This window comes from Ictidomys tridecemlineatus, chromosome 6, assembly GCF_052094955.1.
Source record: "Ictidomys tridecemlineatus isolate mIctTri1 chromosome 6, mIctTri1.hap1, whole genome shotgun sequence".
Lineage (NCBI taxonomy): Eukaryota > Metazoa > Chordata > Mammalia > Rodentia > Sciuridae > Ictidomys > Ictidomys tridecemlineatus.
Window position 1 is genome coordinate 117,382,018 of NC_135482.1, and position 72,089 is coordinate 117,454,106.

Genomic DNA, 72,089 nt, shown 5'->3' on the forward strand with positions numbered 1-72,089 from the left:
TGCAGAAGTAATAAACAAATTGACAAAAGGAGCAGGATAGAAAATGAATATTTAAAAGGAAAGAAAGAAAGAGAGAGAGAGGGAAGGACAGAGAAAAAAAAGAAAGAAAGAAAAAAGAAAGGAAAAAAGAAAAAAAGGAAGAAAGGGAAAGAAAGAAAGAAAAGAAAGACACCTTTGCTTTCCCATAGATCCACATTGAATGTTCGGACTATGCAATCAGGAAAGACATTTTCAATCCCATGATATTCTGAGTTGCCCTGCTAGATTCTTCCACACTCTCTTTGTGCCTGTCTGCTGGCCTATTCAATTTTCATGTACCAGGGGGTCTGAAAATGTGTACTCAAAATCACTTTTATGCCTTGGTGCCCTTTTCTGTCACTGTTTTCTTTTTGACTAGAAAGTGTTTCCTACACAACCACAACATTAAGCCCAAGTTAGGTAAATGCAAAATGGAGAAACCTTTCTCTCCCTAATTTGGCATCATATGCGAAGGATGAGTCTTCCTCTCAGTGAAAATTTCCCCAAAGGTTATTTAGATTGCAAAAGTTTTTGTTCAGCTAAGGAGGCCCAGGTAACGCTGTTCCGTTTCCCTTCAGCATAGCATAATTCAAATTCTTAGAAACCAAGGTGATTCTCTCACAAATGTCCTGTCATCAGAATGTTGCCAGTGTGTAATGCTGGCTGATATCCGAATTTGTCAGAATGTGCTGGAGTATATTTCAAATATCATTCTCTCTTTATGCTAGAAAACGTTGAGTCGGGTTAGGTGTTCCAGGAGTAGTATGTCTGCGCAGTTTTGGGCATCAGATAGTATGTTTCGGGAGGATGTGTTTCTTCTGTGGTGGCCTTCTCCTTTCAGAGTCAGTAGCCATGTGAAGATGAAAGTTGGTCTTCATGGGGGAGGATATGTGAAGTTCTCTTTTCAATCGTTCAATTTTGGAAGATTAGACTTGTCTCGTTTTTTAATCCTCACCGACGTGCACAGCCCAAGTGACATGTCTGCTTTAAAATGCTGATTCAGAATCGGTTATTGATATTAATTTTAAATGATATCAATTTTGATATTAATTTTACCAGAGAGTCTCTGAGATTTGCTCAGGAGAGAGCTTGGATGCTTCCTCTGAGGATATGATTGAAAAGGAAGCCCATACTCTGGAAGGTAAGAGCCTTTATATTTTTCATATAAAAAATTACAGTGGACAGCATATTTATTTCAATCCTAAGCAGCAGCCTATTTGAATAGTGGAAGACGGGAATCTACTGAGTAGTGGAAGGTAACAATGGGTACATCTCCTGCCTTTTGAGGGACAGGTAACATCCAGAGTGTCATGAGGTGATTGGAACCAATGATTCAAAACCTGAGCAGACTAAGGTTGGGAAACACTGGAGGGGACAGTAGAAGGTGGATTGAAGAAGGAGCAAAACAGAGTACAGGGAGTCAATGGAGAGAAAAGAAGCAAGCAGGTGTGCACCGTGAAGGGGGGAATCTCAGATGACTGGCTACAGAGAGAGAAAGAGAGAGACAGGGAGAGAAGCATATTAGAGAATGCCAGAAAGCCTTGTGAGCTTCAGGGACCAAACTTGGCATGAGATGTAGTGCCAGTTGTTCCAATCTTCCTATCTTCCTCCTGGTGAGAAAGGTGTTCAGGAACTCAGTCCCAGGTCATGCAGAGCTACCTTGATGCACCACCCGTAAACTGACATGTTCCCACAGCCACAAACAGAATTGAACATCCTAAGAAACGCTGGTATTTTTTGGAGCACCCTCGTGGACTTGGCAAGTGTAGGGTCGGTTATGGATTGATCACCAAGGCCCCAGCCTGACCGAAGGTCCCCTGGAAAAATTGACTCCTTATACATCTTTGATTTGGGGGACCTGGTAGAGAGGAGACTGTGGCTGGATTCCAAATAGGCAGTTGAAGTTGAAGAATTTAGGGTTGGACTCCCACAGACTGCATCTCTCCACTCCCGTGGGTCATCTGTTGGGGACCAGGCTCAAGATAAGCATTGCAATTCGGCAGGTCTTGAATTCTGCATCTGTAATGGGTTCTAAGGTGATTCCAATGCTCCTGGCCCTCAGAGCACATTCTGAGGAGTCAGGCAATGGGCTTCTCCTTAATGAAGCCTCAGTGAAGAGCCATGGGGAGATAGCTGAGGACCAAAGGAGACAGATGGAAGGCCAAGGTTTTGCTTTCATCCCTGAGCATGGCTCTTGACAAGGGGGAAGGTCCTTGTAAGGTTATTTGAGAAAAAGTGTGAGTGGGAGAAATCCCTACAAAGACAATCAAGTGGACAATCAAGATGGAGACCACCGTGGTCGAGGTTCTTTCTGAAAAGCAGAAGGGTAAGGGAAAGGAGGAAGGCAAGCAAGAAGTTAGCTAGGTACATTTGGAGACTGTGATGAGGAATCAGGGAATGCATCTCAGCTGTCTTCAGTAGGTCTGCCTTCACATGAAAACTGGGAGTACTGTCTGTCCGTAGATTACTCAAAGTAGAGGAGAATGGTACATGGAGTCAAACTTGAGCGAGTCATTTCCCTGTGCCGCACTTGCAGGCCTGGAGGCTGCATTTTGCAGTGATGTCAATGGTTCAGAGGGGATCTCTATAATTGTAGAAGCACTAGCTTTGTTCAAAAAGACAGCTCTCATCTCCTTCCCTATTCTGGGCAGGGGGACATAGTGCGATGGAATCCAGAGCTTTTAGCAAGCTACAAATGTGCTCTAGTCCTGAGTGAGTCCTGACCCTATTCAGAGCTCATTTTGTGAGACAGTCATTTCATGGAAATCCTTGAAAGATGACCAAGATATGGGAAAGCAGACTCGGTGGGAACAGAAGACTTTGTAGAGCTCATACTTTGAGTATCCAAAGACTTATTTTTCATGGGCCTTGCCACAAGTTTTAAGTATGGAAAGTTATGGGTAGGAAATACTTGTGCGATAACACAGTCGACTCTTTCCCTTTTTCCCTTTGCTTTACCATACTTTGAGATATTAATCTTACCATCCATTGCTTTCTCAGAAATGGGCCCTCTGTCTTCTCCTGTGTCTTCATCAAGCAAGCTCAAGTTCTCAAAACCAGAGGATGCAAGAAAGGAGGGCACACCAGTGTCCCCCGTGGGTATGGAAATCAAGAATGTTTTGAATGAGCCCTTCTGCCGAAAGTGTGTATGTCAGGCAATGGGTGGAGGCAAAGTTCTTGGATCAGAAATGGATGACCCCTTTCACTGGACTCTACACAATTGGTGCTCACTGACTTCTAGCACAACTGGAGGAACAGCTCAGGTGTTGGGAGTGCAGCGCACTGAAGAACTCCCATAGGTGTCAAGGAACATATGTGCCATCACATCTTTCCTCACTGTGCCTCTTTCCGGTGGCATCCATTCGCTTTCCTCTTTGATTTATGGCTATTGCAAAGAGTCTCAGGGTTGGAAACTTCACTGCTTGTGTTGATTCAACCTACGTTTCTGCCCCGGTTTAAGGTGGTACCATGCAGCCTTGTGGTTTTGAGGACCCAAAACCAGGAAATATGCACACAAACCCTAAAGGGCCCAAGGCTACCAAAGTTATTCCCAAAGTGAAGCATGAGTGTCCAGCTCCTTCTTAATATGAGACCAAGCTATGGCTGGTTTTGTCACATGCATGGCTAATTGACTCTGTGTCCCTTTTCCTTTTCAGGATCTCAGAGGGCTCCTTCCTTGAAGGTAATTGCACCTTGCGCTTCTCTTCCTATGACCTACACATTGCAGTAAATACACAGCATTTATTTGATATCATTTTCCCAAACCCATCCAGCCTCCCACTGCATTGAGACATTCTGGTGAAAGTACAGACCCAGAGATGAAGGGTGCCAGGAGGAAGGATGTCAAGACTATCACACCAGGTACATTTTGCACTAGGAGTTCTTTGGAAAGGCGTCTATGGACACACCTGAAATGGTGGCATTATGTGAAAACCTCTGAAAGGCTCCCATTCCTCATTCTTTGGTATCCCCCATTGGAAGGGGAGATTGGATACAGAAAAGGCCAATGTCAACGTGGGCATTCACGTTGGTACAAAATTGCCTTTATCAACCTGAGAAAAATACCATTCAAGGCAAGCATTAACTCGGTTGTGTGTAAACCCCAAGATCCACCACTGGATTTAGGGATTTATAATCATGAATGAGGAAGCTTAGGCTAACGTGCTGCAGAGTTTCCAGATGTGCAGTGGACAGCTAGGCGGGAGTGTCAGGCTCCTGAGAGACTGAGGTCCATATTGGACTTGGACACAAAAATAGATGATGAGCCAGTGAGACATATGAAGAAGACACGTAAAAACAATCAGATTGCTTGCTACCACGACACCCAGTGTACTCTCTGATGGCTCACACCCATATTGTGCTCTATGCACGGATTTACTCCGTCAGTGACCTTTTCCTTCTGTGTGCTTTATTCTGCACTCACTTAATATGTTACATCACTATATGTTTCCCCTCTCCTCTTTCCAAAAAGAAATATTGTATTATTGGGTCATAGGCAATCACTTCCTCGCATGGTCTCTGAGGCTGCCCATCCAGAGTTCCTCCTTCAAGACACTGATGCCATCGATCCTATTCCTATTCATGCCTGTAATACTCATTTTCAAGGGAGCGAATAGAACCCAGGACCTTGACATGCGAAGCAGTTTCTCTACCACTGAGCCTGAATGCCAGCTCAGGACATCACTCGCCAAACATGAAGAACACTTTCCTCAGTGTAGGCAGCTGAGCAGCACAGAAACCAGATGGTGAACACAAAAACCTGAATCCTGTCCTCTAGTTCATGTCCCATCTGATTGCATATGTTCTATAGACTTGTGAAGTGATCTCCTGTTCTAGGGACACAGATTTTTAGTTGAATTCACTTAAAAAAGCTCATTGTTCCCTCGCACTGACGACTTGCTCCTTGGTGTCCTCTACATGTCTGCATCCCTCCCCCCAGTCCAGGTGTGCATGGATATTCTATTGGGCGGTTGCCTTCTACACATTCGCCACCAATTTCACACAGGCCCCTCACATTCCATGTACCCAGGGGATGTGTCATGTTGTTCTCCCTACACTGCACATATGAGGCATGAACCTGGGTGTACCCACGTTGCCTTTAGGCACTGATGTTTTATGCACGTGATGGTCCCAGTGTTGTCAAGTCAACTAGAAACCTTTCAGAGTGTAAATTGGGCCTCTCTCAGTGTATGCATCCCTGTCCCCTCTCCTTTCGGTCACTTGACACGACTCCAACTGTATTGGTTTTGAGCCATGCAGATGCCATTGAATCATGGTCTGTTTCTCTCCCTTGCAAATCCCTTCCTTGCTGTCACCATTTCCGACCCCTGGCTGCCCCCCCCCTCCCCCCGTGCTCACTCATTGAGACACTGCTCTGGCCCTACCTGCAGGAACACCACCACATCTGAAGTCTTTTATCCACACTAGCACTTACCAGGAGCTCAGTCAACTATCAGGTCAAGTAAATCAAGACTCTTGGCAATGGTGACTGACACCATTGACTGAGGATGGGACCCATAATGTTGTTCCCTGCAACCCAGAAATCGTGATGATCCAGAACTAAGGGAATCATCCAGTGGAAAAACAAGTAAAGAGCTAGCCAAGGAGCAATGCAAGAAACACCAGTGTGTGTACCTAGGAAATTTATGTCAGCTTCATCCAATGGTTTTCCTAATACCTAGAATAGGATCCCAAGGGAGAAAATCCAGTGGCAGAGTGTTTGCCAAGCATGCCAAAGTCCATGGGTTCCATTCCAGGATCACTCACTCACACACAGTAGCAATGTAAGTAATAAAATCAGCATTCAGCTGAAAGTGAAGCTGCAGGTAAATGCATGTGTGGGAAAAGAGAAGTGAATTACTGTTAGACCTATGTATTTGCATTAGGACACAGCATCCCTGTTCAGGATGTTCTAATTCATTTATGTCAATCTGCATATTTGTCAGCAGAACCACATTTCCATGTGAAGGCAGAGGAAGCGGGCACAACCCTTGGTGGTTCCAAGATGCGGAAGCCAAAGGTATGTAAACATGTCCATTTCCCTTCCTGGCTTCCCAACACTTGCCTTGCTCTACTCATGGACAGTAGGCCCCATGAAATGACCTCTCTGACTATTCTCATCAAGCCGAGATCATCACTGAGTCCTTAGGTCTAAAAACACTTGGAAAGTTTAAGAATGTGCAAACCATTTCAGAATTCATGGTACCTTATTGAACTAGTTGCTCCTTAGGTCTGAGGCCTAAAATTGCTTGGGGTTTTCTGCTTCCATTTGGATAACCACCTGAAATGATCAATGACTTATGATCAAATATTAGACTGATTTAACAGATGGTTATTATGATGAACTAATGAAAAACACCAATGGCGTGGTCCCTACTTGTGGCCCAAAAGGTTAGGATTATACTACTAGCCTCTAATCAAGGGCCATGGATTTCAAGAGGCCTTGTCTTCAGTGTCTATTCCCCATGAGAGAACTGGGTCAATTCTGGAACACAGCTTCCTGAGCATTCAGGCAAGAGAGCCATGAGAAAATGGGGGAAGGGGCAAGAATAGGAAAGGAAGATGTTAAAACATTACTGTTGACACAAGAATAGGATCTTGTATCTCCAAGATCCAAGAAACTCCCCCAAAGGCTTGCAGAAGTAATAAACAAATTGACAAAAGGAGCAGGATAGAAAATGAATATTTAAAAGGAAAGAAAGAAAGAGAGAGAGAGGGAAGGACAGAGAAAAAAAAGAAAGAAAGAAAAAAGAAAGGAAAAAAGAAAAAAAGGAAGAAAGGGAAAGAAAGAAAGAAAAGAAAGACACCTTTGCTTTCCCATAGATCCACATTGAATGTTCGGACTATGCAATCAGGAAAGACATTTTCAATCCCATGATATTCTGAGTTGCCCTGCTAGATTCTTCCACACTCTCTTTGTGCCTGTCTGCTGGCCTATTCAATTTTCATGTACCAGGGGGTCTGAAAATGTGTACTCAAAATCACTTTTATGCCTTGGTGCCCTTTTCTGTCACTGTTTTCTTTTTGACTAGAAAGTGTTTCCTACACAACCACAACATTAAGCCCAAGTTAGGTAAATGCAAAATGGAGAAACCTTTCTCTCCCTAATTTGGCATCATATGCGAAGGATGAGTCTTCCTCTCAGTGAAAATTTCCCCAAAGGTTATTTAGATTGCAAAAGTTTTTGTTCAGCTAAGGAGGCCCAGGTAACGCTGTTCCGTTTCCCTTCAGCATAGCATAATTCAAATTCTTAGAAACCAAGGTGATTCTCTCACAAATGTCCTGTCATCAGAATGTTGCCAGTGTGTAATGCTGGCTGATATCCGAATTTGTCAGAATGTGCTGGAGTATATTTCAAATATCATTCTCTCTTTATGCTAGAAAACGTTGAGTCGGGTTAGGTGTTCCAGGAGTAGTATGTCTGCGCAGTTTTGGGCATCAGATAGTATGTTTCGGGAGGATGTGTTTCTTCTGTGGTGGCCTTCTCCTTTCAGAGTCAGTAGCCATGTGAAGATGAAAGTTGGTCTTCATGGGGGAGGATATGTGAAGTTCTCTTTTCAATCGTTCAATTTTGGAAGATTAGACTTGTCTCGTTTTTTAATCCTCACCGACGTGCACAGCCCAAGTGACATGTCTGCTTTAAAATGCTGATTCAGAATCGGTTATTGATATTAATTTTAAATGATATCAATTTTGATATTAATTTTACCAGAGAGTCTCTGAGATTTGCTCAGGAGAGAGCTTGGATGCTTCCTCTGAGGATATGATTGAAAAGGAAGCCCATACTCTGGAAGGTAAGAGCCTTTATATTTTTCATATAAAAAATTACAGTGGACAGCATATTTATTTCAATCCTAAGCAGCAGCCTATTTGAATAGTGGAAGACGGGAATCTACTGAGTAGTGGAAGGTAACAATGGGTACATCTCCTGCCTTTTGAGGGACAGGTAACATCCAGAGTGTCATGAGGTGATTGGAACCAATGATTCAAAACCTGAGCAGACTAAGGTTGGGAAACACTGGAGGGGACAGTAGAAGGTGGATTGAAGAAGGAGCAAAACAGAGTACAGGGAGTCAATGGAGAGAAAAGAAGCAAGCAGGTGTGCACCGTGAAGGGGGGAATCTCAGATGACTGGCTACAGAGAGAGAAAGAGAGAGACAGGGAGAGAAGCATATTAGAGAATGCCAGAAAGCCTTGTGAGCTTCAGGGACCAAACTTGGCATGAGATGTAGTGCCAGTTGTTCCAATCTTCCTATCTTCCTCCTGGTGAGAAAGGTGTTCAGGAACTCAGTCCCAGGTCATGCAGAGCTACCTTGATGCACCACCCGTAAACTGACATGTTCCCACAGCCACAAACAGAATTGAACATCCTAAGAAACGCTGGTATTTTTTGGAGCACCCTCGTGGACTTGGCAAGTGTAGGGTCGGTTATGGATTGATCACCAAGGCCCCAGCCTGACCGAAGGTCCCCTGGAAAAATTGACTCCTTATACATCTTTGATTTGGGGGACCTGGTAGAGAGGAGACTGTGGCTGGATTCCAAATAGGCAGTTGAAGTTGAAGAATTTAGGGTTGGACTCCCACAGACTGCATCTCTCCACTCCCGTGGGTCATCTGTTGGGGACCAGGCTCAAGATAAGCATTGCAATTCGGCAGGTCTTGAATTCTGCATCTGTAATGGGTTCTAAGGTGATTCCAATGCTCCTGGCCCTCAGAGCACATTCTGAGGAGTCAGGCAATGGGCTTCTCCTTAATGAAGCCTCAGTGAAGAGCCATGGGGAGATAGCTGAGGACCAAAGGAGACAGATGGAAGGCCAAGGTTTTGCAGCTAAAATTTAAGCTTAATTTAAATGCATATTTGGGAAAATATAAGTTAAGTTATTATTAGATGAATTTTTTTAATTTTGATAGAATACTCTCTTTTAAAAAAAAAAGTGGTCTAGTTGTTTACATAAATCTATACATTTGTCAGCAGAACCACACTTAGATGTGCCACCAGAGAAAGGTCCAAAAACTCTTGATGGTAAAGAGAAGAAAAAGGCCAAGGTATGTAAACCTGTGAATTTAAATTCCTTGTTTCCTATAGTGTTCCTTGCTTTGATAATGAAGAGTTGGCTAAATGAAATTAGTTTTCAGAAGAGCCTTAGAATCTGATACTGAAGTCTGAACTTAAGCATTTAATTGGTTATGAATTTACAAATACTATAAGAAACCATGATAATAGAAAGTTTTATTTCTGATGGTCATTGTGCTTCCTTTTGGATAATCTCCTTATATTATCAATGAAATAACATTAAATATAAAACTTATTAACAAAGGTTGAAATTTTGAACAAATATAACAGCCATGGTCACTGAGCACTACCATGTGAAAGGCTTTTAATTCCCAGTGACTCAAAGATTTCATTGAAACTTTACTTTAGTGTCAGTGTCAAGGTAGGACAGAGGCTCCTTATAGAAACTCAACTTCCATCATGGATATTACATTCCAGATTGGACTTTACTGTTAGGGAACTTATAATAACTTCCCAGCTCATTTCCTTTCCATGTAGAAAATCAGTAATAATTATGAAGGAGTTTACTTCAACCTCTTAGTGAATGGAAGTACACCATGTAGTTTGGGAGCAACTCTGAAATTTTTTAGGTATGTTATTGCCCTGTTTTCTCTCATAAGCTGTATTGCTATGATGAGGTTTGTGTATGAATTTGGATTGATTTGTCTTCCAAGATATATGTTGGGTCATTTTACTGAAGCAATTTCTCTGTGGAGAAATTGACCTTGGCAGGGGTTATATCATCTCAGTGTCAGAGTCCCACTGAGATTGACCAAAGTGCTAGGTTTACCCATCAACATCTGTTCAAAGTAGAGAATAATTACCAGCAACAACTACAACTTAGAAAAAAAATCAACTACCAATGGAATACTTTACAAAATGATCTCCATGCCTCAAGTAACAGAATAGAAAAACTTTTTTAGATTTCAATGTGCTGATGCAATTCACATAAATGTGTCTCTGCCTAGGAATTATAATTTTAGAATGCAATAACTTTAGGGGATTCTTGTAAGGAAATGTAGTTCTGCTTGTTCTCCTGAGCTCAAGTCCAGATAGAACAATCCTGGTGGTGAAGTATGAAGACAGATCTCTCCCACTCTCAATGGGTGCTGAGGGAAAGTTTTCATTTACAGAGGAATAGTCATACTTGTTTTATACCCAGGGATGTGAGTCTGGGAAAAACTGGAACTGCCTGAAAAACCCTGCCTCAACACAGAGCCTGGGGACTGATCTGTATTTCAATCCCCACTTCTGGAATCCTTTTAGCAAATGTGCTCAGGAGTATGCAATTCTCAAGTCCCTGTAGGATTTCTTCCCTCTCTCTCTCTCTGATTAGGACAAAGTTGGCTTCCTTGCACATCTGTGCTTGGGTAGTGTACTGCAGGAATGAAGCTTTCCACCAGAACCTGTCTCAGCACTCTTGGAATCTTCTCCCTCTTGAAAGCACAGAAAGCTGTTTTCCCTGTCACTAAACTGAAAGCACCAAATTGCAATGGGCCATGGCCCCACTGCTCTGCACTCCATAGACTGGCCAAATAGCTTACCAAAACTCTTACTGTCCTTACCTCCCAGTCATTCTCTCTTCTAATGTCATAGAGATGGCCGGTTTGTGTTGGAGATGCAAGTGTTCTGACACAGACTCAGCTAAAGAACATTTCTAACTAGGTTTCCCCCTCTGGGATCCATCAGAGACCCCAAGGACATCCCTGAACCAATGTCAGTGGTGGAAATGAGGGCAATCCCCCCAGGTGCCTCTGAAATTTAAGTATGTCCATAATTGGGATATCTGCTCACCTGTGTGAACAGTGATTCTTACCAGATGATGGTCTATCCATAGCTACAAACATCACATTGAAATGAAAGTCTCTTTTTTTTCCTTGGGTAAACTATAGGTGCATTTTTTCAGCTGCGCAGAGCTCCCAGCACATGTGCACCTTATATTTCTCTCCTATAACCCAATATGACTCTTGTGAATACCTCATGACACAGTGAATTCATGTCAGAGTTGAGCCTTGAAGTCAAAATAAAAAGTTTGTGATTTCTAATCTCTCATGAAGAAATCTGAGAATAGGAGCCCTAGTGAATGAAGTCTCCCAGGCAGGGAGACTTTCTGAGAAGCTGCAGGAAAGAATCCCAGTACACTTATCTTCCCTTGACACAACAGGCAGAATCCAAGTCTCTCCTTTGCTGAAAATGATTGGTTGACTGTACTGGACTTGGGTTTTGCCGGGATTGCTGGGATTCTCCCATTGAGCTCACCAGAGTGCAGCTTTCCTCTTCAACTCAGCCAGGTTTTGCCTGGTGCTGCTGCAGTCCATTTGTCTTAGGAATGCCTTTGTTATTCACTGGTTCCCTCTAATTGCACCCTGGTTATCCCATAGCCACACTATATCTTGGCATAGCTGCACACCACTCAGGTATCAGTCAGTTTTGTGTCTGACTGTGTACCTCTCTCCTTCCTTGGGGAACTTTTTTTAAAAATATTTTTTTTAGTTTTAGATGGACACAATACCTTTATTTATTTATTTATTTATTTTTACATGGTACTGAGAATCTAACCCAGTACCTCACATGTGCCAGGCAAGTGCTCTATCCCTGAGCCACAACCCCAGCCCTCCTTGGTAAATGTTTTGTTGTTCTTCCTTAACTGGAAATCATTTCATGCTCAACCTGATGGTTATGTACTGTTGGTTAAAGGGAATAGATAGAAACTTATTTCTTAGTACTATGCCATTTTTTCAAATAATTTTTTATCAGGAAAAATTTTAACAAAAGATAGTTAGACTTTGTAAACTCTTGCTGATCTAAAAGAAGCAACATCAATACTCTATTATTTCTTTTTAATATGACATAATCCAGACTCTTTTATGAAAACCAGTTTCTTATTCATACACTAAAATAAGTCAGTCACTGGAATGAATTCAGTATTCAATGCTGAATAACAGCATGTGTATTTGTAAGAATTTTTTTAAATTAGTTTTTATTAAATATCCTCTTTTGGTGGGAAATGAAGTGTTGGATCAGGTACACTGAAGTTTGTTCCTTGTGGGAATATGCACATCATCTATTGTATTGTCAGTAAATATGTCTCTTTGTGGTTTGTCTTGGTTTTACAGTGTCAGTTTCCATATGGAGATAAAAGTGCAGCTTAATCTGGAGAGTGTATATGAGGTTCCGGTTTGAAATATTTCGATTTTCATTAGACACTTGTCTAATTTTTACTCATTGATCTCAAAACTATAAATTTTGATGTCTTATTAGATTGTGATTAGAAATCTTTATGCCACTCATTATTAATTATCACTTTACCAGGGTTGTTTTGGGAGGCTTCTGAAGATGTTTCATATTCATTCATCTGAAAATGATGATGATGCAAATCAAAGAGAAAAACACAAAGTAAAAGAACATATAGAAGGTAAGAATTATATATGAAAATAATTCATGATATGAGATGTTTATTTTCAACCTGACCACCAGTATATTCTAATAGTTGAATAAATGTACTATTGAAATTGTATTGAGGAAAAAAACCAGAAGTTAAGTTTTATAGCATCAATTTGTCTGGCAGGTATGAGGATTTTTGATACTTTCACTGTCTCTTACTGTTGCAAACCCATTGAATTGATTCTGATCACACAGAGCAATGTTTTGTTTACCATTACTACATATAAACCCATATAGTCCGCTATGTATGTATATGATTTAACATCATCATCTAAAATGTTACTACTTCCTAGGACAGAAAATAGCAGAGAGAAAAAAAATGCGAAAGAGAAAAAACAGATTGCTTTTTGGGTGAATGCAAAGTCGTCATTTGTTCAAATGTCTACTGAAAAGTGTGATTTGTATACAGCTTACATCAGGGATGTGAACAGGAGGAGTCTGGGGCTAACTCCAAATAGAAAGTTGAGGTAGAAACTTAGAAATAAATCAGTATAGCCCAAGAATCTCAACATCTAATGAGTCATCAGTCATTCTAATGTCCAGAATGCACATTCAAATTCAGCAGTTCTTTGATTCTACCTTTCTAATAAAATCAAAGGTGATTCCAATGTTCCTGCTCCCTAGACCACATACTGGGTAGCAAGGGAACAAACCTCCTATAGAAAAAGTATTGAGAGAAATGTCAGTGAAGATCATTAGATCATAGTTCAGGCTACAACTAGATCATAGGGAAACATCAATCTTGTCTATAATTTGAGTATGTCTCTTGACAGGTAAGAAGGAAGCAGAAATTAAGAAACTGAGAGGATGAATTTCATTTGGCTTCAGTATATTTGAATCAGTAAAAAATGAGATTTTATTGGTCCTGAGTTTATTGGAAGATGTAGGGCTGCTAATATTGTGTAATCTACAGCTACTCATTTCTCCTCTCCTTAACAACCAGGCATTGGGAATGGGTGTTTTTGCATCATGTATTTGTTCATCTGAGATATATATCATTTCAGAAACTTTGGTTATCTTATTAAAGTTTCTAAAATGTTTTCATTTAGGGGAGTGATAGTACTATGAATTGACCCCATGGTCTTGGGCCTGCTATGGTTATACTCTTTTGTGAGTGACAGTCTCATTCTTAGATAGCTAATTTTCTGATAAGATCCTTTAAAGACTAACATGATATATCAAAAGAGTTTAGTTTTTTAAGCAGAAGACTTTGTAGAGTTAATTCCTTGAACACAATAATTTTTATTTTAAATCTAATTATTTTGAATTATAATTGTTCTTGATATGAGATAACTCTGACACATGCTTTCTTCTTTGTGATTACCACATTTTAGTATTTTTTTTACTTTTTTTAATTATTGGTTGTTCAAAACATTACAAAGCTCTTGACATACCATATTTTATACATTTGATTCAAGCAGATTATGAACTCCCATTTTTACCCTGTATACATAGTGCAGATTCACATCGTTCCACATCCACTTTTTTACATACTGCCATACTAGTGTCTGTTGTATTCTGCTGCCCTTCCTATCCTCTACTATCCCCCCTCCCCTCTTCTCCCCTCCCCTCCCATCTTCTCTCTCTACCCCATCTACTGTAGTTCATTTCTCTCTCTTGTTTTTTTCCCCTTTCCCCTCACTTCCTCTTATATGTAATTTTGTATAACAATGAGGGTCTCCTTCCTTTACCATGCAATTTCCCTTCTCTCTCTCTCTTTCCCTCCCCCCTCTAGTCCCTGTTTAATGGTGATCTTCTCCTCATGCTCTTCCTCCCTATTCTGTTCTTAGTTGCTCTCCTTAGCTTCCTATGTCTTCTCTCATGAGTGGATCAAGAAATGATAACATGGCTAAACCAGAGGAAATAAGAATTATCAGTGTACCTATTTCTCCCATAGGTATGAAAAAACAAGAATATTTTCATTAGCTGTCATTCTAAAAGTATGTCTGAGCTGACCAGTGCAGAGAACTTCTTTTAATGAGCAACAAATTGTACAATTATCTGGGCCCTTATGATAGCTTTGTACTATTAAACTTGTAGAAGAAATGGAGGGATATGACACACAAATATAATGTGATGGATTAAATATTTTTTAATTATATTAAAGATACACACTGATACATTCTGAAATCAACTTTCACATTTAGCCTGTCAAGGTCCTGCTTTTGTCCTCTGATTAGAGGTCACATTTTTCTCCATCAGTCTGCATGTTTAGGATTGTAAATACACATTCCTAATTTATTTTGGTCATTGGAAACATAATCTCATTTTTGGAATCATAACTACATATTCCTGGTGTTCTTCAGTACATTTTGGTCATGTGACTCTACCAACCACAAAAAGGAGACACACCCAAAAGTATAATAATCATTATCAAAGCTAAGCACAGTGATTCAGCTCCAAACTAATTCAGAAGAAATGGATGAGTGGTTTTTGTCCTATTTTAATGGTTAATGATATATGTCCCTTTTGCTTTTCAGTGTCTCAAGAGAAATTTCCTAAGGTAAAAGTAATTTGATTTTTATTTGTATCTTGGATTAGTGATCTCACATGGTATGAAGAATTTAATATTTATTTTCCTTTCCAAATACATCCAGCCTACCACTACCATGAAAGATTCTTTTCCAAATGAAGCAGGAGGGATCAAGGCCATAAGAACACTCAAACCTGGTAAATTTCACAGAACAAATTCTCTAAAATGAATTATATTATATTAAAACTTGTGAATTAGTATACTCTTCCTATTCCTAATTCTTTTTTCCCTTCATTTGAAATGATGATTTTGCACAATCATGGCCAGTGTCAATCTTGGCACCCATGATTAAAAGTATATATTAATAAGAAAGATTTTTTTTCTTTTTTTCTTGTTTACTCTTTTTTTTATTGATTGTTCCAAACATTACAGAGCTCTTGATAAATCATCTTTCATACATTTGACTCCATTGGGTTTTGAACTCCCATTTCTACCCCAGATACAGATAGCAGAATCACATCTGTTACATACTCACATTTTTACCTAATGGCATATTAGTGACTGTTGTAATCTGCTACCTTTCCTATCCCCTACTATTCCCCCCTCCCCTCCCCTCCCACCTTCCCTCTCTGCCTCCTCTGCTGTTGTTCAATTCTCACCCTTTTATTCCCCCTCCCCCTCGACCATCATAACCTCTTATACTTTTGTGTATCATTGAAGGTCTTCTATCATTTGCATATCCTTTCCCTTCTCTCTCCCTTTCTCTCCCCCCATTCCTCTTTGTTTACTGTTAGTCTTTTCCTCATGCTCTTCCTTCCTGTTCTGTTCTTAGTTGCTCTCTTTATATCAAAGAAGACATTTGGCATTTGTTTTTTAGGGCTTGGCTAGCTTCACTTAGCATAATCTGCTCTAATGCCAAGATTTTTAAGTTGTAACATTTATCTCAAATATTTCTATGTTTTAAGCTCTGCTATTGGAGTCACTACACTTTTTAGGGCGTCACAGAGGTGGATTAATGGGCCATAATTTTTCCCCAATATTGAAATATTTTTACTGCAGTGAGGTAGGCAGTGAGACCTAGTATAATTCCAGCTTCTTATGAGATTGAGGCAGGATTTCAATGCCAGTCTGGGAAATAGGAAAACTCATCTTTTCAAATAATTCATTTTATTTCCATTATGACATCCAGCCTATTGAGAAATTGCACTGAAAATGTTGTATATTTTGTCACACTTTATGTGATGCCCACAACACTCATGTGATCAGGACTGCACAATATATTGTTTGATTTTCTATCTATTTAATTTTCTCAGACCTTTAGAATTGTATTGTATTGTATAGAGAACAATCATTCACGTCATTGAATAGTGACCACAAGTGATAAATTCAAAGTTACTTATGTGTACCACTGATGTTTTTCTTCCAATTTTTGTCACTATTCCTTTGTTTTGTTTTGTTTTGTTTTATTTCTATGGTGGGGATTGAATCCCATTTATTTTTCAAACTAAACAGCTCTTGGCCACTAAGATTCACCACCAGTCTTCTATCCTTTTTTTAATTGGCTGTTTTTATTTTTTCATAAATTAGGTTTCATTTGGACACAATTATGAAAATATGGAATATTTGTTGCTCTAGTTTGGATCCCAGTATTTGACTTTTCCTTCGTGACTTTCTTCCCCTGTTACTAGGTCTTCTTTTTCCCCTCTATTCTATTATTTTGTGTATTTGTGTTTATCTTGTCTATTTATTTATTTGTGGTACTAGGGATTGCCACATTCCCAGCATTTTTATTTTTTATTTTGAGACACGATCTCACTAGGTTGCTTATACTCTCATTAAGTTGCTCAGTCTGGTTTCAAAAGTGCCATCCTTCCACTTCCTATTCCTGAGCCATTGGGATGACAGGCATACACTAACACACCTGATTATGTTTGTTTCTTTGTTTTTTTGTATTAGAGTCTTGCGAATATACATAATGGAGAGATTCCCTGTGGTATATTCATATATGGACGTGAGAAACTTATGTCAGATTCATTCTGCTTTTCTTCCCTTATCCTATCTCTTCTCCTTACCCCTAGCCCCCTTCATCTAATCTATGGGTTTTTCTTCTACTTTAATGGAATCTCCTCCCCGCCACACACACCTTTTTCCTTTCTTTCTCACTTTCCCTTTTTTTCCCTATTATTTTAGACTAGCTTTCACATGTCAGAGAAAACTTTTGACCTTTGACTTTTCAAACCTAGTTTATTTCACCTAGCATGATAGTCTCCAGTTCCATCCACTTACCAGAAAATGCCATAATTTTGTTGTTCTTTATGGCTTACTAATACTCTGTTATGTTTAGTTACTACATTTTCTTTAGGAATAACCCAATCAGCTAATGGGCAAAAGATCTAAACATATACTTCTCAAATGAAGACATTTAAGTGGCCAACAAATATATGAACACATGCTCAACATCTCTAGCAATAAGGGAGATACAAGTCAAAATTACACTGAGATTTCATCTCACTTCTGTTAAAATTAACATCATCAAGCATACAAATAATAATAAGTTTGGGGAAGAATACGGGGGGAGGTACACTCAAACACTGTTGTTGGAATTGCAAATTAGCACAGCCTCTCATGAAACTATGAAGGTTTCTCAAAAAACACTATGAATGGCATATGATCCAGCTTCCCACTCTTTGGAATATATCCAAAAGATCTAAATTCAGCACACCATAGGGAAATAGGCTCACAGTATAATAGCCAAGTTTGTAATAGCCAAGCACAGTTTGTAATAGCCAAGCTATGGGGAATAAACCAAGGTAACCTTCAAGAGATGAATGTTAAGGAAATGTGATATATATACACAACTGGGGAGCACTGGGCTGGCTTCCTGTGTTCACAAACCCTCATCCACCAGGACCCCAAGACTGCTGGAGTGGAGCATGTGTCCCTCCCCCTTTGGGGATGAGCTGACTCCATGAGTCACCATCATGAAAGGCTTCTAGGCCTGGCCACTGATGGGGTTCATCCTGAGAAGCCATTCAGAGCCAGGGGATCACAACACAAATGTAGCCTGCTCCCTGGGCTTGTGGGGTATGCACACAACACAATATCACCATAACAATGGAACCCTGGGCCAGGTCAAAGGGCATTTCATTCCCAGCTCTATTAATAGTCATGAGTAGAGTCTCATTGTCCACAGACTTTGATTTGTACTTTTAATAATTTAGTGAAACATAATCTTCCTGGGGGCTGAAAATGTAGGATCCCATGTGATCCTGAGGATGTTCCCTCCATTTAGGCCCCTGTCATCTTTATTTTGCTCTATTGTCTTATACTTATTTATCTCCCTCCATTTATACTTATACCCCTCATTTCCATCCTGCCCACAACATTAGAGTGATTTTATTTCGATGCATGTATAACTATGAACCACCACTCTTGAGAATACTCATGTCAATCACCTTAAACTCACCTAGAAAACATTGATAGAATGAGTTCTGTTCAACTATTTTTATCCTTTTCTTCATTTTTCCCTGTCCTCTGCCATTCCTCCTCACCATCCCAATATTTTTGACAAACACAGACCCTACTTAAAAGGTGCCACCCTCTCTTGTAATGGCTTTCATGTTCTCTTCCTTTATTTCTCTCTGGCTAGTATGCTTTAACTCTCAGCTTAGGACAAATTCAAGCAAAATCATCCCCCACACCATTTATCTACATTAGCACTTACCAGGGATTCAAAATATAATTATGGGGTCAAAGAAATAAAGGCTGGGTACACAAAGATGACTAAAAAGATTTTCTCCTGTTCACAAGTAAAAGAAATTTATATGTAGAGAAATAATTTACAATTTAAGCCATAAAGGTGTAGAAACACGCTGAAGTGTGCCCTAAGGAAAGAAACTTTTATTTATCTATTTTTATTAAGAGAACAACAGCCCAAATAAAGGAACAATTCAGAGAACACCACATCTTTAGAGTAGAAAAGAAATTTGTCAGAAGTGTGGACAAACAAAAGGGGCAGAGTGTTCATTGTAAAGGAGTAAAGTACCAGGCACTTTGGAAACCATTAAAGATGCACAGGGCCTGATTGAAACTTACTATTAGGAAGTAGAGAATAATGTAATGTGTGGATTTTTATGTTTCTATGGTATTGAAAAGTTGTTTTCTTTTTTCTGAGGATTTGTCATTTTATGTTCAGTGGGTGAATTTGTAGATGAATTTTTGGGGTATTTGTTTGCACTGAAGCTAACAACATCCAGTTCTCCCCAAGTGGTTTGTTTGGGTCAGTAGAAGTATTTTCTAAAGAAGTCAGCAGAACACATCTGTATAGCCTAGGTGTTCAGGTGGCTGAGGCCTGGTGGACAATTGGTGTCAGGCTATTCTGGGCACCTTAATGAGACCCCATCTCAAAAGAAAATCAAAAGTACTCTCAGCAGTTGAGAGTGTGCTAAGAATGCAGTGGAATAAATGTGACATAGTTTTCCTGTGCATATACGTGAAAACACCATGGTGAATCTCACCATTGTGTACATCCACAAAAATGGCATTCTGATTAGAATAAGATATAGCCCATATGATTATATAATAATACTAAAATCAATTTTCCTGTCAAAAAAAGTATGCACAAGTCATTGATTTTAGTACAAAGTACCACATTATAAATAATAATTATGCAGGTAATGTTTAAATTCAATTTCTAATTGATAAAATAAATATTATTGTTATTATTAGTACTAGGCATTTTCATTTTATTCTGATTGTTCTTCTAACTATTTAAAGTAGTGTAAATACACTAATACATTTGTTGGCAGAATCATCTTTAATAGTGAAAACAGAAGAAAAGAAAAGCATGCTTGATGACCCTGAAAATAAGCAGCCAAAGGTATGCAATCATGTAAACTTCAAACCCATTTTTCATGCCATTTTCCTTGCTTCAACAATTTAGATGAATCCAAATGAAATTGTCTTTCAGAATAGTCTTTTAGTATCCTAAGGTGAATGAAAACTCTACAATATTAAAAAAAAGAAATTGATTCTTAAGGTAGCCATACTGTCAAAAATTCAATACAATTCACTGTGATACCAATCAAAACACCAATCATGTTTTTCACAGAATTAGAAAAAACAGTTCTAAAATTCATTTGGAAGAAAAAAGGACTCAAAATGGCCAAAGAAATTCCAAGTTAAAAAAGCAATGCTGGAGGCATCACAATACCTGACTTCAAATTATACTACAGAGCTATAGTTAACAAAAAATAATCATATTGGCATAAAAAAGACACATAGATGAATGATACAGAGGAGAAGACACAGATAAACCCACACCCATGTAGGCATCTGATCCTGCATCTCAGAGGTTGTAAATTACTACAACCTCTGAGAAAAGACAGCCTTTTAAACAAAAGGTGCTGGGAAAATTGGTTTTCCAAGCGTAGAAGAATGTGACTAGAAACTTGTCTCACAGCCTCTCCCCCAGATCAACTCAATAGTGGATCAAAGACCTAGGAATTAGAACAATACCTATGTAACTTCTGAAAGAAAACATCAGGTCAACACTCCAAGATTTAGGCACAGGCAACTGCTTTCTCACTAGGACCCCTAAAGCTCATAAAATAATGCCCAGAATTAATCAAGGGGATGGCCTCAAATTAAAAAGATTCTGCACAGCAAAGAAAACAATGAGGAATGTGAAAGAAAACCTACAGAATGGGAGAAAATCTTTGCTAGCTACTCTTCTGACAGAGGATTAATACCTAGAATATAGAAAAAAACTCAAAAAAGAATTTACTCCACAAAATTAGAAGAGCCCAATTAGTAAATGGCCAATGAATTAAACAGACACTTCTCAAAAAAAGAAATAAAATGTCTGACAAATATATGAACAAATGTCCAACATAGTAATAAGGGAAATGCAAATCAAAACTACACTGAGATTTAATTTCATAGCAGTCAGAATGGCAGCTTTCAATAATATAAATAATAATAAATGCTGGAGAAGATGTGGAGAAATGGAACACTTTATTTTTGGGGGGAGATTGTAAATTACTACAACCTTTATAAAATCAGTATGAAAGCTTCTCCAAAGAACAGGAATATAATCACCACATAACAAAGCTATACCATTCCTAGGTTTATGTCCTAAAGGAACCAAAATATCATACTGTACTGATGAGCACAAGTCGCAATGGTTCACACTTTGTAAACAGCATAGCTATCTGCCACATACACATACTACAAAAATTAATATGGTGGTTCTTCAAAAGACTAGGCCTAGAGCCACCATGTGACACTGCTATACTACTTCTCAGTATTTTTCTAAAGAATTAAAATCACCATACTACAGTGATACATACATGCCATGTTTATAGCAACACAATTCATAATAATCAAACTATGGATCCAGCCTAGGTTTCCATCAGCAGATGAATGGGTGAAGAGAATGTGGTGCACATACACAATGGCATTTGATTCAGCCATAAAGACAAATAAAATCATGTCATTTGCAGGAAAATTAACAAGCTAGTGACCATTATGTTAAGTGAAATAAGTTACTCTCAGAAAATCAAGGGGTATATTTTTGCTCTCATGTATGAAAGCTAGAGAGAAAAAAGGAAAAGAAAAAAGAGGGGAAAATCTCATGGAAATTAAAGAAAGATCCTTAGAGGAAAAAGTTAGGTGAGGAGGGAGAGGAGAAGTGCTGGGGAGCAATACTGATCAAATTATATTGTTATATTTGACATATGTATGATTGTGTAACAAATCCCATCATTGTATACAACTATAGTACACCAATAAAAAGAGTGAGGGAAAAATCAAAGTGGAAGAGACTTTCCAATTTCCCATGTATACATTAGTTTTACTCCCACATAGATAATGGGGCTAATTGCTAATATATCCTGCTATAGTTATGGAAAGTGAAATCTGTATTTGAGTGAGCTCCTTCACCCTTGATATCCCAGGATCCAAATGAGAAAAGAACATCCAATGACAATGAGAGAGAAAGTGCTCAATGCAACAAGGGGAAATCTTCCTACTGTTACTGAGGCCCAGAATGCCACATCCCTAATCCTGGCTGTTTAATATAAAATCCAAGGAGTAAATATTGAACAGAGCACATCTTGTGTCAACTTTTATTAATTTCTTCCAGTCATATAGGGTATGCAAATATTAGGTAGCAAAGAGTGGACAAAAATAAAAGCACAGAATGAAGAATTGTTCTTTTTGCAGTTTTGAAAAAAGTTGTTTGTTCAACTCAAACAGAAATGACAAAAATTCAATGATGTTGTATAAAATTAAAAACCAAAAAGATTATTAAGAACTAATATCATGACAACCAAACTAAATTGATTAATGAAATCAGTGATGAGAAAATAATCTTAATTCTTCTTACTAAAAAGTAACTATTATCCTTGGTCTTTCATTAAAGGTGGAAAAAATAACAAGGAAGAAGTATAAAATTAATCAGATGGAAGTGTCACAAATCCTACATCACAGTGAGGAGGACACTGATAACAATGGTGATGAATTCATTGAACAAAGAAAGAACAGAAATGCTGATCACCAAAGGTATGTTCTTAAGAAAAATGAAGAACATGATGGGTAAGGCAAAGGCAATACTCCAAGTAGTAATTAAGCCATTAGATGCCATTTTTCATATATATATTGACACATTTATTTTAAAATGATAATCAAGTTTGGCAATTATGAGGGTAAATACATTCTTCTGTCCTGTTGATAAATGAAATTTGTCAGTACTTTTGCAAGGGTGATTTATTTACATGCACCAAAATTTCAAATATTATTCCACAAATCTACCAGCTTCACTTCTGTTACTTATCTTTCTGGAACAAGAAAACATGATTTACAAATGTACATGAACACATTTGTTGAAGATATAAATTCTATATCATACAAAATGTACAAAGGTGAATGTATCTGATATATGCAACGAGTCCATTGAAGACATGCAGTGCATATGCTGAGAACATTTATGGAAACAGTATATATTAAATGTGTATTAAGAGCATTCAGTGTGGCATTGTCATATCAAATAGGGGTTAGTTTAAATTGTCTTAAATAATGAAACAGTTAAATTGTCATATCTATAAAATAATCAACCACACAAGCACTTAAAATGAGACTAGCTCTCTAGTGTACTATTTATTTCACAAGTAAAGTATATTTAAGGCAGTTATTTTAATGACACTTCTTAATCCTAATTTTGTTTTTGTACTCACTTTGAGTTACAAAAAAAAGCTGCCTGCTGCACTGGCACTTTGCCTTGTTACAGTAGTGCTACTCACCAGTAGATTTGGGGTACCTGTTTCCAATGCCCAAGTGCTCAAATAATGAATCATCAGATTAATCTGAATATTGTGAATGCATTGCACATGGGGGTCAATGTTTCATCAATACTTTATTATATTGGGTAAAATCTATGAAAAATTCTATCAAATCTTCAATATACTGAAGTAGAAGTTGGCAAACTTTTTCTACAAAGAGACAGTAAATATTTTAGTCTTTGTGGACAAGAGCATCTTTGTGACTATAATCTGAAACACATTATAGTCACATCTGGATGGGTATGGAGTGCATTTCACTAAAACTTTTTTTAATAAGAGAATGGAAATATGTCTATGGGAAGTATTTGTTCAGCATGCCCTTGACTCTAGGTTTTATTCCCAGCACCACAAAATAATAGAACTTTCTTTAGAAAAATATGCAAAATGATGGATTGGGCCCACAGGAACTAATTTGTTGACTTTTGTGCTAAATTCAAGATTAGCTAATGAAGTGAATCTTCCTTGTAAAGGTCAATTGCATCTATGCCATTATCTTTTTTAAAGATAATATATTGGAGCATACATCCCACCACATTTTTCAACAGAGACTTAACATACAACTTAAAATGTTTGAGTTTATACATTAAATATTGCTATCTTTTTATTACTTATATTTTATTACTTTATATTAAATATGTATATTAATATACATAATAACTTTGTATTCGCATACTACAAAATATCCTAGAAATAGAAGATTTGCTTTAAGCAAGAATTAGTGCCCTTGAAATATTTTGTCTTTTTCTGTGGTGATTATCTATCTGTATGAGCAAATGGTAATCAGCTTATATAATATATTTCTAAAATATATTAAGGGTTATTTTAGTTTAGTTTATAGTTTTATGAACTAATGATTTAATAACTTAGTGTGTTTTGATGGCACATACGTAACTGAAAAAAATTAATGCGTCACAAACATACTATGAAATCATTATGTGAGGATTGAAAAATGCAGTTAAATTAAATAGTTCATAGCCAACTATGCCACTTAGCTAGGAGGTTATAGGAAGAAGTATCTGTACTCACTGAGCTACATTCCTTTCCCCTTTGTTTATTTTTTTCTATATTATTTGTTCTCTGTAATTCCAGGAATAGAGCCCAGGACTTTAAGCATACTAGGCGAGCCGGCTACCATTGTGCTACATCCCCAGACCTCCATTCCTGTTTGAACTCCAATATTTTCACCCAGCCTTTCCTCCAAAATTGTTTTTCCCAATTTTCCCTCCAATTTTCACTTGCATATATCTTGAAACAATTTCTTCCATACAATCTTGCTTACCCTATTAGCAATATTGGACCCCATGGAAACCTCCTCTAGCACACTTTTTTCATACTTTCAGGATGTTACTCATCCCCCTGGGTTTTTTCCCACCTTTTGTGACCCTCCAGCCTAGTCTATTTATTTGTTTCTCTAAATACTCAGCTAATGGATCTCCTTGTCTCTTTGTAAATCCTCTTTCCATTGATTCTTATCACAGTGGACCAGTTAGACCAAGTTAGATTGTGATTTCTCTGCTCACAGCATTTTAGTGGCCCCCATTTCACTTGGAATCCATGTAAAAAGTCTTCCTAATATGTACCAGATATGCCATTCTTCTCACCACACCAAGCCCACTGCCATCTTCTGCAGTATCTTTGACTAGGACAGATAGGATTGAGCTAGAACAGGTGCCGCCACCATCAGGTCATCCAGGTGTGGGGAGAGGTGGGTGCTTGGTCCCTCACATCCTGGGTGAGCCAGTGGGAAGTCGCTGTGAGAGCTCCAGGTGTCTGCCAGGTAAAGACCGAGGCTTGTTCCAACAGGGCCCTCAGCATCCTCTGGCTTGGTGCCTGAGGAGCCCAGAGGGCTCAGGAGCTTCCTGGGCTCCACTTCTCACCATGCTCTCAGTCAGTCAACACTTCTTGTGTAAAGAAGAGAGAATAATGTAGTTTAGGGCAAAGAAAGAGAATGCTCTGAATATCAGTGCTGCTAACAGTTTGACAAAGATGAAAACAAGTGACTTTAACATGGAATAGTTTCAATACATTGTCACCATGAAACCCGGACTTCAAATGATAATTGTAGGAAACTCCTTAGAGAATTTTTCTAGAAAAAATGGAAACGTGAACAATGACTAAAGAAGAAGTCGAATTAGAGAGTTAAAAAAAATTACAAGATTTCAATATATTTCATATGCCTTTAGAAATGATTCATTAGAGGACAGGCTTATTCAGTTAACTGAGTTTGCATATCCAATTTTAGAAAGCTTCATAGGGTTCCATTGAAGATTTATAGTAAATTGTCTTACAAATATCTATGAATTATCTATACAATTCAGTTATAACATTGTAATTCTAATGGTCCTTAGAATTTCTATTTACTTGTACATTTTCTATAATAAGGGTGGTTATTCATTGAGTTTTGGTTCAATATTGGATATCCTAATGTAATTGAACATGCAAATAATGACCCAAAATTTCAACTATCATAGATAGAGATTTAAAAACTTATGTAGTAGAAAACATCCAAATACAGATATCTAGGAAATATAGGTCATAGTCAAGAGAGTGTAATCATGCCTTCTGCCTTGACAGTATCATAAGGCATTGCTATGATTTTTATAGTACTCTAAAATATCATGGGTATCAAAATAGTAAGTACTTAGAATCTGTGTGCTGTGTTTGTGTACAATACAAAAGTAAAATATTGACCAAAGAGTTCAGATTATTCCTTTTGGATTATGAAGTTTTAAAGTATCAGAACCTTGTTTCCCTGTTCCAACAACACAATTGAATATGCATTATGTGCTCTCTTGGTTGCATGCTTGAGTAAATCATTGAATAGATGAATGATGCATGATGATGAATTTGATGAAGAAAAAATAAACCTTTAATTTATTGAAACTAGATTTCCAAAATTGCCAAGGTATATAGTAATTTTATTTTTTAAATAATGGCAAAATGCAGAAATTATTATTTACAATTATATCCAGATACAGAGTGATAATATAGATTGTCTTTTATTATTTCTTTCAAACACTTGATGAGGAATATTACTTTCATAATTTGCCACTAACCAGATACATGGATTTTGGGAAGTTATTTGGCCTTTCTTTGACTAGTTTCTTTTTTTATAAAATACCTAATGTTATCTACCTCAGAGAATTGTTGGGAAAATGAGAATTATACCAAGTTTGGCTTATGAACATTGCTTAGAATTATGTACAATCATATCACTGTATGTCCTGAAATAAGAACCTATAATTATTGCAACAGGGTTCCTCTCCTACAAGGATTTAAGTCATCTTTTACAAATGAGGTTTAGTAAGTTATATGAGTTTTATTTTTTTGAAAATGACAATAACAAAACACTATCACATTTCTATCAAATAAGGCAAGTGCTATTATTCATTTTGCTTTTACTGTCAGAAGGTGTAATCTAAATTTAATTATTTGTTTTGAGACTATTTTTTAGTAGTAGTGTTCTTGATTTATTAATGCTGTTCTTTTTGTTTACACTTGAATACCCATTGTGGAAATTGATCATAAAATTTATGGGTACATGAAGTAAATTAAAAATATAGAGATTTTGTGTATTAAAAAAATAATAGTCTTATTTCATTTTATATATTTGGTGTTTGAAAGAATATTATGTGTTTCATTCTTTCTTTTTCTCATTTAGGCACACAGAGAAAACATCTAATGAAAAGAGAAAGGTATTGTTACAAATAACATGAGATAATATTTTATTGATAAAGTGCATTATTAAGTGATACAATACGAAAATATAAATTTAAAATATATTGTAAAAGGTAAAGTGAAAGAATAGAACATTTTTTGTTATGTACAGACTTTGAAAATGAGTGAGACAAAATAAACTTTGATAAAGGTTTTTTTTTTTTGTCAGAAATCAGTTCTTTGAAAAACTACATGTGGTAGATAATTGTCACCTGTATGTATTGAGTATATATTATATGTATTTGGTGTAAATTTTGATATTGGATTATTGTTTTATAGGTCAAAAAAGAAATAAATGCTATGGAAGACCTTGATGAACCACAGCCAACTGTAATAGCCTCAACAGCTTTTCAAGTGACGTGCCCTAATTATAGGGATATTTGGGCATATGTTGAAAAACCAAGTAGGTCATATGAAGGTAGAACCTTTGCAAAATGATGTATACTATAGTAATAGATGCACACATTACTTAGTTCTGAACCATAGAACACTGATGTGTTCCAGTATTGTTCATTTCAAAAAGGTGCTTTGCATTAAAATATAATGAGAAGTGTTATACACTCTCAAGTACATCCCTGGATCATCCCCACTGCACTTTTCTTTGTGAATGGCACCCACTCCTTTGGTTGGCTCTGTTGCTCCCTTGGGCCTGAAGGATGATCAGATCAGCTTACCATTATCTCTCCCTGAATTCTGTAGTAACCTTAGATCTCCTTTCCCTGCTACACACTTCCTAAAACTGTGTTCTTCTCTGCAACCAAATCATACTTTTTAAAAAAATTCAGTTCTGATATTGCTTACCCCTTTATTAAAACCCAAGTACTACTTCTCTTTGCTATAAAATTAAAGACCTCAAGCCTCTAGCTTTCTCCTATGTCTGGATCACAATCACTAAAGTGTTTCTTCTTACAATACAGATTTTTGTTTTCAAAAGATTTAATGAGGCATTATTGTTATAAGGTAAACTGCACATATAAAAATGTGCAACTTGACAAGTTTTGACCTATATGTTAAACACATGTTGAATCACCATAATCTAGATAGTTAAAAAATCCTGTAAAAGTCTTCTCGTGTTCCTTTATAGGCATTTAATAAGATACTGCCAAATTATTTTTCAACATATTTGTACCATTTCCATGCTCATCAACATGGATTAGTGGGGTGGTAATCATAGTCAAGTAGGGTGTGCTTGGAGAAGGTAGGTCACTTGGGGACTCCCTGTTGAGTGGCACTCTCACCGCTTCCTGGTGGGTGGCCATGTTCTGAACTGCTTTCCTTTACCAAATCTTTCTGCCATGATGTTCTGCGTCACCTTGGGCCCAGAGCTGTGGAGTCAGCTGGGTATGGACTGTGACTTCTGAAACCCTGAGCCCCAAATACATTTTCCCTTCTCTACATTGTTCAGGTCAATTTTTGTCACAGTGAGAAAAGCTAAGTAAAACAATTCCCAGGCATTTTAATTTTTTAAATTTTAATGGGATAGTTTTCATGATTTCTTTCTTAGCAGAATTATGTTTCGTGTACAAGAAAGCTGTTGATTAATGATTGTTGATCTTGTTACCAGCTCTAGAAGTCTTCTGGTGGAGTTTTTTTGGGATTTCTAGATATAGGATGATGTCAATAGCGAAAAGATAATTTGAATTCTTCTTTTCCTATTAATAGCCCTGTAATGTCCTTCTCTTGCCTGATTTTCTGCCTTAGTTTCAAAAAGTATATAGAATAGGATTGATAAAATTATACATATTTTAGAGAAAATGCTTTCCATTTTTTTCTACAGTATAATGTTAGCTTTGGTTTTGAGATTTATGATCTTTATAATGTTGTAGTAAGTTTTCTCTATGCCTAGTTTCTCTAACATTTTTAATATGAATAGGTGCTAAATTTTATCAAAGCCTTTTCTGCATCTGTTGAGATATTCATATGATTCTTATCCTTCATTCTATTTGTGTGATGAATTACATTTATTGATTTGCCTATGTTAAACCAACCTTACATTCCTGGGATAAAAGCAACTTTTTCATGGTATGTTAACTTCTTGATGTGTTTTTGAATATTGTTTGCTAATATTTCATTAAGAATTTTTATATGTATTTTCATCAGGGATATTGTTCTGTAATTTTCTTTCCTGAATATGTCAGGATTATACTGGCTCCATAGATATATGGGAGTATTCACTTTCCCTTTAAGTTTTGTAGAAGAGGCTGACAAAGATTGGTGTTAGTTCTTCACTAAAGGTCTGTTAGAACTCAGCCAGGATTCTATCTGGTCCTAGATATTTCTTTGTTGAAAGGCTATTCATTGCTGTTTCAATTTCATTACTTTATATTGATCTGTTTTGGGTTCTGATGTCTTCCTGGTGTAATTTTGGCAGCTCATATATGTCTAGAAATTTGTCAAGGATTTCTAGATCTTTCAGTTTATTACAGTACAAACTTTAAAAATAGTTCCTAATGATCCTCTGGATTTCAGAAATATTGCTAATGGTATCTCATTTTTCATCTACAATTTTGTTGATTTGTCTCCTTTTTTTGTCAGTTTGGCTAATGGTTTATTGACCTTATTTATCTTTTGAAAAAGCTGACTTTGTTTCATTGGTCCTATGTCTTTTTTATTCTCAATTAATTTTAGTCTAATCTTGATTATTTCCTATATGCTACTTATTTGGGAATTAGTTTATTCTTCCTTTTCTAAGACCTTGAAAGTTGGAATATTAGATTATTTATTTGGAAACTTTCTATTTTGTTAGTGAAGGCACTCAGTACTATGAATTTTTTCAAAACCAACTTCATGATGTCCCAGAGATATTGATATGTTGTATTTCTATTCTGATTTGTTTCCAAATATTTCTTTGTTTATTCTTTCTTTTCTTTTATGATCTACTCCTCTTTTAAAAGAGTATTTGCTCTATTTATGTGATTTCTCTTATTTTTCTTGCTATTGTTTCATTTCATTGTGATCTCATAGAATGCATAGAATTATATGAGGTTTTTACATATTTGCAATGAATTACAAAGATTAATTGAAAGATTCCATGCACTTCTGGGAAGATAGTGAATTCAGCTATTTTGTGGTGAAACATTCTGTAGTTATTAGGTATATTTCAATTATACTATTATTTATGTCAAAATGTCTATTTTTACCCTTGTATGTCCTATCTATTGGTGACAAGGATGTTTTGAAATTTCCTAGTGTTATTGGGGTCTATCTGATATTTATTGTCAAGAAGCAGTATTTATTTATTTAGGTATATATGACAACAGAATGTATTTTAATTCATTGTACACAGTCGCAGTATGACTTTTCATTTCTCTGGTTGTACGTGATGTAGCATTGAAACATAGGTGCAGTCATACATGTACCTAGGGTGAGGATGTCCATTTTATTATACCATGCCCCCTCACCTTCCCTCCCTCCCATTTGCCCGAAATTCCTCCATTTTTCCCATACACCTCCCCACCCCCCATTAAGGATCAGCATTCACCTATTAGAACATTCAGCCTTTGGTTTTTTAAGATTGGCTTACTTTGCTTAGCATGGTATTCTCCAACTCCATCCATTTACCTGCAAATGCCATAATTTTATTCTCTTTTAATGAGGAGTAATATTCTATTGTATATGTATACCACAATTTCTTTATACATTCGTCGTCTATATAGGTTGGTGCCATAGTTAAGCTATTGTGAATTGAGTTGCTATAAATATTGATGTGGCTGCTTTACTATATTCTGCTGATTTAAAGAAGCATTGTTTTATGTAATTAGGTTCACTATCATTTGGGGTATACATACTTTCTATTGTTATATTTTCTTGTTGAATTGAAATTTTACTAGTATGTAAAGCATTCCTTGTCTTTTATGAATTTTGCTCCAAATCTGCTTTGTCAGGTGAGAATAGCTACTCCTGCTTCGTTTAGGAATTTAAGAATGAAAAAATTTTTCCAGTAGTTTACATTCAGTCTATGAGTGTCTGTCATGGTTTGGATATGAGGTGTTTCCCACAAGCTCATGTGTGATACAGTGCAAGAAGGTTCAGAAGACAAGATTGAGTTTAAGAGTCTTAACACAATCCATGATTTAATCCCCTGATTGGGATTAACTGTGTGGTAACTGAAAACTGGTAGGGTGGAGGACATGAGAATTGGGGAGTGGCTTTGGGTATATATTGGCAATCAACAAGTGGACTCTTTCTGCTTCCTGATCATAACTTGAGCTGATTCTCTTCAACACATTCTCCCACCATGATATTCAGCCTTGCCCCAAACCCCAAGGAATGGATCTGGCCTTCTATGGTCTAAAATTTCCAAAACTGTAAGTCCTTCAATAAACTCTTCCTCCTCTACAGTTGTGCTGGTCAGGTTATTTAGTCAGAGCAGCAGAAAAGCAGACTAATACAGTAGCTTTGCATATGAGATGAGTTTCTCACAAACAACATCAATTGGATCTTGTTTTTGAATCCATTCTACCAATAAGTGTCTTTTAATTGGGGAGTTGAGAATATTTACGTCTGGAGTTATGGTTAGAGGTTTGCTACTTTCTGCCTTTTTCTTTGCTATATTTTATTGTCTTGACTTCCAGTAGTTGATTGCTCTTCTAGGTGACAACCCACAGAGTTCAAACCTGTGTATGAATGGGTCACCATGCTCTTTGGTTACTTTGAGTTTGCCTCCTAAAAGTGTAATTTGTTTTGAAAAATATCTTTCAGGCCTCTTCTGCTTTTTCATCATGTTTTGGAATTCAGTTAGGCTACATATAAACAGTTTGACCCTTGATCTTGTTTTAATGCTTTGTTAGGTCATCTGTCTAGGCTGAATTTTCCACTATAAGTCGTCTATGCTAGACTTTAAACTAAAGGAGAGCAGAGTTCTCATGTGTTTTATCTGTAGAACTTAGTATAATGGCTTCCATGTCATAGGTACTCTTTACACATTTGTTCAGTGTGTAAGGGAGTACATGGAAAAATGTAGAATCCTTCACAGATGAAAAAACTCAAATATTTTATTTCTATCTTGTTTTCTCCATGATGCAGATTCTCATAGCCTACCAAAAATCCAAAATGCAGTTGATTCATGTCAAAGAATAATAGAACCTGAAAAAAGTAACTGTTCAAAGTGTTTATTACATACACAAGAAGTAGCAAAACTGGAAAATAAACTTTGTGGAATGAAAAAGGAGTTATCAGAAATGGAAAATGCAAAATCTAAGTTAGAGCAGAGAGAAATAAAATGGAAACAAGAACTCTGTCACTTGAGGTATGACACCCTAGACTGAAAGAAGGTTTGAACTCTTTTCTTCACACTGAAGATACATAGGGAATTTTTTAATTGCTGACTTGCCTGTTGGTATTTTGCAAGGGAGAAAACTACTTATACTTGTAGAATCTGAAATCCTTACAAAAAGGAAACATATGCAAACTATGATTCTTTCTAATAACTAAATTCACGTTATTTTCAATTATAATTTCAATGGCTATATAGAAGGATCACACTATTGATTTAACAAGTGGAATTTGGGATTATTGTTCATTCATTTTTTTTGGTATTACAATCAATACCTCACAGAACCTCATTTACAGAAATTATTCCACATTTTTATTGATGCATTATACTTGTTTAAATGGTGGGATTTATTACATATTCATGTGTACACACTATATAATAATATAATTTGGTCTGTATTATTCCCTTTTTTTCTTTCCCTCCCCTTCTCCCTCTACTCCAAAGAGTTCTTTTGATCTCCCTGAGACCGCCCCACACCTTTCTTTTCCTTTGCCTTTCTAGTTTCCACATGAGAGAAAACATATGAAACTAACCTTACAAATGTGACTTATTTTGAATAAAAAATTGCTCAGTTTCCATCCATTTCCTGCAAATGACATAATTTCATAAAATTAATTTATATTTCTGTTTAGTTTGAATAATTTTTTCAATATAGAATTATTTGTTTAAAGAAGAGTAACTTCATGAAAAGACATTTCATATTTCTAAATTGTTCTCAAGACAGTTTATATTGATTTATAATTCCAACAAAGAGGATAAAATGGCCATTTTTTAAAAATTTGTTCTAAGTTATACATGACAAAAGAATGCATTTTGACACATTATACACAAATGGAACACAAGTTCTACCTATGGCTGAACATGGTGTAGAGTCATGCCAGTAATGTAATCATACATGTATACATGTAAGAAAGTCCATCTGATTCCACCATTATTCCCAACCCCACAAACCCTCTCCTTTTTTCACTTCCTTCTATACAATCTAAAGTCCCTTCATTCTTCCCCACACATCCAACCCCCTTATGGAATAACATCCACTTAACAGAGAAAACATTTGGCCTTTTGTCTTGGGGGTTTGTCCTATGAAATAGCCATTTTTGTGCACCCCAAAATGTGTTTTTAAATATTTATGCAGGGTTTTTTTTTCCCTTTTTTCTGGTGCTTGGGATCAAACCCAAAGGTTAGTGCAACTAAGTAAGTATGCTCCTGTGGAATTACACCCTGGGTTATGGTTTGAATCCTAACATCCATTAAACCAAATGTGAAATGGAAAATAATTATTATTTTTTAAAATTTCTCCCTCATATGTAAACAAAATTTGGTCAAATTTCTATGTTGAAAGGACATGTATTTGTTATCATTGGACTAAATATTAGGATGTGCCTTGTTCCAAAGGGGATTTTGAATTGTTTATAAAATACATAATGATAAACAAGCTAAATTGAAAGTGTTATCTAAAAGTTGTAACAACAGGAACTGGACTCTTTAAATTGGTCTTGCTAATATGCAGACATATGCTATGTGAACAACTTCTGAAAGCTGCATGTTATAATGGCAATCAATTGCAGTGCTTGCTGTTTTATTTCAAGAATATAAAGGCTAAGTACTAGTGAATTAGTCTTTAAAACTCTTTTACCTAAGGAAGAATTATAACAGTACAAAAATGATCTTTGTTTTGTTTGTTTGTTTGTTTGTTTTGACAATGCTGGGGATGAAACACAGGCCCCCAGCAGGCAAGCACTCTGCCATTGATCCACATCCCAGATTCCCCACCCCAAATCATTTCAAATACTCAATTTATGGATCCATATCAAAAGTCCCTTTCCATAGTATCTACTGGGGTTACTAGTAACAGCCGTTTCCCAACTGACAGAAAGATTTTTCATTATTAATTTATATGTTTTTTAAAAGTTTGAAGGAGAAATTTAAAAAGGTGAGCTAGAAAGGAAAAGAATCTTAGAACATAGAATTTTTATTAGCCTAATGAATCAACCTATGAAGAACCAGAACACAAAATGCACATTTGTTTTCTGATAAAATGAATTTTAAGATAACCATATTGAACTGCAGGCATGATTTAAAAGGAAAAGAGAAGAAGTTAAGAGATTTTGATGAGCTTTTTGAAAAAATGAATAACCAGTTAAGAGAAAAAGATGAGGAACATAATAAAAAAAATGAATTGAACAAAGAATTTCAACTGTCTTCTGGGACATTAAAAACAGAATTAAAGACTGTAAGAAGTAACTCAAATCAGGTAAATGAGTCTTCATTATAGCTTCATATCTCTTACTCTATTCATAATATCCCTTTAACATAATATGTGTGGTCATGTTTCACTTAATTATGGGGACATGATCTGAGAAATGTGTTGTTGGCATTCATTATGCAATCATTGTAGGCATGTGCTTATACAAAATGCCTATATCTTCCACAAACTTCTGGGACCACTATTGAAATATGTAGTCTGTTGTTACACAGTATGTGACTCTCTATTATTTGGGTTTAAACCAAATTGTCGTCTCTCCCTAAGATGAAATCATAACATTTATAGCTACATTCATTTATTGCTTACCTTGGCATCATATAGATAGATGCTCAGCATATGTTTTGAAAAGGTGAGTTGAGTTCAATCAGTAGCATAAATGTTAACTTAGGGAATTTTATGTTCAGATACAGGATAAAGACTTTGAAAATATCATGGGACAAGTTAACTTAGTTTTTAAAAAATTGTTTTTTATAATTCTGTTTTATGTTTTAAAGATAATTTTTTCTATGTGACAAATTTACCTGTCATTTTTACAGTTAAAATTTGAGTAATTTATTTGAGATAAAGGTCTGCATAGTTTAAGAGATTCCTTGTTTTTAATAGTTTTTTTTAATTTGCAGATACTGCTCTTGATTAAGATTTTAGACTTTCTCCCCACTGCTAATACCAATACCTTACTGAAATGAATCTGTAGGTGTTAGCCAAACTTAAGGACTCCCAGAGGCAATATATTCTTAAGAATATAATGTCAGAATTTATAAGATAGAATTCTGTCAAATCATCTTTGCAAATAAAAGGAGAGAGGCATGGCAAAAAATAAAATTTTTTTCTTGAACTAATTTGTGTTGTTTTCAAGTGCTTGTCTCTTTGTGCGAATGTGTTGCATGCATCTGTGAACATACATAGAACACTATCTAGATCCATTGTGGAAAAGCATAGATAATTTTAAAGCCATATATGTCTATTTTTATTCTGGGGTTGAGCGTGGCATTTTGGTCACATTGGCCTAATTAATGCTCTTAATTCAACTCCATTTGTCAGCAGCAGTCCAATAGTGACTTTCACATTGGCCACATCCAATAATAATTTCCATAATAATTTTCATAGGAATTGATGACTTTCATAATCTCAAAACCCTTGTTACTAACATAACGTTCTAGTTTGGGGCAGTGATTTCACCCTCTTGGTATATTAATATGGAGGTTAGCTTATTATTCCCACCATTCAGTAAGCAGGCAAAGCATAGCCCGAAGAGACCCTAGTTAAGATAGCATTTCCTCATGTAGGAGAAGAGAAACAGTTTTCTCCAAGTAATCTCCTATTTCAGTACAAAAAAAAAACTTTTGGAGACTATGATATTTCATAATATTTTACTTAGTAATTGATAAGGATGTCATCCCTGATAAATGAGATCAGTTCATTTCCTTTATTTCACATTTACTCTTGTTCCAGACTTTACAAAAAAAGAAACAAATCTTAATGAGCAGCAAACAATCTATCTCATGATTTTCTGAGAACACACCTAATAGGATCTTATTTATGATTAATATTACAAAACACAAACCTTCTTTTGTGTTTTTATTTTTACAGCAGAGAAATGACTAGTTTGATGGAAGAGCACTAGAAGCAGCTTGCTTACATTTATATTATTCCTTGTTTAAGATTGTGATAAAAAGTTAATTGGTGTATGTAAAATGCTTAATTAAGTACAATGCCTGGATTTATCATTTACCAATAGCTACAATTATAAGAATTGATTGCAAAAATGTTGAAAAAATAGAATACATATAGAATATTTTCAGAAATAGGGAACTTAAAGAACTTTGGGAAATTTCATCTGTCCAAATGTGTGTAGAGCTAAGGCCCTTATTATGGATTGGGTGGCTGTATACATGAGGTATCAGTATCAGAGTGCAAACTTTATTTATTAATTTATTTATTTTAGTTGTTGAAGGACCTTTATTTTATTCATTTATTTATGTGTGGTGCCTAGGATTGAGCCCAGTGGCTCACCCATGCAAGGCAAGCACTCTACTATTGATCCACAAACCCAGCCCACAAACTTAATGCTTTAACATGGTCAAAGTTCCTAATCATTTACCTGATGTCTTCAATCTGTTGTAATTTAGAAAAAGGCTTCTTCAGTTTTGAAATTCTACAAAATTATCATTTTTTACACTCATAGATTGATTTTCTTCAATACACCTTGTGAACTCTTAGAAAGTTTTTCTTCTCTAAGCTCTGAAATTCACATCTAATTTTTCTCCAGTTGGATATCCATGTATTGCAACCCTTTCATTGCATAAATGTAAATGTTAAAACTTTAGTTTCAGAGGTAATAGTGACATCTAATTTCATTGAGTGCTAGCTAAAGGTCTCCTTGATTTTCCTTAGGTTTCTACCAGGAATGAAACAGAGAAAGTACCCTTGCATGAATTCCACATGTTGAAGGATAAATGTGATATGCTGAGTCTGGAAATGAACCAAATGAAATGTCAGCATGAGGAAGACAAAAAGAAATATCTTGATGTTTCAAGAGCAGAGTGTCATGACCTTCATAGGAAAATCAAATTAATGGAGGAAACATTTAGGAAAACAACATTGCAATATAATAAACAGATTAATTCTCTGAAAACTGAAATTACAAAGCTAAATATTAACCTGAAAAATAAAGAACAAAACACTGAAAGACAGGAAACAGAAGCCAAATCATACCCTGCCAGTCAGGCTGTTGCTCCACACCCTTGTGATGAAAGTCAGACATCACAAAGAGAACAAGAACTTCTTTCCCAGAGAGCAAGAGATGGGTGCCCTGATTTAGAGGACAAGGGGAATTTAAAAATATCAAAAAGAAATGTTAGGAGGCTGATTCAGTCCCCAAAGTTTTCCAAGCCTGGAATAAAATTCAGAGTCCAAGAAAAAGGCTTCTATATTCAAACAAGGCGTGATCTTAGAAAAGTGACTGTGGTATTGAACCGGGTACAAAGAGACCTAAAACAAAATCAGTGCCAAATGAATGAAATGAAGCACACGTATCAAAATGAACAGAGTCAAAACTACAAAGAACTGGAACCTATAGATGAGAGATTATCTCAAATGGAAAGTGAAATTATATTTCTAAGACAGGAGTTCCATGACTTTTGCAACAAAGTTGGTGATAAAGAAGCCTTGCTCCTTTCTACCCAAGAGCAACCGGATACCACAAAACTAATTCAGGATGAGGATGAAAACTCCAGTCACAAGTCACAAAACAGACGTATGGAGTTAATGACTAGAAATTGTCACTTAAAAGAAAAATCAGATGAATATAAAAAGAACTCTGAGAGAAAAGTAAGTATTAAGCAAAATATATGGATTGTGTTTGAAGGAGAATTCAGTGAAATTTGATGATGGCAAACCTGACTTCCAACACAATGAAATGATTCATGTTTGAAGTAATAAATCTGCCAATGATGGTTACACATTGTATACATGTTTTAAAGTAACACACCCTATCTGATGAATAGTAAAATGTGGGCCAATTAAAAGCAAAAAGTTTCACCTTATGTGAAACTGATTTTAACATTTAAAAATGGAAAAAACATTTAAAGCTTTAGAACTGCAGATGCTTTATTTTGAGTAAAGACATTGTGTATTTACCAGGAATTATTTCTTTACATAGAGATAAAATTTCAAGAGGATAAGTCATAGATTTTTAGTAGAGATATGCTGATATTAATAATACAGAATAACCATCGCTGAAACAATATCTGTTTTTGCTGTTGGGGATGGAATCCATGGTCTTGTGCAATCTATGCCCATATTCTAACACCAGGCCTACACTCCAGCCCTCAATACTAACTTGAAAGTCTTCATATTGCCATACTTTCTAAGACCATGATGAAACAGATAAATGGAAATACTCATATCTAGATTAAATTAACTGGGTTACTTTAATAATCCATTCCAAGTTTCCAAGCTGAAGTGAAATGTAGATGATGTAGTTTTTAATAGACTTCCTTCACTGCATTTTATACATTTCTAACTGGTAATTTGATTTTATTCACATAAGTTTGACTTAATTCTGAAAATAACTGGCTCATTTTTTTGTTCTCATCTCCTTCCAACACTATAAAAGAATCTACTATCATTAATATAATTTGGGACAAATGCAATGCATTGCAGCTAAACTGATGTGGATTTAATTTTCCTGCTGACTCTGAAATTTATTGCCTATCTTCACAGATAACTTGCTAATACTTTTCATTTCAAGGTTCAATTGCTATCATGTAACAGATAGGAACTATTCTAGTACAAAGATAATTGCAGCTCCCTGATTCATTAATTTGGCATTGAATTCCCATTTTCAACAAACTAATTTAAATTCCCATTTAAACAAGTAGATTTTTGTACAGTAAGAATGGGGTGAGGAGGGGAGAGAGTTGAAGGAGTTGAAGGAGTGAAGAAGGTAAAGGTCAGGTTGAGTGGGACCCCACTATTTTAGGAGGTGGGAATCTATTGAATTCACACAGAGGATTGAATATGGTTAGAGCTCAGTTTTTTAGTAGAGTCTCTGTTTAAAAAGGGATGATTTTCTGTACAGCTTTCACTACTCCTATCAGACCTGCATAACCATTTCTGTTTGAGAATTCGGCAGGTTGTAATGCATTTCATCAAATGTGAAGTGGATACAGGGCTGAATCTATTGTCTAAGGGATATGATAGTAACTAGGCAGGAAGAAAGCACCTTCCATGTCCTTGTTAGAATTCAGAAATAAACAGAATTAACACATGAGGAAAAGAAGATGAATTAATGATAATATTTCAGTTTTAAACATTATTAACAAAAAGTGAAGTTATTTACAAAATCTTTAACAGACATATCTCCTCAGGTAGCTGTGAGACAACTTCCACAAGAACTGGCTGGTAACCTGACAGAGCAACCTATGCAAGAGGCTTCACTAGAACATTCATCCAGTAAACACCTTGAAGAAGAATATAAGGCACAGGTTTTGAAGAAGAAACTAGATCAAATCAATTGTAAAGTATGTATTGATTGTATTTGTCAACCATTGATCTGCACCTGTTTCAATTATGTTAAATGTTTAAGGATAAAAACGTCAGTGGACAGTGTTATTTGTATTTTTATTATAATTAATTTTATTACACTTTATAGTGCATTTTTTATAAATTCTGAGTTTTATTTTTACATTTTTTGTAATATCATGCATGTTTTCTCACTTGCAATCCAGTGACTTGGAAGAATAAGGCAGGAAGATCACAAGTTTAAGGCCAGTCTCAGAAACTTAGTAAGGCCCTAAGCAACTTAGCAAGTCCCTGTCTCAAAAAGAAGTGAAAATATAGCTTAGTGGTTAAGCACTCCTGGGTTCAATCAGTGGTTTATTAAAAAAAAAAAAACTACTCAACTACCCTCAAGAATGCTGAGAATTATACATCAATCCTCACATGTGTTGATTTTTTTTTCTGTTAACTAGGATTTTTTTAGTGCTACCTCCATTGCCATGGTGTACCATGCAGATTAAATCATTTCTATGATTGGATACAGAATCTATGTGTAATTATTAAATGAATTTCTAGAAAACTTGCACAGAAAGGCTATTATGCTTTTCTCAAATTTCAGGTTAATTTTTAAATAATGGGAAAACTCAGTGTTTTTTTTTTTAATTTAAACAGATTATAAAGGCATACAAATGTTTCCATCATGTCTGGTACCTCTATCCAAAACAGAGAGTGTAGATCTTTGAAAAGGCAAACTTACTGGGATTTGTTGGACAAATTTGTGCTCAAATATTCTCAAGATGCTTCTTTTATTATGAAACACTATTGTTTTATTCATGCAGGTCGATAATCTCAATATAAAACTAGAAGCTACAGCTTCAAAATATTCACATTTGGATGAACAATTTGAAGTTGCTTTGGAAAGCCTACAATATACATGTGAAAAAATACAAAAGAATCAAAAGAAGTTGGAAGAAGATGTAGCGAACCTCAAAATTTATGTGCAGGACAATAAAATAAAAAATGGTCAAGGAGAGCCTCATAGATGGGAGGTTGAACAAAGAACAAGAGAGATTTTAGAGAAAAACCAAAAACAAGCATCTCCATTTTCAGAGGTTATTTTATTTATCTGTAATGTGTTTTAATTAATTTCACTGAAAATTTTATTTTGGAAATTTCCATTTTATGTGGGTCATCTACATTCAATATTTAAGGGTAGTTGTATTAAATAAGAAAATTAGCGGGAAACAAAAAAAAATGTGAAGTCAGAGTATACCATTCTCCTGAATTTTTTTCAATTATTAAATGATTTTATACTTTTTTATTTTTCACATTACTGATGCTAATATGAGAATGATTCATGGCTGAGGTCCTACTTCAGTGGTAGTTTGTGTAGCCTTTGCAAGGCCCTGGGTTCCAACCCCAAAGAATAGGAAAAAAAAAAAAAGCAATTGACTTTGATGATAAAACCCCACCATCTTTTGTCCACATGTTTAAAATTGCTCTCTGAGTTATTGATTCTAAATTAAAGTAACAAAATATACAAATAATTATTTTGATAATAATTATTTTTAAAAACATGTCATTTACACCTGGAGTACCTAGCACATGTGAGGCACAGGGTTCAATCCTCAGCACCATATAAAATTAAAATAAAGATATTGTGTTCATCTACTATAAAATTATTTTTTAAATATGTTCTTTCAATTTCCTTTAGACATTTGATAGAGCTTCAAATGAAAATAATAAGGTTTCATTAATGAAGTTGATGCAATTCAGAATTGAAACGCTAGAATCTCAAGTGTCTGAAATTAAAAATGAAATTTCTGATAAGACACCAAGGTAAGAATATAATGAACTCTGTGTAGAAGAACACAAAATCCAGAAGTATGTCCACATGTACACCAACAGAAAATAGCTTAATCTCCTTAATTTGTCTCCAATGCATAACTTTAGTGAGAAAGGAAAATGAGATTAGTAGGATGCAAAATCTAATCAGACAATACAATTTTCAGAAGCAATTTTATTAAATGAACTTACTTTTGAAATATTGGTCAAGGAAGTTTATATCCCTCACACTTTTTTGTGTCTGTATGGCTTTCTCTCCTATTTTCTATTTCTACCAGACTTTCACCTCAGCACTTTTGAAGCTTTATAATTCCGACAGTTACATTGTGACCAAGTTACTTACAGGCCTTTCTTTACATAGAATAGTAAAAAATTTAATTATTGATTGAAAGTGTTCAACTTAAACCCTAAGTATACTGGTTTGCTAGTTCTACTGTCTTAGCACATTCTGATACTCGGTAAATTAACCATTTTTTATTGTGACACTTGATTTTACCCCAGATGTTACCTAGAGACAAAATGATTTTTGCAGTGTTTCCTCTCTACATAAGGTCTACTTTTGATACAGGGAGAGAATATCACAGGGCTCAAAGGAAGTTTACTTTGCAATGTGGTTAAAAATAATTCCATGGTCAGTGTTGGGGGGCAATTAAAATGAGAATTGACAGGTCCCACCTCTGATATCTCAGTAACAAAATTATGAGCTGATTGCCTTGAATTCTTAATCATCAACTCAGCTATCTTGTTTTGCCCCTGTGGTTGTTGCTGTGAAATATTTCTCAGTGCCCAATGCTTGATTTCTCCAGGTGATAGTTAGAATATGTAGATGGTGAGAGCAAATGCTTGAAAATATCTTTAAGGGATGGTTTTTCAATTCTTAAGTTGGTCTAATAATACAAGTATTTCTAGTTTAGCTTCACTCTTATTTTCGAGTTGTATATGTTTAAGGAGTACATGATGCTTTAATACAATTTAGCAGAGTGAAATGTCTTTGTAGTCAAATAAACTAAGGTATCCATCATCTCACACAGTTACTGTTTAAATACCAGTATTTCTAATGGTGTCCTCAAGAAACCCTGAAGGAGAGCCTTTCAAGAAGGCAGAAGTGTTACCCTTTAAGTCACACATCTCTGCCTGCCATTACTCTCCACATGTATTGTTTGAATTTCTTGTTAGGAGGCCCCAAGAAATATGGATATATCTTCAGAACTCTATAAAACCTATAATTATATGCCCTACTCTATTTTGATGGATTTTCAATGTTAAGATTCTTTTCACTGAGAAATTCTATTTATTCCTATGGCATTTTTTTAATGCAAGTGGTTTTAGAGGGAAAAAAAAGAAATACCAAGAATTTGCCTTTTGAAATCCTCACAGAATCAGTAGGAGGCTTCCAGAGTTTAGTACCAGATTCCCAGTGAGAACACGGAGAGGTTGTATACCCTGTGTTCACTGTGGGAGGCCAGTCCCAGGGTGTCCTTGTGTCAGACTTAAAAGGGACAACTGGGTACACAACAGAAGTTTTAACCTGGGAGGAAACATAGCAGGTGCTACTTCCAACCCACAGCCTTCATGTCAAACCCTTGAGGACTATCTGGCTGAGGTGAGTTATGCTTTGTTTATCTTTTGGGTTTCAGATTTCTGATTTGTCTTGTTTTGACTTTGTTGAAATACTGAGTTGTTTAGTTGACTTATGAATATTAACTGAAGGTCATGATAATCTATAACTATAATGAATTACAAACAGATTTTCAATTTTTGTAAAGTATCTGGAGGTCATATTTTTAAAAGACACTTGTTAACTTTATTCAAGTTAAATGATATTTTTAACTGTCTTTTAACTTAAAGTAGATTTTTTGATTAAATTGAGTATTTGAAATGAATAAACCTTGGTTTGGAGCTCTGAAGGAGTTTTCATGATCTTCTTAACTCACAGAAAAATAGTGCATGAAGGTCTATGTTAAATCAAGCCTCAATTTGATGTTTTCTTTTGCCTTTGCATTCTAGTGAAATCAAGAGAAGAGCAAATCTAAGATTTATAAAAATCCATGTAGTAAAAGGTGCTGAAATGGGGAACAAATTACATAACTTTTAGTACGTAATTTTAAGATCCTAGCTAGCTGATATTTTTTTGTCCATCAGCTTGTTGGGTTACATGAATATTTTTCTGAAAAAAAAAAAACCTGAAAGGCCCAGGATTGAAGTCTCTCTCAACCATGAAATTGGAACATTATGCACCAAAAAAAATTGTGAAATATTTCTGTAAATTGTTAAAGATGATATAAATACAAGATGTCTCATTTGTTCATACCAGAAAATATCAGGCAGTGTATCATTTAATAAGACATTGATGAATGAATGTGTAAATGGAGACACAATGCAAAGGAATATTTTGGGGGGAGGGGAACATTTTCCATTAATTTTCCTGGGAGAAAGACATGTTTATTTTTTAGTGCTTATAAATAGGTTGAAGAATACTTGAAAGTTACTCTAGTACTTCCTCTAGATATCCTTGCAGAGCATTAGTTTGCCAATGCAGGCAGACTTTAACAGGAGTAAAAAAGCACTGTTTTATCAAGATGCAAAGTCAGGTCTCTGTCATCCCTGCAGAATGCCTTCAATGGGGAAGGGAGGAGAGGGAAAGGAAAGATACTGAGGAAGAAGGTTGATCAAATTATTTTATCTGCATGGTTTACTATATCATTATACATTCCACTAATATCTATGACTATAATTCACCCAAAGTCAGTATTCAAGTCATTTCATTTTGAAAATGAGAAGACAAGCCTGAGAACCATGTCAGTCCAATTACTTACCTTCACATTTAAACTGTATAAGGCTTTAGACATCACAGTATTTTTATCACCTCAAAGTACTTAGTATGTTCAGTATTCTCTTACTTTTTGAACCTTGTTTGAGGAATCAGTAAGAGAATAGAATGTTTTTATGAAGAACAGTCTAGATGGGGTACAGTTTGAAGCTTTTCTACATGTTTGTAAACATGTAAGTGTAATTAGCAAAATGTTTCAAAAACTTTGGTCCCAAATCCAGGGAAGAAATCAGTTACAGTTAAACAGCTACATATTGTTTACAAATCTGGAAAGTCACAAATCAAAGAAACATAAGTTTAAACTGGCTCTAAGTAATATTTATACTGCATGTGCTGTTTGTGTGTGTGTGAGTGTGTGTGTGTGTGTGTGTGTGTGTATAGTGATTGAACTCAGGGATGCTCTACCCCACCCCCAGCAACATTCCTACTCCTTTATAATTTTTGTTTTGTGGCTGGCCTCAAACTTGCCATCCTCCTGCTTCAGCCTCCTGGGTCACTGGGAATTACAGGCATGTGCCATATAGCACGTGGCATTATTCTGTCTCTCAATAGAATTTTCTGGAATCTTTGTGTACCATGTTAATAAAAGATGTTTAGTCATATTCCACATAACAATATTTTGAAACTTTGACCAGATTTTCACATGAGGCTATGATAATACCTCTTTCTTCACATATGTATTTAATTTAATGGGCTGAAAATTTGATAGCACTGAGAGGATGTTAAAAGTTTAATTTTCTGAAAGTAGATAATGGAAAATTTATTTTAAGGAAAATGACATTGAAGTGAAAAATTTGATAAGAAGTTTCTAAAGGGCAGAGTTTTGCTAAGAATCACACTCTATTGCCATCTAAAAATAGGAGTCGAATTGTTGCCCTTTAGTTAGCTAAAGCAGCACCATCTGAAATGACTTACATTTAATAGACCAGTGTGGACTCGGAAGTTTAACAGCATTGTACATACATATTCTCTATATAAACTTAAGATAAGTGGACTTTTATTTTGTTTGTGTGATTATTTTAAGCCATCTACAACTTAGTTCTAGTCCCTTAAAGTTCTTTTGAAAAAGCTACATTTTCTAAGTAATGTATCACATTCATGATAATCTGTTTAAACTAAGCAATGTAAATAATAATTGCCTTATTTCAGATGAATGAGAAGTTGGCCAGAGGCCTTATCTAGAAAAGCTAATGCAGGTATGTTGCCAAACTATGGTTGAATTTGGATTTATTAGTGGATTTCTGAAAAACAAAATACACAGCAGATGGCATGGCTTTCCTTGGATTGGTGAATAAATTTCTATGTGAATTCAATTGTTTTTCTTAAAAACAAACATCAAATGAAAATTTTGGAAGAAAAATACCAATGAAGAATAAACTCATTTATCATTTACTCACATTCATGGCCTGTAAGGCTCAGACTCTCTGTACATACCTTTTTCTGGATTGACTTTCTTTTTCACTTCTGCCACCACTATGAAAACAAAGGCATCACCCACTTCTATCTGGTTGTGGCCAAAACCCAGACTCATCTAGGAACACTTTGGTCAAGCATTTCAAATGCCCTGACATTGACTCTGTCATTGGTTTTTCTCTCAAGAAAAGTTCCAGCTTCCCTAGCAAGGAATTCAGATATCCAAACCAATTGAATGCTCCTCAGGTCCTTCAGCTTATCTCTTGCACACACCCTACTCTGCCCCTCTGCTCTAGCTTCAAGTCATGCTGTGATACTTGTATTCCTCACCTCTCACTCTTTGCAGGCACCTCTTCTCTCTCTCTGTCATACTTCTTTTTTATCCTTCAGGTATCACCTCAACCCAAAAACTATTGACCTAAAATGGGGACAGAAGTCACTTCTGTGTTCCAATAGTGCCCTTGTTTTATACCTCTTATAGCACCCACCACTCTAAGGAAGTATCCTGTCCTTGTGTTTTTAAACTTAGGGGGTCTGATTGGTGACAAGATGAAGATGATGATGGCTTTCTTCATCTCCATCTTGTCACTCAGAGCTTGCCAAATGCTTTAACATAAGGCTGTTGAATTCCTGAATGCAGGGTGGAAAACCTAAAGTCTGACCCTCATCCACATTGATAATTCAGTGTGCAACTCTGGGCAAATTATATTTCAGAGTTACCTTGTTGTCATGCACACATGGTTTTCACTATATTAACATGGAACAGTTATTAAGTTTTTGTTTACTAATTCTTGCTTAGTTAACTATGAAGTGTTTTAGATGAAGAATATAATTATTTTTCTTTCCACTTGCTACAGAATTTGTTCTTGACCCACTAGAACTTCTGCCTTATGATCTACTGATAAGCCAAGAAAAGATCTACCTTGGGAAGCATCACAGGAATACACAGAAGTTTTAAGGGGAAAATATTAAGGAAAATATGTTTGTCACATAGATATGTGAGGGAATGATAGAATATTTGAAATTTCTTTGCATGTATCACTAAATTCGAAGTACAAGTGTGAACTAGTATCTCAGATATTAATGTCATCAAACTGTCTAAATGCCAGATATTTAAAAGGCACTTAAACAATCAAGGGATCAATATTACCTCCATGTATCTAAATATAATATTAATGATAAATTCTTTGTATGATACAAATTGTATCACCACATATGGACCTAGAGTTTTAGACAGACAGCATTTTGGTGGGCCAGTACTACTTTAAAGTATTACAATTATTATACTGTCATCAAACTTACATACTTTTAATGGTTTATGCATTAACATATATCCCTTTCCTGGTGATAAACAAAATGCGCTTAGGGGTTTTTACATTTTCTCTTTGTTCATTTATACAATTTTGATGTTTTGTAAATACGATTAATATTCAAGAAAAGTTCCAGGCTCTAGTATAAGAAACATTTCCACTCTGAACCATTTGGAATTAAATTGCTGACATACACCACCATTCATGATTACTTTAGTATTTCCTACAATCCAGAATATGCTACAAAAATACAATACAGCTTTCGTAAATGATACATTAATACTAATACATTCTATTATAATATATTCTACCATCATCAGATTCTTTCCAGTTTTGCTACTTTCCTAATAATGTGCTTCATAACAACTGTATACCATGCAGATTCATGAAATGTACCCAATTGTCGCATTTTGTTGACTCCTTCAAGTCAAACATTCCTCAGTCTCTTCCTTGACCTTCATGATTGTGAATCTGATAAGGAAGAATGCTCATATAATGTGCCTCAGATATACTCTTCTGTATTTTTATGTCTGGAACCAGATTACATGTTATTTGGCAAGAGTACTGTAGAAATGCTTCTGTGACTTTCTCTTTGAAGCCCATTACTGATGATGTTAGCATTGATCACTAAAGGTGGTGCCTTTGGGGTTTCTGTTCTGTAATGTTGCCTTTACTCTTTGTAGTTATTTAGCATTTTATATGAAGATAATTTGAGACTGTTACATATATCCCTATGCCTCATCCAACTTTCCCTTTATTCAATTAATAGTATCTATATAGATCTATGGCTTATTTTATTGAGTGTAATGTTACTTATTGATTTTAAAATTTTATGTTTCTCTTAGAAATATTCTATTCTGATAATTTCTAACTTCTTAGATGTTTTGTAATGTTAGTACAAAGAATTCCTAGAAAACATTCCTAAAATGTTAACATTTTACTAGCTTTGCTTTAACCCGTGTCCTCTTGTCTTTCTAGATAAATATAAGTATATAACAAAGATAATTTTCTCTCAACCATTTGTGAATTGGATACATGATACCTCTTTATGACAAAATGCTTGTATTTCCTAAAAACAAAATTACCTTATGTAACTATAGCATTAAGACCAAAATCAAAAACATCAAATTGTGTTAAATGCTAATATGTAATCTACAAAACTTATTCATAATTTGCTAATTATTTCAACAATGCCCTTTATAACCAAAATAAAACCTAGCTTGGGGCTGTTTTTAAATCCATAATTCATTGTGTCCAGTGGTCCTGTTTCTTTAGTCTCCTCTAGTCTGGGACAGTTCCTGAGTCTTGCTGTGCTTCTAACTTGTTGCTGACATTTAAGTTGTTGAATGGTACATGTCAGTTTTGTAGCTTTGTCTTCAGTTTGGGATCAGGTGATGTTGCCTCATGACTGGGTGCAGGATGTGCCATTGGCAGGAAAGTCATGTATATGATACTGAGTTCTTCCAATGCAGTAGATTTCAGCTGCCCTGACAGACACTCCTGGCTTGACATGGAGGAAGTCCACAGACTAAGAACTGGGTGAACAGCCTCTAGGAAAGGCAGGCTTTCCCTAAGACCTAGAGTTAACCTCCAGCCAAGAGTGAGCAAAACTGGGGGCCTCAGGCACACAGATATGAAGTGTATATTATTACTTGATTCCATGCCTGGCTGCTACTGACTTTGATTCTCTTGATAAGCGGTATCTGCCAGGGGATAGTGGTAGAGTGCTCAGTGGGAGAGTGCTCACTTAGCATTAATGAAGCCTGGGGTTCAACCCCAGCACTGCAAAACAAAAACAGACACACTATTGACAAAAACAGGCTATTAGTTGTATTTTTGTTCTGGGTACTAATTCAATGATCCTTCAATGATCCAAGGTGCCCCGGATACAATTCCTCTTCAGTGGTACACTGTTGGCATGTCATTGACCTTTTCATAGAAAATATATTTTACTGTGCACTACACCATTTTTATAGAGGGATTTCCTATGAAATTCACAATATTTGTTTATAAATTAAGATCATTTTCTAAATTTATCCCCACTTGGTAGATATCACATTCAACACTTCAATATGAGAAAAGTCTAAAATGTCCTAGAATTACAGGACACCTACTTATCAAATGCTGTCCTTAAAACTATCATTCTTTCAATAGGTCAAACTATTATTTGACCCTTATTTTTAAGAAAGAAGTTGTTATTTACATATAAAAATTGGGTTTCATATATAAAAAGGTTTCATACATGTGTTTTGTTACAATCACATTTTTAATTAACTTTTTATTTATGACAGTAGAATGCATTACAATTCTTATTACACATATACAGCACAACTTTTCATATCTCTGGCTGTATACATAGTATATTCACACCAATTCGTATCTTTATACATGTACTTTGGTAATAATGTCCATCACATTCCACCATCATTTCTAACCCCATGCCTCCTTCCTTCCTTTCCTACTCCTCTGCCCTATCTAGAGTTCGTCTATTCCTCCCATGCTACTTCTCCATACCCTACTATGAATCAGCCTCCTTATATCAGGGAAAACATTCATTCAGCACTTGATTTTTTGAGATTGGCTAACTTCACTTACATTAACTTCTCTAACTCCATCCATTTACCTGCAAATGCCATGGTTTTATTCTCTTTTATTGTTGAGTAATATTCCAAACTGTATCTTCACCAATGTGAAGAGAGCTGGTAAGAGAATCAAAACAGACCCCTGCTTTGCTTGCTTCAACCTCATCTGCTGTTTTCTCTTCCTCTTTTCCTTTTTCCTTCCTCCACTGTTTAGCTATCTCCTTGCTGTCCAACCAACCTTGAAAAACAGCAAAGATTAAAAACAATTTAAAAAGCTCTTGAAAGCAGTGTTCTGACAGTTGTCAGGAGGGATAGAATTTTTTTAAGGTCCATCCCAAGCAAGAAGCATGAAAGTGAGGACAATCTCCAAACAACTTACCTGGAAGTTAGGCAGAAGTTAAAGATGAAGATTACCTCAAGCTAGGCTAGACTCACAAGTACAATACACCTCTCCTTCCCTTGCATCCTAAAACTCCTATCCTGCTTTGTGAGAGGAGTTATTGATCTTCAAGTTTTTCCTGATGTACACCAGATAAATAAGATTTTTTTAAAAAAGAGAGAATTTTTAATATTTATTTTTAGTTTTCGGCAGACACAACATCTTTGTTTGTATGTGATGCTGAGGATGGAACCCGGGCCCCATGCATGCCAGGCGAGTGCACTACCGCTTTAGCCACATCCCCAGTCCCTAAGTAAGATTTTAACTTTCATTTGATTTGCACTGCCTTTCTTTGACAGTATCCATATGGAAAAGAACATCATAATTCAGTGTGAGGTGCCAGATACTGGTGGGGGCAGCATGTTGTGGGGCATCAGAGCTTGAGTATTCAAGGCATCCTTGCAGAATCTAGAGTTAGGGATCTTATTTGTGATTTAGAAATCTGGAGACTACAAAAGTAAGGGATTTTATATGTTGTTTTGATGCCTCTCCTAGCATCTAAACAGTGCCTGGCACCTAAAAGACTCAGATGATGCTAAGTGTTATGTGATAAATCAATTAATGAATAAATAAATCACCTGAAAGATGGTTGAGAGCATAATCATACAAGGACATCATTCATTCTATCATAGATGATATTTTCTTTTTAAATAGTGAAAGCTTTTTTGTTTTATAAGACCAGAAGTTATTGCACATGATGAGAGAGCTCTGCTGTTCCATGAATGTTAACCCTCATTATACAAATCCTATCCTATAAAAATACTTAGCACAACAACAATAAGACAAAAGCCCAAGACAGGACACATTCTAGACACCTTGAGAGTTAAATGGGAACCTGGTAATAATCATCCTATTTATAAAAAAATAAATAACATGGAAAATGTAAGTAGTGGGGAAAGACTTCCTCTTTTAAGCAGTATTGTATTCTTTAATGTTTTAGTTGACAACATAATATTTACCTAAAATATTTTAAAATGTAAAACAATAATACAATGATTCTTTGACATTGAATATTATTATTTTCATGATCCAGCTTTATTTAAAAGTGTTCACTAAAATATTAAATGATGATAACCCTATTCATCTTCTAATTGTATAATTTAAATTAGTTCACATTATATATTGAATCATTCAATTTAAACCTATAGGCAAATAGAGATTAACATATGTTTTGATGATGGATGACAGGTCATACACATATATTTGTATGTGTATATTATATTCCTCGCTTCATCTTCCTCCCACAGCAGTCTGGTTTCCATCTGTACCACCCCACTGAAACTGCCTTCACCCAGAGACTGTCTTCTTGGTCAGTAAATCACAGGGGTAATTTTGGTTCTTAACTTACTTGAAAGATAAAAGTATTTGGCACTATTCTGACTTCCTTAAACTCTCTACCCTCTTGATGTACTTTTTTTAAAAAAATTGTTTTAGTTAGTTATATATGACAATAGAATGCACTTATATACTTTGCTATATCACACATAGATGGGATATAATTTCTCATTTTTCTCAGTATGCATATTGTAGAATCACATTGGTCATTTGTTCCTTTGGTATTTGTTCCTTTGGGATTGGCTGACTTCACTTGATGTACTTTTAATGTAGACTTCATGTTCCTTTCTTTCCATATGGCTTCCTAATTATTTGGCCCTATCTTCTCAATCTCTTTTTCCTTTTCTCCATTTCCACAATTGTTAAGTTTTACTTCTCCAGCTGCGTAAATAAGAACACCAGGGAAAATCTTTGACCCTCACTTCCTTTCTGCCCTCTTGTCCATCCTGCTCTAAATATACATCCAGCTCTAAATATACCTTTGTCCTCTCCTCTCATCTTTTCCTACTACTGCTATCTTAATAAACACTGTCATTATCTCTCACCAAATGATTGCAAGAGCTTCCTAATTAGTCTCCCTCTTTCCAGCCAGACTCCTGACATGCCATCTGTCATAACTGCCACCAGTATGATGGAATCATACTGATCTCTGCTAAAAAAAAAAAAAAAAAGTGCAAGATAAAGCCTGGGCTCTTTAGGATAGCTAACACACCAGATCTCTCTTTTTCAAATGTGAACACAGCCCACACTTGGGCTAGAAACTCCCCAATCTCCCACATTCACCCCACTGTTCTATGTGCCCATGTATTTGCACAGGTCAGTTCTTCAGTCACCTCTGCTAGAGGCTCCCTTTGCCCTATAAACTTTAAACTTATTTGCACTCTGCTACCTTGGCTTTCTGTACTCTTTTGAGTTTACTCTAATACTCTCATTGTACCTTCAACCTCTAATGAGACATCAGGGGCTGCGCTGCATGTTCAAAATTTACTGTTATATCTCGCCAAATATTCTTGTGTTTGCAATTCAGTTAATGGCCCAATTGAATTGTCTTCTAAGTATAACCAGTACCTCCTCTTCCTTACTTCTCCATATCCATGTTCTGTTAAATATCCTTGGTTCTACTTTTAAAATAAAACTTGAATTATTTTACACCCAAAAAACATCTGTACTGCAGGGACTCTAAACAAGAACTACACCATTCTTGACCAGTTCAGTGTCCTTCTTCCTGACCTTTTTTATCACAAAACTCCCTCAATCCATCTACAACCTGCAGGAAGAATTATATTTCTAATCTAAACATGAAACATATTTTACCCCTTTAGAAAGCCTTCAATGGCTCCTCATGGTCATCAATAGTCTCTAAATACATTTTCATGAATTTCAAGAGCTTTCTCATAAGATACTTGACTTACTTTCTGGCTCCAACCAAAAAGAGAACTATGCTTATACTTTTTCTACTCTGTTTCAGAAACTCATGTGTAGTCATTGAACTTGAGAAAGTTAATTCTTTTTTCCAGCTTGGTGTCATATGCCTCTATTTCTAGCAGCTTAGGAAGCTGAAGCAGGAAGATTGCAAGTTTGAGGTCAATTTCAGCAACTTACCAAGAATCTGTGTCAAAAAAAGGAAAAAGAGTCTGGGGATGTAACTCAGTGGTAAAGCACTGCTGAGTTCAGTCTTCCTCCCTGAAGTTAATTTTTTCAAAATTGCTCATATAATAATTTTTCTATAAGATTAATTTGCAATGGCATGAAACTATTTTTAAAAAGTGAAACTAAAATAATAGAGCTTGAAATTATATATAGATTTTTTAAAATATAGCATATGGCAGACAGACTTGCAGTTATTTAAAAGAAAAAATTCTAAGGCTTCATGAAATGACTTGATAATTAAAGAACCAATGATGTTTCTTAAGAAAAATACATCACCACTTTGGAATGTAATTCCCAGTTTTAAAAGGAGTATCAGTTTGTTCATTATTTTTTTCCTAAATTAATTATAAATCATTCCTCTAAAGTGAAAAATTCTAAAATTGTTTAGTGGTTCTATCTTTTGTTTTTAAACTAACTCAAAACCCTAAAGTTTTAAGAGTTAACTTATTTCTTCTCTTCACAGAATATCACTTGAATCAAGTTTATACTTTTTTTATAATGTTATTATATTTTAATACCTTTAATTTATCTATTTATATGTGGTGTGAGGATTGAAGCCAGTGCCTCACATGCTAGGTAAGTGCTATACCAATGAGCTGCGACCTTACCCCAACAATTTGATACTTTTGAATCTTGGTGATACTCCAGGAAAAACATTACCAGCAATGAGATTTCTTCCAGAAACTCAGAGAATACAATGTGAATTTAATCTGGGCTCTGTTAATTATATGTTTATAAAACACTCTGCTGGGCAGGGCAGTGCCTCAGCTCACCTGTGCTAGGCGAGTAAGGCCCTGGGTTCGATCTCCAGCAGCACATAAAAATAAATAAATAAAGATATTGTGTTCAACTACAACTAAAAATAAATAAATATTTTAAAAAAACACTCTGCTGGTGTTCTTTTCCTCAGGTATTGTTTTTAACACAAATGCATACATTCTATGACCTGTGGTTCAACCACAATTATATACTCTAAATTTCATGAGGATTTACTGCTTTCATTTATTTATTTATTCAACATTCCTAACAAATGTTTATTGAGAGCCTGTTTGGAGGTTCTAGCAGGGGAGGGCAGCTACTTGTATATCCTTGATGGAACAACAGTCCTCCTCTACTGGGGAAGGTCATCCTCTTCAACCAAGTGCTCAGCTTTGGGAGGGATGCACCTGGAGTGGTGAGGGAGGAAGGGGACACAAGCCTAGCCAGCCAGCTATGCTGAGTCAACCCTGGTGATCAATCAGGTAACAGATGTCGCAGTCAGTTTGCCCTCACATCCAGCAAATATTTTTTGAGTCCTTGCTTGAGGCAGACTTGAATTCCACCTTCATGAAATTTACATTTTATTATTACTTACTGATTATTTACTGCATGCCACGGTTGCACTAAATGTTCTTTTAGCATCATCTCATTTAAACCTTAAAAGTCAGCACAATGAGATATCTAGTTGTCACTATTAGTTCTGTTATTGTTTTATACCCAAGAAAACAGAAGCTTATCGAGATGGTAACCAAACATGATTCTGAATGAGGAATCACTATGTGTAGCTCAAAACTCAAAAATAGTCTTTCCCCCAAAAAAAGTTTTATTGATCAATTATAGTTGTACATAATGGTAGGATTTGTTGTGACACGTTAGTACATGCACACAATATAACCACATAATTTGGCCCATATCATTCCAAAAATAGTCTGCCTTCAATAGAGCAATGGCAGTATACACAGTACTGACCCCTGAGTTGTCAAAAAAAAAATTTTAGGTGATATGTCTTGAATAAACTGTTCAAAAGGGGTGTGAGTTGACAGAAGCTTTTCCTATTCTTTGGGTTTCCCTTTTTCTTTTTACTGAAAGTTTTAAAAGACCAGTTATCTGGAGCTAATATTGACCATGAAGAAAAAGATCTAAGGAATTGATTTCAACAATTCAGACTGCCTGCCTCTGGATGTTATATGAGAATAAGAAAATTGTTTTATATAAGATACTGTTATTATATTTTTTATTACATGCAGCTAAACCCAGTCCTTAATTGACACTCCCCAAAATCCATATTCTCTATGTCCCCATTGAATGATCTTCTATAGTGTTCATCATTTAAAAAGCTAGCCCCTACTGCAGCGTGGTCTCCCAACACATTAAGAAAAAAATCCCAAATCTCCTAGCCCAGTGTGAATTGCATTCTGCCCCACCTGTATGCCTGTTACCCTGGAGGCTTTTCAGCCTTCTTTTTGTTTCTAGAACATTCCAAGAAGACTCCTCAAGATCTTTACATCACCTACTTGCCCAGTATGCTTCTATAGAACCTATGCATAGGTTCTATGCTTCTTTGATATACTGGCTCCTCTTTCTTGTTCAAAGCTTCCTGTCACCACTCCAGAAAGGTCTCCCCTAACCATAACCTGTTCTGAGGAAGCCACCAGAGTAATTATAACAACATCCTACTTAATTCTTTTCATAGCATTCTATACTATATTTTTCTTTTCATTGGGTTGTGTTGTGTCTATCACTGGCCATAGTTTACCAAAATATAAATTCAACTAGAACAGTTTTCTTGTCTTTGTTCTCTACTACTCTGACATCTAAATAATGTCTGGTACATAGAAACTCAGTAAATATTGTTACATGAACAAATGGCTTTATAAACTTCCTCCTAAAAATATAAACCCTTGTAATTAGAATTCCCTACATTTATTTTATGCTTCAGCATATTTAAGTGTATAAAATATTCTGTTTTTCTCTTCTTTATCCTTTATTCTGAGCATATTGCTATAAGAATAATAAAAAGACATAAACTAGAGCTAGATTTATAGTAATAAAATGTCTAGAAATGAGACAAATAGATGCTGGATACACTGAAAAATCAATTTTCAATTTGACACATTTATGTAACAATTTTATATTTCTATCTATCTAAGTGTACTTTTCAATTAATATTACAAATTTTGATGGCTAATGAGAAAAAATAAAGTGTAAACATTTATTTTTAAGATTTCTCACACCTTATCTTGGGTTGAATGGGTATGGATAGCATGTTATATTTACTTGGAGCTTATTGAGAAGATTGACATAAGTCCAGAGTCTTAATTACTGAACAATCTATGTTCATCCCTCAGAATTCCTTTTTAATGTAATAAGGTGGCCTAACAGCGGTTAAGAGCTCAGGTTCTAGGTCTAAACTACCTGGATTGGATATTTATAAAAGTCTTCATGTATATTACATAATCTCTCTGTATGTCTGATTCTCCATATATATTATGGATGAAGATAATATTTACCTCATAGGTTGTTTTGAGAATTAAAGAGAGGTAAAACTCTTGAAAAAAAGCCTTATGTTTAGTAAACATTGAATCATAATTCTAAAATGAAACATCACGATGAAACATAAAAAAGGATGAGGTTTTTCTGTTTGAATTGGGGAGAAAGGAATTAAGGCAGGTGGATTGGGATATATTTCTTTCCTGATTACCATGTTAATATTCCTGAATGAAGACAGAAGACAAATAACCTATATTGCCTCCTTAGAAATAGAATAACTAGATCTCTAGGGGAATAATCCTAGGCACTAGAACTGCAGATGCTTTGAGTAAAGACATTGTGTATTTACCAGGAATTATTTCTTTACATAGGAATGAAGTTTCAAGAGGATAAGTCATAGATTTTTAGTAGAGATATGCTGATATTAATAATACAGGATTAACATTGCTGAAACAATATCTGTTTTTGCTGTTGGGGATGGAATCCATGGTCTTGTGCAATCTATGCCCATGTTCTAACACCAGGCCTACACTCCAGCCCTCAATACTAACTTGAAAGTCTTCATGTTGCCATACTTTTTAAGACCATGATGAAACAGATAAATGGGAATGCTCATATCTGGACTAAACTAAGTGGGTTACTTTAATAATCCATTCCAAGTTTCCAAGCTGAAGTGAAATGTAGATGATGTAGTTTTTAATAGACTTCCTTCACTAGCATTTTATACATTTCTAATTCATAATTTGATTTTATTCACATAAGTTTGACTTAATTCTGAAAATAACTGGCTCAATCTTTTTATTCTCATCTCCTTCCAACACTATAAAAGAATCTACTATCATTAATATAATTTGGGACAAATGCAATGCATTGCAGCTAAACTGATGTGGATTTAATTTTCCTGCTGACTCTGGAATTTATTGCCTATCTTCACAGGTAACTTGTTAATACTTTTCATTTCAAGGTTCAATTGCTATCATGTAACAGATAGGAACTATTCTAGTACAAAGATAATTGCAGCTCCCTGATTCATTAATTTGGCATTGAATTCCCAGTTTCAATAAAGTAATTTAAATTCCCATTTAAACAAGTAGATTTTTGTACAATGAGAATGGGGTGAAGAGGGGAGAGAGTTGAAGGAGTTGAAGAGAGTGAAGAAGGTAAAGGTCAGGGTGAGTGGGACCTCACTTTTTTAGGAGGTGGGAATCTATTGGATTCACACAGAGGATTGAATATGGTTAGAGCTCAGTTTTTTAGTTGAGCCTCTGTTAAAAAAAGGGATGATTTTCTGTACAGTTTTCACTACTCCTAGCAGACCTGCATAACCATTTCTGTTTTGAAAATTCGGTACATTGTGATGCATTTCATCAAATGTGAAGTGGATACAGGGCTGAATCTATTGTCTAAGGAATATGATAGTAACTAGGCAGGAAAAAAGCACCTTCTGTGTCCTTGTTAGAATTCAGAAATAAACAGAATTTACACATGAGGAAAAGAAGATGAATTAATGATAATATTTCAGTTTTAAACATTATTAACAAAAAGTGAAGTTATTTACAAAATCTTTAACAGACATATCTCCTCAGGTAGCTGTGAGACAACTTCCACAAGAACTGGCTGGTAACCTGACAGAGCAACCTATGTTAGAGGCTTCACTAGAACATTCATCCAGTAAACACCTTGAAGTAGAATATAAGGCACAGGTTTTGAAGAAGAAACTAGATCAAATCAATTGTAAAGTATGTATTGATTGTATTTGTCAACCATTGATCTGCACCTGTTTCAATTATGTTAAATGTTTAAGGATAAAAACATCAGTGGACAGTGTTATTTGTATTTTTATTATAATTAATTTTATTACACTTTCTTTATAGTGCATTTTTTATAAATCCTGAGTTTTATTTTTACATTTTTTGTAATACCATGCATGTTTTCTCACTTGCAATCCAGTGACTTGGAAGAATAAGGCAGGAAGATCACAAGTTTAAGGCCAGTCTCAGAAACTTAGTAAGGCCCTAAGCAACTTAGCAAGTCCCTGTCTCAAAAAGAAGTGGGGATATAGCTTAGTGGTTAAGCACTCCTGGGTTCAATCAGTGGTTTAAAAAAAAAAAACTACTTAATTACCCTCAGGAATGCTGAGAATTGTACATCAATCCTCACATGTGTTGATTTTTTTTTCCGTTAACTAGAATTTTTTTAGTGCTACCTCCATTGCCATGGTGTAGCCATGCAGATTAAATCAGAGAATACCATTTCATGCAATGTTCCAGGGAATTGAGTTATTTCATACCTTCATTTCTATGATTGGATACAGAATCTATGTGTAATTATTAAATGAATTTCTAGAAAACTTGCACAGAAAGGCTATTATGCTTTTCTCAAATTTCAGGTTAATTTTTAAATAATGGGAAAACTCAGTGTTTTTTTTTTAATTTAAACAGATTATAAAGGCATACAAATGTTTCCATCATGTCTGGTACCTCTATCCAAAACAGAGAGTGTAGATCTTTGAAAAGGCAAACTTACTGGGATTTGTTGGACAAATTTGTGCTCAAATATTCTCAAGATGCTTCTTTTATTATGAAACACTATTGTTTTATTCATGCAGGTCGATAATCTCAATATAAAACTAGAAGCTACAGCTTCAAAATATTCACATTTGGATGAACAATTTGAAGTTGCTTTGGAAAGCCTACAATATACATGTGAAAAAATACAAAAGAATCAAAAGAAGTTGGAAGAAGATGTAGCGAACCTCAAAATTTATGTGCAGGACAATAAAATAAAAAATGGTCAAGGAGAGCCTCATAGATGGGAGGTTGAACAAAGAACAAGAGAGATTTTAGAGAAAAACCAAAAACAAGCATCTCCATTTTCAGAGGTTATTTTATTTATCTGTAATGTGTTTTAATTAATTTCACTGAAAATTTTATTTTGGAAATTTCCATTTTATGTGGGTCATCTACATTCCTTGAGAAAACTTCTTTTATACATTTTTCAGAGTAAGGTGGCATTTTTAAATATCTAATTTTCCCATCATTGTAAAAACTAACTTCATCTTTCAGAAAAAATGACTCTATAAGAGAACCATTCAATATTTAAGGGTAGTTGTATTAAATAAGAAAATTAGCGGGAAACAAAAAAAAATGTGAAGTCAGAGTATACCATTCTCCTGATTTTTTTTCAATTATTAAATGATTTTATACTTTTTTATTTTTCACATTACTGATGCTAATATGAGAATGATTCATGGCTGAGGTCCTACTTCAGTGGTAGTTTGTGTAGCCTTTGCAAGGCCCTGGGTTCCAACCCCAAAGAACAGGAAAAAAAAAAAAAAGCAATTGACTTTGATGATAAAACTCCACCATCTTTTGTCCACATGTTTAAAATTGCTCTCTGAGTTATTGATTCTAAATTAAAGTAATAAAATATACAAATAATTATTTGGGTAATAATTATTTTTAAAATATGTCATTTAAAGCTGGAGTACCTAGCACAAGTGAGGCACAGGGTTCAATCCTCAGCACCATATAAAATTACAATAAAGATATTGTGTTCATCTACTATAAAAATATTTTTAAATATGTTCTTTCAATTTCCTTTAGACATTTGATAGAGCTTCAAATGAAAATAATAAGGTTTCATTAATGAAGTTGATGCAATTCAGAATTGAAAAGCTAGAATCTCAAGTGTCTGAAATCAAAAATGAAATTTCTGATAAAACACCAAGGTAAGAATATAATGAACTCTGTGTAGAAGAACACAAAATCCAGAAGTATGTCCACATGTATACCAACAGAAAATAGCTTAATCTCCTTAATTTGTCTCCAATGCATAACTTTAGTGAGAAAGGAAAATGAGATTAGTAGGATGCAAAATCTAATCAGACAATACAATTTTCAGAAGCAATTTTATTAAATGAACTTACTTTTGAAATATTGGTCCAGGAAGTTTATATCCCTCACACTTTTTTCTGTCTGTATGGTTTTCTCTCCTATTTTCTATTTCTACCAGACTTTCACCTCAGCACTTTTGAAGCTTTATCATTCAGACAGTTACATTGTGATCAAATTACTTACAGGCCTTTTTTTACATAGAATAGTAAAAATTTAATTATTGGTTGAAAGTGTTCAACTTAAATCCTAAGTATACTGGATTGCTAGTTCTACTGTCTTAGCACATTCTGATACTCAGTAAATTAACCATTTGATTTTACCCCAGATGTTACCTAGAGACAAAATGACCTTTGCAGTGTTTCCTCTCTACATAAGGTCTACTTTTGATACAGGGAGAGAATACCACAGGGCTCAAAGGAAGTTTACTTTGCAATGTGGTTAAAAATAATTCCATGGTCAGTGTTGGGGGTATTAAAATGAGAATTGGCAGGTCCCACCTCTGATATCTCAGTAACAAAATTATGAGCTGATTGCCTTGAATTCTTAATCATCAACTCAGCTATCTTGTTTTGCCCCTGTGGTTGTTGCTGTGAAATATTTCTCAGTGCCCAATGCTTGATTTCTCCAGGTGATAGTTAGAATATGTAGATGGTGAGAGCAAATGCTTGAAAATATCTTTAAGGGATGGTTTTTCAATTCTTAAGTTGGTCTAATAATACAAGTATTTCTAGTTTAGCTTCACTCTTATTTTCGAGTTGTATATGTTTAAGGAGTACATGATGCTTTAATACAATTTAGCAGAGTGAAATGTCTTTGTAGTCAAATAAACTAAGGTATCCATCATCTCACACGGTTACTGTTTAAATACCAGTATTTCTAATGGTGTCCTCAAGAAACCCTGAAAGAGAGCCTTTCAAGAAGGCAGAAGTGTTACCCTTTAAGTCACACATCTCTGCCTGCCATTACTCTCCACATGTATTGTTTGAATTTCTTGTTAGGAGGCCCCAAGAAATATGGATATATCTTCAGAACTCTTTAAAACCTATAATTATATGCCCTACTCTATTTTGATAAATTTCAATGTTAAGATTCTTTTCACTGAGAAATTCTATCTATTCCTAAGGTATTTTTTTAATGCAAGTGGTTTTAGAGGAAAAAAAAGAAAGAAATACCAAGAATTTGCCTTTTGAAATCCTCACAGAATCAGTAAGAGGCTTCCAGAGGTTAGTAGCAGATTCCCAGTGAAAACACGGAGAGGTTGTTTACCCTGTGCTCACTGTGGGAGGCCAGTCCCAGGGTGTCCTTGTGTCAGACTTAAAAGGGACAACTGGGTATACAACAGAAGTTTTAACCTGGGAGGAAACATAGCAGGTGCTACTTCCAACCCACAGCCTTCATGTCAAACCCTTGAGGACTATCTGGCTGAGGTGAGTTATGCTTTGTTTATCTTCTGGGTTTCAGATTGAAATACTGAGTTGTTTAGTTGACTTATGAATATTAACTGAAGGTCATGATAATCTATAACTATAATGAATTACAAACAGATTTTCAATTTTTATAAAGTATCTGGAGGTCTTATTTTTAAAAGACACTTGTTAACTTTATTCAAGTTAAATGATATTTTTAACTGTCCTTTAACTTAAAGTAGATTTTTTGATTAAATTGAATATTTGAAATGAATTAACCTTTGTTTGGAGCTCTGAAGGAGTTTTCATGATCTTCTTAACTCACAGAAAAATAGTGCATGAAGGTCTATGTTAAATCAGACCTCAATCTCTGTTTTCCTTTGCCTTTGCATTCTAGTGAAATCAAGAGAAGAGCAAATCTAAGATTTAAAAAAATCCATGTAGTAAAAGGTGCTGAAATGGGGAACAAATTACATAACTTTTAGTATGTAATTTTAAGATCCTAGCTAGCTGATATTTTTTTGTCCATCAGCTTGTTGGCTTACAAGCATATTTTTCTGAAAAAAAAAAAAAAACCTGAAAAGCCCAGGATTGAAGTCTCTCTCAACCATGAAATTGGAACATTATGCACCAAAAAAAAATTGTAAAATATTTCTGTAAATTGTTAAAGATGATATAAATACAAGATGTCTCATTCGTTCATACCAGAAAATATCAGGCAGTGTATCATTTAATAAGACATTGATGAATGAATGTGTAAATGGAGACACAATGCAAAGGAATATTTTGGGGGGAGGGGAACATTTTCCATTAATTTTCCTGGGAGAAAGACATGTTTATTTTTTGGTGCTTAACAATAGGTTGAAGAATACTTGAAAGTTACTCTAGTACTTCCTCTAGATATCCTTGCAGAGCATTAGTTTGCCAATGCAGGCAGACTTTAACAGGAGTAAAAAAGCACTGTTCTATCAAGATGCAAAGTCAGGTCTCTGTCAACCCTGCAGAATGCCTTCAATGGGGAAGGGAGGAGAGGGAAAGGAAAGATACTTAGGAAGAAGGTTGATCAAATTATTTTATCTGCATGGTTTACTATGTCATTATACATTCCACTAATATCTATGACTATAATTCACCCAAAGTCAGTATTCAAGTCATTTCATTTTGAAAATGAGAAGACAAGCCTGAGAACCATGTCAGTCCAATTACTTACCTTCACATTTAAACTGTATAAGGCTTTAGACATCACAGTATTTTTATCACCTCAAAGTACTTAGTATGTTCAGTATTCTCTTACTTTTTGAACCTTGTTTGAGGAATCAGTAAGAGAATAGAATGTTTTTATGAAGAACAGTCTAGATGGGGTACAGTTTGAAGCTTTTCTACATGTTTGTAAACATATAAGTGTAATTAGCAAAATGTTTCAAAAACTTTGGTCCCAAATCCAGGGAAGAAATCAGTTACAGTTAAACAGCTACATATTGTTTACAAATCTGGAAAGTCACAAATCAAAGAAACATAAGTTTAAACTGGCTCTAAGTAATATTTATACTGCATGTGCTGTTTGTGTGTGTGTGAGTGTGTGTGTGTGTGTGTGTGTGTGTATAGTGATTGAACTCAGGGATGCTCTACCCCACCCCCAGCAACATTCCTACTCCTTTATAATTTTTGTTTTGTGGCTGGCCTCAAACTTGCCATCCTCCTGCTTCAGCCTCCTGGGTCACTGGGAATTACAGGCATGTGCCATATAGCACGTGGCATTATTCTGTCTCTCAATAGAATTTTCTGGAATCTTTGTGTACCATGTTAATAAAAGATGTTTAGTCATATTCCACATAACAATATTTTGAAACTTTGACCAGATTTTCACATGAGGCTATGATAATACCTCTTTCTTCACATATGTATTTAATTTAATGGGCTGAAAATTTGATAGCACTGAGAGGATGTTAAAAGTTTAATTTTCTGAAAGTAGATAATGGAAAATTTATTTTAAGGAAAATGACATTGAAGTGAAAAATTTGATAAGAAGTTTCTAAAGGGCAGAGTTTTGCTAAGAATCACACTCTATTGCCATCTAAAAATAGGAGTCGAATTGTTGCCCTTTAGTTAGCTAAAGCAGCACCATCTGAAATGACTTACATTTAATAGACCAGTGTGGACTCGGAAGTTTAACAGCATTGTACATACATATTCTCTATATAAACTTAAGATAAGTGGACTTTTATTTTGTTTGTGTGATTATTTTAAGCCATCTACAACTTAGTTCTAGTCCCTTAAAGTTCTTTTGAAAAAGCTACATTTTCTAAGTAATGTATCACATTCATGATAATCTCTGTTTAAACTAAGCAATGTAAATAATAATTGCCTTATTTCAGATGAATGAGAAGTTGGCCAGAGGCCTTATCTAGAAAAGCTAATGCAGGTATGTTGCCAAACTATGGTTGAATTTGGATTTATTAGTGGATTTCTGAAAAACAAAATACACAGCAGATGGCATGGCTTTCCTTGGATTGGTGAATAAATTTCTATGTGAATTCAATTGTTTTTCTTAAAAACAAACATCAAATGAAAATTTTGGAAGAAAAATACCAATGAAGAATAAACTCATTTATCATTTACTCACATTCATGGCCTGTAAGGCTCAGACTCTCTGTACATACCTTTTTCTGGATTGACTTTCTTTTTCACTTCTGCCACCACTATGAAAACAAAGGCATCACCCACTTCTATCTGGTTGTGGCCAAAACCCAGACTCATCTAGGAACACTTTGGTCAAGCATTTCAAATGCCCTGACATTGACTCTGTCATTGGTTTTTCTCTCAAGAAAAGTTCCAGCTTCCCTAGCAAGGAATTCAGATATCCAAACCAATTGAATGCTCCTCAGGTCCTTCAGCTTATCTCTTGCACACACCCTACTCTGCCCCTCTGCTCTAGCTTCAAGTCATGCTGTGATACTTGTATTCCTCACCTCTCACTCTTTGCAGGCACCTCTTCTCTCTCTCTGTCATACTTCTTTTTTATCCTTCAGGTATCACCTCAACCCAAAAACTATTGACCTAAAATGGGGACAGAAGTCACTTCTGTGTTCCAATAGTGCCCTTGTTTTATACCTCTTATAGCACCCACCACTCTAAGGAAGTATCCTGTCCTTGTGTTTTTAAACTTAGGGGGTCTGATTGGTGACAAGATGAAGATGATGATGGCTTTCTTCATCTCCATCTTGTCACACAGAGCTTGCCAAATGCTTTAACATAAGGCTGTTGAATTCCTGAATGCAGGGTGGAAAACCTAAAGTCTGATCCTCCTCCACATTGATAATTCAGTGTGCAACTCTGGGCAAATTATATTTCAGAGTTACCTTGTTGTCATGCACACATGGTTTTCACTATATTAACATGGAACAGTTATTAAGTTTTTGTTTACTAATTCTTGCTTAGTTAACTATGAAGTGTTTTAGATGAAGAATATAATTATTTTTCTTTCCACTTGCTACAGAATTTGTTCTTGACCCACTAGAACTTCTGCCTTATGATCTACTGATAAGCCAAGAAAAGATCTACCTTGGGAAGCATCACAGGAATACACAGAAGTTTTAAGGGGAAAATATTAAGGAAAATATGTTTGTCACATAGATATGTGAGGGAATGATAGAATATTTGAAATTTCTTTGCATGTATCACTAAATTCGAAGTACAAGTGTGAACTAGTATCTCAGATATTAATGTCATCAAACTGTCTAAATGCCAGATATTTAAAAGGCACTTAAACAATCAAGGGATCAATATTACCTCCATGTATCTAAATATAATATTAATGATAAATTCTTTGTATGATACAAATTGTATCACCACATATGGACCTAGAGTTTTAGACAGACAGCATTTTGGTGGGCCAGTACTACTTTAAAGTATTACAATTATTATACTGTCATCAAACTTACATACTTTTAATGGTTTATGCATTAACATATATCCCTTTCCTGGTGATAAACAAAATGCGCTTAGGGGTTTTTACATTTTCTCTTTGTTCATTTATACAATTTTGATGTTTTGTAAATACGATTAATATTCAAGAAAAGTTCCAGGCTCTAGTATAAGAAACATTTCCACTCTGAACCATTTGGAATTAAATTGCTGACATACACCACCATTCATGATTACTTTAGTATTTCCTACAATCCAGAATATGCTACAAAAATACAATACAGCTTTCGTAAATGATACATTAATACTAATACATTCTATTATAATATATTCTACCATCATCAGATTCTTTCCAGTTTTGCTACTTTCCTAATAATGTGCTTCATAACAACTGTATACCATGCAGATTCATGAAATGTACCCAATTGTCGCATTTTGTTGACTCCTTCAAGTCAAACATTCCTCAGTCTCTTCCTTGACCTTCATGATTGTGAATCTGATAAGGAAGAATGCTCATATAATGTGCCTCAGATATACTCTTCTGTATTTTTATGTCTGGAACCAGATTACATGTTATTTGGCAAGAGTACTGTAGAAATGCTTCTGTGACTTTCTCTTTGAAGCCCATTACTGATGATGTTAGCATTGATCACTAAAGGTGGTGCCTTTGGGGTTTCTGTTCTGTAATGTTGCCTTTACTCTTTGTAGTTATTTAGCATTTTATATGAAGATAATTTGAGACTGTTACATATATCCCTATGCCTCATCCAACTTTCCCTTTATTCAATTAATAGTATCTATATAGATCTATGGCTTATTTTATTGAGTGTAATGTTACTTATTGATTTTAAAATTTTATGTTTCTCTTAGAAATATTCTATTCTGATAATTTCTAACTTCTTAGATGTTTTGTAATGTTAGTACAAAGAATTCCTAGAAAACATTCCTAAAATGTTAACATTTTACTAGCTTTGCTTTAACCCGTGTCCTCTTGTCTTTCTAGATAAATATAAGTATATAACAAAGATAATTTTCTCTCAACCATTTGTGAATTGGATACATGATACCTCTTTATGACAAAATGCTTGTATTTCCTAAAAACAAAATTACCTTATGTAACTATAGCATTAAGACCAAAATCAAAAACATCAAATTGTGTTAAATGCTAATATGTAATCTACAAAACTTATTCATAATTTGCTAATTATTTCAACAATGCCCTTTATAACCAAAATAAAACCTAGCTTGGGGCTGTTTTTAAATCCATAATTCATTGTGTCCAGTGGTCCTGTTTCTTTAGTCTCCTCTAGTCTGGGACAGTTCCTGAGTCTTGCTGTGCTTCTAACTTGTTGCTGACATTTAAGTTGTTGAATGGTACATGTCAGTTTTGTAGCTTTGTCTTCAGTTTGGGATCAGGTGATGTTGCCTCATGACTGGGTGCAGGATGTGCCATTGGCAGGAAAGTCATGTATACGATACTGAGTTCTTCCAATGCAGTAGATTTCAGCTGCCCTGACAGACACTCCTGGCTTGACATGGAGGAAGTCCACAGACTAAGAATTGGGTGGACAGCCTCTAGGAAGGGCAGGCTTTCCCTAAGACCTAGAGTTAACCTCCAGCCAAGAGTGAGCAAAACTGGGGGCCTCAGGCACACAGATATGAAGTGTATATTATTACTTGATTCCATGCCTGGCTGCTACTGACTTTGATTCTCTTGATAAGCGGTATCTGCCAGGGGATAGTGGTAGAGTGCTCAGTGGGAGAGTGCTCACTTAGCATTAATGAAGCCTGGGGTTCAACCCCAGCACTGCAAAACAAAAACAGACACACTATTGACAAAAACAGGCTATTAGTTGTATTTTTGTTCTGGGTACTAATTCAATGATCCTTCAATGATCCAAGGTGCCCCGGATACAATTCCTCTTCAGTGGTACACTGTTGGCATGTCATTGACCTTTTCATAGAAAATATATTTTACTGTGCACTACACCATTTTTATAGAGGGATTTCCTATGAAATTCACAATATTTGTTTATAAATTAAGATCATTTTCTAAATTTATCCCCACTTGGTAGATATCACATTCAACACTTCAATATGAGAAAAGTCTAAAATGTCCTAGAATTACAGGACACCTACTTATCAAATGCTGTCCTTAAAACTATCATTCTTTCAATAGGTCAAACTATTATTTGACCCTTATTTTTAAGAAAGAAGTTGTTATTTACATATAAAAATTGGGTTTCATATATAAAAAGGTTTCATACATGTGTTTTGATACAATCACATTTTTAATTAACTTTTTATTTATGACAGTAGAATGCATTACAATTCTTATTACACATATACAGCACAACTTTTCATATCTCTGGCTGTATACATAGTATATTCACACCAATTCGTGTCTTTATACATGTACTTTGGTAATAATGTCCATCACATTCCACCATCATTTCTAACCCCATGCCTCCTTCCTTCCTTTCCTACTCCTCTGCCCTATCTAGAGTTCGTCTATTCCTCCCATGCTACTTCTCCATACCCTACTATGAATCAGCCTCCTTATATCAGGGAAAACATTCATTCAGCACTTGATTTTTTGAGATTGGCTAACTTCACTTACATTAACTTCTCTAACTCCATCCATTTACCTGCAAATGCCATGGCTTTATTCTCTTTTATTGTTGAGTAATATTCCAAACTGTATCTTCACCAATGTGAAGAGAGCTGGTAAGAGAATCAAAACAGACCCCTGCTTTGCTTGCTTCAACCTCATCTGCTGTTTTCTCTTCCTCTTTTCCTTTTTCCTTCCTCCACTGTTTAGCTATCTCCTTGCTGCCCAACCAACCTTGAAAAACAGCAAAGATTAAAAACAATTTAAAAAGCTCTTGAAAGCAGTGTTCTGACAGTTGTCAGGAGGGATAGAATTTTTTTAAGGTCCATCCCAAGCAAGAAGCATGAAAGTGAGGACAATCTCCAATCAACTTGCCTGGAAGTTAGGCAGAATTTAAAGATGAAGATTACCTCAAGCTGGGCTAGACTCACAAGTACAATACACCTCTCCTTCCCTTGCACCCTAAAACTCCTATCCTGCTTTGTGAGAGGAGTTATTGATCTTCAAGTTTTTCCTGATGTACACCAGCTAAATAAGATTTTTTTTTAAAAAAAGAAAGAATTTTTAATATTTATTTTTAGTTTTTGGCAGACACAACATCTTTGTTTGTATGTGATGCTGAGGATGGAACCCGGGCCCCATGCATGCCAGGCAAGTGCACTACCGCTTTAGCCACATCCCCAGCCCCTAAGTAAGATTTTAACTTTCATTTGACTTGCACTGCCTTTCCTTGATGGTATCCATATGGAAAAGGACATCATAATTCAGTGTGAGGTGCCAGACACCGGTGGGGGCAGCATGTTGTGGGGCATCAGAGCTTGAGTTGAGTATTCAAGGCATCCTTGCAGAATCTAGAGTTAGGGATCTTATTTGTGATTTAGAAATCTGGAGACTACAAAAGTAAGAGATTTTATATGTTGTTTTGATGCCTCTCCTAGCATCTAAACAGTGCCTGGCACCTAAAAGACTCAGATGATGCTAAGTGTTATGTGATAAATCAATTAATGAATAAATAAATCACCTGAAAGATGGTTGAGAGCATAATCATACAAGGACATCATTCATTCTATCATAGATGATATATTTAAATAGTGAAAACTTTTTCGTTTTATAAGGCCAGAAGTTATTGCACATGATGAGAGAGCTCTGCTGTTCCATTAATGTTAACCCTCATTATACAAATCCTATTCTAAAAAAGTACTTAGCACCACAACAATAAGACAAAATCCATGACAAGACACATTCCAGACACCTTGAGTGTTAAATGGGAACCTGGTAATAATTATTCTATTTATAAAAAATACATAACATGGAAAATATAAGCAGTGGGGAAAGACTTCCTCTTTTAAGCAGTATTGTATTCTTTAATGTTTTAGTTGACAACATAATATTTACCTAAAATATTTTAAAATGTAAAACAATAATACAATGATTCTTTGACATTGAATATTATTATTTTCATGATCCAGCTTTATTTAAAAGTGTTCACTAAAATATTAAATGATGATAACCCTATTCATCTTCTAATTGTATAATTTAAATTAGTTCACATTATATATTGAATCATTCAATTTAAACCTATAGGCAAATAGAGATTAGCATATGTTTTGATGATGGATGACAGGTCATACACATATATTTGTATGTGTATATTATATTCCGCTCTTCATCTTCCTCCCACAGCAGTCTGGTTTCCATCTGTACCACCCCACTGAAACTGCCTTCACCCAGAGACTGTCTTCTTGGTCAGTAAATCACAGGGGTAATTTTGGTTCTTAACTTATTTGAAAGATAAAAGTATTTGGCACTATTCTGACTTCCTTAAACTCTCTACCCTCTTGATGTACTTTTTTTTTAAAAAAATTTGTTTTAATTAGTTATACATGACAATAGAATGCACTTATATACTTTGCTATATCATACATAGATGGGATATAATTTCTTATTTTTCTCAGTATGCATATTGTAGAATCACATTGGTCATTTGTTCCTTTGGTATTTGTTCCTTTGGGATTGGCTGACTTCACTTGATGTACTTTTAACGTAGACTTCATGCTCCTTTCTTTCCATATGGCTTCCTAATTATTTGGCCCTAACTTCTCAATCTCTTTTTCCTTTTCTCCATTTCCACAATTGTTAAGTTTTACTTCTCCAGCTGCGCAAATAAGAACACCAGGGAAAATCTTTGACCCTCACTTCCTTTCTGCCCTCTTGTCCATCCTGCTCTAAGTGGGATCACTATACTAGACTTTAAACTATACTACAGAGCAATAGTAACAAAAACAGCATTGTATTGGCAGCAAGACAGACTGGTAGACCAAGATACAGAATAGAGGACACAGAGACTAACCCACAAAATTACAATTATCTTACATTAGACAAAGATGCCAAAAACATGCATTGGAAAAAGAAAGCATCGTCAACAAATGGTGCTATGAAAGCTGGAAGTCCATATGCAACAAAATGAAATTAAACCCATATCTCTCCCCATGCACAAAACTTAACTCAAAATGGATCAAGGACATAGCAATTAAACCAGAGACTCTGCGTCTAAATAAGAAAAAGTAGGCCTTAATCTTCATCATGTGAGATTAGGCCCCAACTTCCTTAATAAGACTCCTATAGTGCAAGAATTAAAACCAAGAATCAATAAATGGGATGGAATCAAACTAAAAAGTTTCTTCTCAGGAAAAGAAACTTCCTGGGAGCAAATCTTTACCCCTCACACATCAGATAGAGCACAAATCTCTAGGGTATATATTGAATAAAAAAAGCTAAGCACCAAAAATAATAATAATAAATAAATAACCCAATCAACAAATAGGCCAAGGACTTGAACAGACACTTCACAGAAAAGGATATACAATCAATCAACAAATATATGAAAAAGGCTCACCATCTCTAGCTATCAGAGAAATGCAAATCAAAATCACTCCAAGATATCATCTCACTCCAGTCAGAATGGCAGCTATTATGAAGACAACAGTAAATGTTGGCAAGGATGTGGGGGGGAAAGTACACTCATACATTGCTGCAAATTGGTGCAGCCAATTGGAAAGTAGTATGGATATTCCTTGGAAATATGGGAATGGAACCACCATTTGACCCAACTATCCCTCTCCTTTGACTTTACCAAAGGATTTAAAAACAGCATACTACAGGGACACATCCACATCAATGTTTATAGCAGCACAATTCACAATAGCTAAAATGTGGATCCAACCTAGATGCCCTTCAGTAGATGAATGGATAAAAAAAATGTTGCATATATACACAATGGAATATTACTCAGCAATAAAAAAAATCATTTGCAGGTAAATGGATGGCGTTGGAGAAGATAATGCTAAGTGAAGTTAGCCAACCCAAAAAAAAAACAAATGTTGATTGTTTTCTCTGATATAAGGAGGCTGACTCATGGTGGGGGTAGGGAGAGGGAACATGGGAGGAATAGATGAATTCTAGATAAGGAAAAGAGGTGGGAGGGAAAGGGAGGAGGCAGGGAATTAGCAAGAATGGTGGAATGTGATGGACATCATTATCCAAAGTTCATGTATAAAGACACAAATTGGGTGTCAACCTACTTTATATACAGAAATACCAAAAATTGTGGTATATATGTGTAACAAGAATTGTAATGCAAAAAAGTATATGTATAAAAACATGAGTTGGCATGAACATACTTTATATATAAATATATGAAAAATTGTGTTTTATCTGTGTAATAAAATTGTAATGCATTCCGCTGTCGTGTATTTAAAAAAATAAAATCAATAAGAAAAAAGAAAACAATGGTCCTACTAAGAAAAAAAAAGTGATACACACACACACACACACACACACACACACACAAAATGGAGATTCATTCAGCCATAAAGAAAAACAAAAAGTATGTCATTTGCAAGAAAATGGGTAGGTTGAGACTATTATGTTAAAGGAAATAAGCCAAACTCAGTACTTCAAGTTTTCTTTCAAATGTGGAAGCTATTGAAGCAAAAGAAAAAGAAAAGCAGGGGC

The 72,089-nt window shown here is 35.4% G+C and overlaps 1 protein-coding gene and 1 long non-coding RNA gene across 6 annotated transcripts; both read left to right on the plus strand.

The window, feature by feature from the left end:
• The first annotated feature begins 3,767 nt into the window (after nucleotides 1–3,767).
• LOC144364821 (ankyrin repeat domain-containing protein 26-like) lies at nucleotides 3,768–48,227 on the plus strand. 5 transcript variants are annotated; one of them, XM_078015575.1, is made up of 19 exons: nucleotides 3,768–3,879; nucleotides 5,964–6,037; nucleotides 7,730–7,811; nucleotides 8,990–9,063; nucleotides 12,383–12,485; nucleotides 14,995–15,017; nucleotides 15,112–15,184; nucleotides 19,796–19,866; nucleotides 22,411–22,583; nucleotides 26,988–27,021; nucleotides 27,323–27,461; nucleotides 32,069–32,291; nucleotides 34,389–34,572; nucleotides 36,979–37,914; nucleotides 39,456–39,608; nucleotides 40,425–40,697; nucleotides 41,300–43,033; nucleotides 45,410–45,456; nucleotides 46,531–48,227. In XM_078015575.1, exons 1-17 carry the CDS (start codon nucleotides 3,837–3,839, stop codon nucleotides 41,426–41,428), a joined length of 2,787 nt encoding a protein of 928 aa, XP_077871701.1. In that variant the 5' UTR covers nucleotides 3,768–3,836; the 3' UTR covers nucleotides 41,429–43,033; nucleotides 45,410–45,456; nucleotides 46,531–48,227. The 5 variants fall into 5 exon arrangements, with proteins under 5 accessions (XP_077871701.1, XP_077871704.1, XP_077871705.1 ...); XM_078015578.1 differs by having other exon boundaries at nucleotides 27,323–27,446; XM_078015579.1 differs by having other exon boundaries at nucleotides 22,411–22,550.
• A 13,021-nt stretch (nucleotides 48,228–61,248) lies between these two features.
• On the plus strand, nucleotides 61,249–66,733 carry LOC144365000 (uncharacterized). Its single transcript, XR_013423253.1, has 3 exons — nucleotides 61,249–61,561; nucleotides 63,916–63,962; nucleotides 65,037–66,733. It is a non-coding gene; the product is annotated as an uncharacterized LOC144365000 (long non-coding RNA).
• Nucleotides 66,734–72,089: the final 5,356 nt, after the last annotated feature.

Excerpts from the sequence above, each read along its gene's own strand:
- LOC144364821 (XM_078015575.1), top strand. The coding sequence starts at position 3,837 with ATGAAGGGTGCCAGGAGGAAGGATGTCAAGACTATCACACCAG. Across the intron at positions 15,018-15,111 it reads CTCAAGAGAAATTTCCTAAG|CCTACCACTACCATGAAAGA; the intron begins GTAAAAGTAATT and ends AAATACATCCAG. Across the intron at positions 27,462-32,068 it reads ACCAAGTAGGTCATATGAAG|ATTCTCATAGCCTACCAAAA; the intron begins GTAGAACCTTTG and ends TCCATGATGCAG.